The sequence below is a fragment of the Vigna unguiculata genome, chromosome 9 (assembly GCF_037176805.1).
Source record: "Vigna unguiculata cultivar grain cowpea cultivar isolate G323 ecotype 2 chromosome 9, ASM3717680v1, whole genome shotgun sequence".
Lineage (NCBI taxonomy): Eukaryota > Viridiplantae > Streptophyta > Magnoliopsida > Fabales > Fabaceae > Vigna > Vigna unguiculata.
Window position 1 is genome coordinate 35542179 of NC_140800.1, and position 72089 is coordinate 35614267.

At 32.2% G+C, this 72089-nt stretch overlaps 4 protein-coding genes, 2 long non-coding RNA genes and 2 pseudogenes across 8 annotated transcripts; 4 read left to right on the plus strand and 4 right to left on the minus strand.

Annotated features, from left to right (window-relative positions):
* Nucleotides 1-4229: 4229 nt before the first annotated feature.
* LOC114164676 (uncharacterized) lies at nucleotides 4230-4848 on the plus strand. The gene is made up of 3 exons (XR_003599581.2): nucleotides 4230-4266; nucleotides 4345-4402; nucleotides 4597-4848. It is a non-coding gene; the product is annotated as an uncharacterized LOC114164676 (long non-coding RNA).
* Nucleotides 4849-11054: 6206 nt separating this feature from the next.
* LOC146883944 (uncharacterized) lies at nucleotides 11055-12390 on the plus strand. Its single transcript, XR_014984396.1, has 3 exons — nucleotides 11055-11644; nucleotides 11720-12085; nucleotides 12162-12390. It is a non-coding gene; the product is annotated as an uncharacterized LOC146883944 (long non-coding RNA).
* A 3677-nt stretch (nucleotides 12391-16067) lies between these two features.
* On the plus strand, nucleotides 16068-18702 carry LOC146883945 (replication protein A 70 kDa DNA-binding subunit B-like). The gene is made up of 11 exons (XM_085666791.1): nucleotides 16068-16214; nucleotides 16364-16631; nucleotides 16729-16825; nucleotides 16911-17032; nucleotides 17117-17201; nucleotides 17378-17510; nucleotides 17590-17744; nucleotides 17835-17955; nucleotides 18022-18201; nucleotides 18302-18379; nucleotides 18493-18702. Exons 1-11 carry the CDS (start codon nucleotides 16068-16070, stop codon nucleotides 18700-18702), a joined length of 1596 nt encoding a protein of 531 aa, XP_085522917.1.
* Nucleotides 18703-21100: 2398 nt separating this feature from the next.
* Nucleotides 21101-27122, plus strand: LOC114163671 (uncharacterized; annotated as a pseudogene).
* Nucleotides 27123-27615: 493 nt separating this feature from the next.
* LOC114162985 (wall-associated receptor kinase 3-like) lies at nucleotides 27616-30941 on the minus strand. Of its 2 annotated transcripts, XM_085666361.1 has the most exons (4): nucleotides 29837-30941; nucleotides 29588-29761; nucleotides 28789-28927; nucleotides 27616-28716 (listed from the first exon to the last, which is right to left on the minus strand). In XM_085666361.1, the coding sequence occupies exons 1-4, from the start codon at nucleotides 30825-30827 to the stop codon at nucleotides 27723-27725; spliced, it is 2298 nt and encodes a 765-aa protein (XP_085522487.1). In that variant the 5' UTR covers nucleotides 30828-30941; the 3' UTR covers nucleotides 27616-27722. The 2 variants fall into 2 exon arrangements, with proteins under 2 accessions (XP_085522487.1, XP_027902819.1); XM_028047018.2 differs by having other exon boundaries at nucleotides 27616-28927; nucleotides 29837-30940.
* Nucleotides 30942-37885: 6944 nt separating this feature from the next.
* On the minus strand, nucleotides 37886-41713 carry LOC114162571 (wall-associated receptor kinase 2-like). The gene is made up of 3 exons (XM_028046501.2): nucleotides 40619-41713; nucleotides 40151-40324; nucleotides 37886-39203 (listed from the first exon to the last, which is right to left on the minus strand). Exons 1-3 carry the CDS (start codon nucleotides 41526-41528, stop codon nucleotides 38005-38007), a joined length of 2283 nt encoding a protein of 760 aa, XP_027902302.1. The 5' UTR covers nucleotides 41529-41713; the 3' UTR covers nucleotides 37886-38004.
* A 14720-nt stretch (nucleotides 41714-56433) lies between these two features.
* On the minus strand, nucleotides 56434-59825 carry LOC114162142 (wall-associated receptor kinase 2-like). 2 transcript variants are annotated; one of them, XM_085666938.1, is made up of 4 exons: nucleotides 58791-59825; nucleotides 58345-58518; nucleotides 57619-57757; nucleotides 56434-57546 (listed from the first exon to the last, which is right to left on the minus strand). In XM_085666938.1, the coding sequence occupies exons 1-4, from the start codon at nucleotides 59668-59670 to the stop codon at nucleotides 56550-56552; spliced, it is 2190 nt and encodes a 729-aa protein (XP_085523064.1). In that variant the 5' UTR covers nucleotides 59671-59825; the 3' UTR covers nucleotides 56434-56549. The 2 variants fall into 2 exon arrangements, with proteins under 2 accessions (XP_085523064.1, XP_027901729.1); XM_028045928.2 differs by having other exon boundaries at nucleotides 56434-57757; nucleotides 58791-59824.
* A 5647-nt stretch (nucleotides 59826-65472) lies between these two features.
* Nucleotides 65473-69384, minus strand: LOC114162144 (wall-associated receptor kinase 2-like; annotated as a pseudogene).
* Between the last annotated feature and the right edge of the window lie 2705 nt (nucleotides 69385-72089).

A 72089-nucleotide genomic window follows, 5' to 3' on the forward strand; every position in this document is an offset into this window, starting at 1 on the left:
GAATAAACTTTGGTGAACTTAAAATTCATAATATATTTTCATAGACATTAATAACATGTTAAAGGAATTAAAAAGAAAAAAAAAATACTTATTTATGAGAGCTCATGGTACAAGGAGATGGTTAAAACTTAAAGTCACTAACATATTTTGTTGTTGAGGTATATTTGAATAACCAACATGTTGAATAACTAACTTGTTCTTGTTGTATTGGTGAATATTTTTCTTGCAATAGGGACAAGTTAGAAAAGATGTGTATTAATATGGTTAAATTTCTTTTTTTTGTTGTTCTTTACTTCAAAATTATATTAGCTAGTATGGATTAAAAAACATTCAACCTCACCATATTCTCATTAATTTTTGTTATTTTTGTGCTGGCAAGACATGGTGTTCTTGCTAAAGTAATTGTAGATAAATTTTTAATGTTTTTTAGCTAAGAAATAAATGCTTTGTATCTTTTTCGTATATGCTTGCAAGACATGGTGTTCTTGCTAAAGTAATTGTAGACAAATTTTTAATGTTTTTTAGCTAAATAATAGATGCTTTGTATCTTTTTCTGAGTGTGACCGAACTTTTCTCAAGTTTGAAATTTGAAAACTCTTTCCTAATGCTTTTATCTAATTAACAATATCTAACCATTTGTTTGATTATTCTTTAATTGTTTGAGACTCTTTCATTCTTTGTGGCTCAAACCCCTTATCAAACTTAGAACTTTCATGTTTCCTTCATATTTTACTTTCAAATAATTTCAAAATTTTTGGATGATTTTAGAGTCATGATCTTGGTGAGGATCAATTGTGAAAAGAACATAACTTCTCATTTGTCTTCTTTGCTTTTTCTCCCTCTGCATTTGTGCCATGGTGGACTTCCTATAAATTTAGCCATTTAGATGAGTTTGTATTCTTACTCTCCAAGATAAATTTCACCATCAAAGAATGAAATAATGACTCGTAAGAATTTTCCTTCCATTCTAGAAGTTCCAGAAGAACAATGACTTTAATGTTACAGTTGAGATTTTCAAGGGTTATGAAAATAAATTTTAGATATATATATATATATATATATATATATATATATATATATATATATATATATGTTACATGTTTGTTGTTTTATTTTAGGTTAAATTACTCTTTTGGTCATTTTATTTGTCAAGTAATATCAGTTTGATCTTCAAGTTTTTTTTTTTTGTTTCAATTTGGTCCTCATTTTCTTAAAAAATGATTCAATTTCGTTATTGTCGTTAATTTTGACCAAACGATGTTAAAGTCAACGTCACATGTCAATTTCTAATTTTTTGTGAATATTTTTAATTTTTTATTTATTTTTACATGTGTCATTCCATAATTTTGCCACGTGTCAAAATGATACAATTTAGTCCCTATATTTGTTTTTAGTTTCAATTTAGTCCAATTAAATGAAGCTATATTGTCCCTCCTTAAATAGACACTCAATTTAGTTTTTGTATAAATCTTATGATGACATTTTTATTAAATATATGTAGAATTATTTTTAAGCAAGACTTTTTTTTAGTTTTATTATTAAACAAAGTTAAACCCAATAATTAATTTCAACAATTAACAATTTTTCATCATATATAAAGACATCAAGTGTATCATATTATACAAACTTAGTGAAAATTAAAAATCAAATAACTTGTCACACATAAGTTTTGGAACTAAATTTCAAGTTTAAAACAAAACCAACATTTAATGTTTTGTACAAAATTTAAAGTTAATTTAAAATATTTCTATAAATATTTAATAAAAACGTTAATTTTAGTAAGAATATCACCATAAGATTTATAAAAAAGTAAAGTTGAGTGTCAATTTAAGGAGGAACAACATTGTTTCATTTTTACAAAAATTATGACTAAATTGAAATTAAAAATAAATAAAGGTACCAAATTAAATTATTTTGACACGTAGTACAACTGTGAAGTGACACGTGTAAAAAATAAAAAAATTCAAAAAAAAAATTCAAAAAAATTCAAAAAAAAAACCAGAAATTGACACATGACTTTGACTTTAACATCTTCTAGTCAAACTAACGCTAAAGACTAAATTTAATCATTTTTAAGAAAATGAGGACCAAATTGAGACAAAAGAAAATTTGAGGACCAAACTGATATTACTTGACAAATAGAAGGACCAAAAGAGTAATTTAACCTTTATTTTATTGATATACTTTATATATAAAACAAAATAGGACAAATATTAAATATTTACAATATTTCAATCTTAATTTTTTAAATATAAATAATAATTAAAACTATTTTTATGTGAAGGATATTTTTAAAATTGAAAATTTCATTAAGGGTGTGTTTGTTTGAGAGGATGAATTTGAGGGAGAGTGAATGGATATATTTGAGTAGATTTGGATGAATTTGAGTGAATGAATTTTAGTTGTTTCTTTTAAGAGATTTGAAGGTAAAGAGAGTGGATTTGAAGGTGAAAAGTTTATGAAAGTTTGTGAATGATAGGATAAATAAAAATAATATTTTAATAGATTAAAATATAAAATTACTATTTTACCCTCATAGTTAAAATTAACATATTATTTTTATTTAATATTATTATTTTTACTATTATTAAATATTATTATTATTTTTTATTATTTAACATTATTATTATATTATATTATTACTATTATTTAATCACATGAGATGAATATATGTAAAGATAACCGAGAATATGGTGTGGGATAGGACATTATAATAAAATATCAATTCGTCTTTGCAAATCTCTTTATTTTGGTAAGATCCTGATCCCGCATATCATCTCTCACACTCGCTTACACATCCTTGCAAACAAACAAACTTGATCTTTGCAAATCTTCGCTCTTAAATCTGTCTGCGTACTAAATCTGCAGAAGCGAACAAAGCCTACAAATAAATTTAAATAAAAAGATATTAAGTAAATAGAAACACATCAACTCCTAAGATTATCTTAAACACTTTCTAATATCAATGAATGTTGCGTAGCTTGTGTTACTCATTTCTTGAGTAGGGTGATCATTCTCTATGATCTAAGGAGATCCCAATGTCCTCACTTCATGATCAATCTCTACACAAACCACTTGGCAACTAATCTACAAACAACAAAGTTTGCATCGCCTCTTATGCATATTTATTTTGAAAATATTAATACTATAATAGAAGCTCCATTTCATAAACTGCATTTCTGCAGTTTACATTACCACTTTTCTGATTTCATTGCTTATGTTTTTACATACAATCTTGAATTTGGATTTTCTGCTGGATTTTGTTGTGTTGTTCTTCCACTGTGCCTCCATAATTCACTGATCGCTCCTACTTAATTTGTTGTACTTTTAGTTAACCAAACTCGTTTCTCAAATGTTTTTTTTTTTTTATATCAGGTTGTGTGTGGAAATTTTGGAATTAATGGAAGTAGTTTGGTTTAATAACTTTGAATTTTACTGTTATTTAAGTTAATATTAGAATATATCTAGTGTTCTCTTTTTCTCTGCATGCCATGCCTTAATAGTGACAAACATATTTCACCTTCATTTTAGTAAATAGTAAGAATGATAGGAACTCCAAGTAAACAAAAATTGGTACTCTTTTTGTGTGATGTTAAAGAAAATTTAATTCAATTCAATAACTTCATTTTCGTAAAATGTTCATGATCTTTTTCTTTTCGTATTTGTTTCTCTGGTTTGTAAAATTGAATGTCCATACTATAGAATAAATTGTCTAATTGAACCAATGTGCCAAAATATCAGAGAAGAGTATGGATAAAACTGTAAAGATATATTCAATGTATTTTGCAGAGGCACTTCTATATTGAAACTTTGTTAATGATTATATTGTTAAAGTTAGGATGCTTGTAAGCTTGTAGAACATGTTATTATTTAGCACTGTTTTTAAGGCTGAAGCACGAAACTTTTAAGGGAAACAAAAATGTTAAACATGATTTATTTACATGCTTGACTATACATTGCATTAATATAGTACATTAAAATGTTATGCTTGCAAGTTGATGAGCTGAATATGCTCACCTTTGATGTATGGACATAATGCCATAGCTGTGAATGAATTTCAAAGTCAAGTAGATTTATGGCCAGTGGTGAGAAAGAAAAACCATCCTTGCTGGCCAAGAATGTTAAAGTGTCATTTCCAAGTGGTTCTATGGTTGCAATCTTTGATGAGTTGGAAGAAATTGCATCAAGACGTAGTCAAACTCCAACACTCCCCCACATTGGTTAGTTATTTCTCAAACATCCATCCAATGCCTTTGAGCTTTTCTTGTAAGATCTAGTTCTCTTACAATAAGCTTATAATTTTATTCTTTTGGTTTATTGACTTATAAATGATCACTATTACAGGCAAGAATTTGCAAACAACTATAAAGAAACAAAAGTTGATTTAGACAATTTTGAAAGGGTATGTAAAGTTCAATACATTGATAAAGCTTAATTATTTGAATCACTTATTATTTAACATTTCATTTAAAAAATAGATTAAGAAAAAAGCTGTTAAGGCATGGAACTCTGACAAATAAAGTAAGTCCAAGCCTTTTATTCATCCTTAAGAAATTTAATATTAATTGAGCTTCTTATTTATGATATTTGAATCAGGAATTAGAGTCTTATTTCAATGCAGCAACTAAACTCAAAAGAAAATTACATTTGAGTACATTAAAGGAAAGGTTCTTCTTCTTCTTCATAACTTTAGTGTTGTTAACATTCTTGAATATCATGCCATAAGATGTTCTTATTATCCTCTTGAACATCATGCCAAAAGTAATTGTTGCAATCCATACATAGCCACTGCCCATCATTCCTAGCTTCTGAGCAATGGAAAAATGCTCAAACCAGTTTCAGGATTAACATCCCTCCATCTGTATAAGTAGTTTTTGTTTCCATTTTTGTTGTTATATTGATTGTTTGTTAATGAACTTTATTTAAGTAGTGTTGTTCAAGGAAAAGAAATAGGAAACCTAAAATTCATTTTGACGGGACTGACTTGAAAAAATTAAAACAAGAGAAATCTCACAAGTGTAAGTTTTCTCTAAGTCTTTTAGTAAATGATAGTAATAGTTTGATTAAAAACATTTATGTATTTGTTATACCAATTTATCAATTTTAATTATCTTTATATACAGTTGCTAAATGATGCATATACAATGTTACATGCAAATGAGCTGAAGAAGTGGCTTGAATAAGGTGTGAATGTTTTATATTGGATAAAATAAATTGTCACATGATTCTGTTTTTTACAAATAGCTACTAGATCTGAAATAGGAAGAAACAAATTACAGTGTTGGATAAAAATGAACCAACTCTTCCTCGCCAACCTTGTCTTTTTGTCATTACTTTTATTATCTCATTGAAATATATTCCCCACTTTTAGTAATTAAACTAGTGGATAAATAATAATATTAATTGCAATAACTGAAATTGCTTTACTTGTTTATTTTGTGTGTGAAGCTTTCAAATTAATATGATTTTTTCTTTCATATCCATCAAAGTTCTCTGGTGCATATATAATGTGTAAACAGAAGTATATTGTTACAAGGGTGCACATTAACCCTAGTAGGCCATTAGTACTTATCACAGTTTCTGTTGAGTAGGCAGAGCAGCCAAACCTTCGAAAGAAATTAAAATGATTATACCATCCACTTGCATGAACACTTTAGAAGGAATTATCACTTGAATATCTTAAACTGTTCCACTAATTATTATTTATTAAACCAATATCACCAATTCTCTTCAAAATATGATCATATATTCGTATATATGATGATACTGTGATACCAACCATGGCTTTCATTTTGCATGCATCATGCATGAATGAGACCGTGTTCATAATAAAAGTTATTGAAAACTGATTTCAGTGCTCTCTGCAAAATTCTCTTGCTTTCAGTGCCCACTGATTTTAAGTCTTTAACAGGTTATGATAGTAGGAAGTTCAGCATCAAAAGATTCTGAATTAGGAAGATGATGAAGAATAAGACTGAAAATTAAAGCTAATTCAGTACCATATTTCCAAGAAATTCTGAACTGTCAAAATAAAAATCCATGCACTAGTAATAGAAGAAGAGAAGGACAGTTCAATTTATGTTGATGGTTATTGAGATCATATTTTAAACTTGAGATTTTCCATGTTTCAGTTGAGGTATATTCTTTGATGTATTTACTTTTATTTTTAATGCAGAACATGATAATGTTGAGAATCTTAAAACTCACAAAATTTGAACACTTCTTTCACCTGCTCTTAATTCTTGTTTATCTATTATATTGAAATATAGTAAAAGATTTTTTCCGATAGAAGATGATATTTGCCTCTTTATACACATAAGAATTAATTTAGAAAAAGGACAAATTTTAATTTTACAAATTAAAAACGTAATTAATCTTACCGATAGAAAGAGCTTGTTATAAATGTTTGAAAGATAGGTGTGACTATAAAAAGAATTGATCTGTAAAAATTAAAATCAAATTTTTTTAAGACTACAAGAGATCAATTGGTCAAAAGAAATGTTGGTGTGACTATTTATATTAGTGACATTTTTATAATATTACTTTAAAAAAAATTATCACTAAATTTTTTTAGTAACAATTTTAAAATGTCTCTTTATTTCAAAAAAGTGTTACCAATGATTTTTAGTAACATTTTTATAATGTCACTCATTTATAAAAAAATTATAACTAAAAGAATTTAGTAACATTTTTTATAATGTTACATTTTTATTAAATAAATGTTACTAAAAGTATCTAGTGACATTTTTATAAATGTCTCAATTAATATGTAAAGATATCACTAATATTTATTAGTAACATAGGGTATACGTAACATGTGGTATAATATTACTAAATTATATTTGTAACATTTTTTACAATGCAGTAACATTTTTTAAATGTTACTAAAGAATAAATATGTAGCAGTGTAATTTTACGTTTTAAAATATATTAAAAAATATTTAAAATATCAATATAGTGTATTTTTAATGCTTAACAAAAAAACAATACAAAACAAAACAATAGAAAATCTGTACTTTATGATGTTTGGGATAAAAACATAACATATGTAAATATCCAATTAAATCCTTGTTATTTGATCAAGTTGAAGTCATCTATGCCCCGCATTTATTTCCTCTGTGTATGTGATAATACATCTATTCGTGTCTGATACCAGAAAGGAAGTGGTGTATACAAATAGTGATGCTAGCGTATCTGCATATTAAAAGCACAAAGAAAAAACCGTGCTTAAAAAGGCTTAAAGCCCCCATCTAGAAAGTGGACACATAATCAAGATCATCTCCATCACGATGCTTTAAAAGTAACCAAGCACCTCATCTTTTGACAAAGTACAGAGAAAATTTGTCTAGAGAAAAATCTACTTCATGTACACTCCACCAATAACAGAGCTCCTATTTGTGTGTATAACTACTAATTGTCTAAGCACCAATTCATGTACACCCCACTATATAACAAGCCATGTGTAGTGCACCGGTGTGCTATTTTATTCTTGTGGCTCAAAAAATAGGCTAGTCCCAAGCTGAAACGTAACAAAGGTATACAAGAAAACAACAAGATCTTTTGTATCTTGGAAAACGGAAAGGTCCAAAAGCTGTTTTACCTTCACACTTTCTGCATAGTTCAGAAACATGCACTCGACAACTTGTGCATCCAGTTTTCCTTGTCTCTTTGTGAGCACAAGCGATACAACCAAAGATTATCAAGTGATGTCGTGATCAAATTCTTTTAGGATTCTTTATCAAGTGATGTCGACATCTATTTTCTAACACTTAATAGCATGCATTGCACTTTTTTTAGAGTACTCATATTGAATCTCTCTGCTATGCCATTCCATTGAGGAGTCCCTGTTACAATCCAATGCCTTGCTATGCTATTCTCTCCTAACAGAAGGTGTTGAACAATTCTGAATAAAATTTAAGATCATTATCAATTGTTACGGTTTGACAAGTGACCAAATCCCACTAATTATATATGTGATAAAAACACTCGAATTGAGTTTTATAATTTAATTTCAAGATAAAATCACCAAATAATATATTTTTAGTTTTAACTATAACATTCACATCGCATCGCTTGCAACAAATATAATATTTTATCATGAAGTCTAAACTTGAATAATAAAAATTTTATGTGCAACAATTTTAATTATCAGTTTGCATTAATGATCAATATTTTTATATTAAGAATGACTAAATATCAAGTGATTAACTACTTCAACTAGTCAAACAACAATGGAAAATATTGCAAACTCAGTCTGACTAAATGTCGATGACCTATGATGCTACAAGATTATTGGGTATTGATGTCTTAAGACAGTTTATAGTATGCATTAATTGTAATAACATAGAAATGCCAGTGAAGTGATTGTTGTTTATCCTTATAAATTGGTAGTTGTTAGGCATTGTCATGTAAAAGTGTTATAAGTATGTACTAGCATGGGTGTTGGTTGGCAAAGAAGGGAGTGATCTCTTTAAATTTGCTTGGAAATAACATTGTGGAGATTACTGTCTTTAAATATTATGTAAGAAGAATTTAAAAATTAATTTTTTGATAGTTAGAACATTGGTAATTAATGTTATTTACCAATTCAATATTTTAATCAATTTAAAACTATTTTAGTTATCAATAATTTTTAATTTATAAATTAATAGGTAAATTGATTTTATCTCCTAACTTCGTCACTAATAAGAAATTTTCCTGTGATGCATGTTAATAACACCCTTTAATTGGTAATCGATGCTACTTAACTGCACTAACTTGCAATATTAGTAAAAATTCACCACCAACAGCCGTACTAGAAACCGTATACAAAGGGAGAGAGAACTTAGATTTTCATGAACAACCCTCTAACAATCTAGAGGCAGGTAAACCATCAAACAACTCTGACAAACTCCATCTTCAAGAACATGACATAATTTCACGTTAATTGTAAAGTAAAACCAATATAACTTGAGAAACATTCATCAACTCCAACAAAATTCTAGCCAATAAATTAATTAAATATTAGTGATAACTGATAACTTTTATAGAAAAAACCTCTCATATTCCACGCTACATTTCATCCCAACCACAGTTTCCACTTAAGTAATAATTATAAAGCCAATATAACCTGAGAAACCATTCACCAACCCCCCACAGAATCCTGATGAATTAGCTAAAAAGTCTATCCATAGTACACAACATTTAAACATAAAATCTAATACTATATACAATTGGGAAAGGAAATTTTTTCAATATAATAATATATTTGATCTACTTCATGATTTAAATTTTTATCTACAAAAAGTAAAATAGCTGATGTGTCACTCTCTCGGCGTTTTCAAGTATTAAAAAAAAATTGAAAAACGTCTGAAAATCTGAAGTTTAAATTACAAGTTTTTTTTCTCTCTTCCGGAGTCTTCTCAGCTTCCTCCGTCTCAATGCTTTCTCTCTCTTGCTCATTCTCTCTGCGAACCGCCTTCTCTCTTCTCTCTCTATCTTTCTCATTCTCTCTGGCAGCGCCTTCTTTCTTCTTTCTCTCTCTTTCTCTGTCTCTGTTTCTCGGCATGGATCATGTTTTCATCTTCTTCTTTTCATCATTTGTTTTTCTCTCGCAAAAAAAAGACTATGGAGATGGTTTCTGAGCTGTGTTTTGATCATCGATTTCTGTTCATCATTATCATATTTTTTTCTTTACAAGGTTCAACTGACGCTTAAAAAGACATGCATCTGAGATTTGCCGTTGATGTATCCATTTTTGTTGTGGATGTCTATTTTTTGTTTTTTGGTCAAGCTAACTGGTATTTCTCTTTATGTTTTTTCCAAAGATCTGATGGTTTCTTTTCTTCATCTTATTTTTCAGGTATATAAATGGTTGAAATGAAGAGTACAACCCCAAACATCTTTTTTAACCAGCAAAAAACCGATTGTGGAGATGCTTTTTCTCTTTTTCTTACATTTCATCTTTTTATCTTCTTCTCTTCATCATGTTTGTTTTGTTTACAGGGTTCAACTGACGCTTAAAAAGACATGCATCTGAGATTTGCCGTTGATCTATCCATTTTTGTTGTGGATGTCTATTTTTATTTGTTTTCTCACGCTAACTGGTATTTTTCTTTATGTTTTTTCCAAAGATCTGATGGTTTCTTTTGTTCATCTTATTTTTCAGGTATATAAATGGTTGAAATGAAGAGTACAACCCTAAACATCTTTTTTAAGCAGACAAAAACCGATTCTGGAGTTGCTTTTTCTATTTTTATTACATTTCAAGCGTTCATCTTCTTCTGTTCATCATGTTTATTTTGTTTACAAGCTTCATAATAAAACTTAAAAAGTCATGAATATGAGATTTGTCGTTCATCTGTACCTTTTTGTTGTGGATCTCTTTATTTTTTTGTTTCTGAACCTAACTGGTATTTTTCTTTATGTTTTTTCCAAAGATCTGATGGTTTCTTTGCTTGATCTTATTTTTCAGGTATATAAATGGTTGAAATGAAGAGTACAACCACAAACATCTTTTTTAACCAGCAAAAAACCGATTCTGGAGATGCTTCTTCTATTCATCATCTTCCTTGAAGGGGTGTGTGTTCAACTGAAGACTACAAACACATTCATGTTATATGGACGTATGATTTTTTTGTTTTTGTCCAAACCTTTCATTTGTTTTGTTTTCTCAACCGAACTGGTATGGTTCTTTATGTTTTTTCCAAACATCTTATGGTTTCTTTTGTTCATCTTATTTTTCAGGTATATAAATGTTTGAAATGAAGAGTACAACCACAGACATCTTTTTTAACCACCAAAGAATCGATTATGGCGATTCTTGATCTATTTTTCTGAGCTTTCTGCAAATCATATTCTTCTGTTCTTCTGCTGTTCTTTTCTCGATATATTTTTTTTTGTCTTTTTGAAGCCAAGGTATGTTTCTTTCTTTTTTGTTCTCAGTTGTATTTTATTTCTGGCTTCATCTTAAGTTTGATTTTTTTTAATTCTTCAAATAAACATTAAAACACAAACATCTTTTTTAAAGCGCAAAATAACGATTCTTATGTTCATCATTTTTCTTTTGTTTAAAGGTTTGATCGCCAGACTACCAACACATGCATGTGAGTTTTGTTAATGTCGTTATTTGTTATCATTTTTAATTTTTTTCGACTACTTCTTTAAATTTTTAACAACTCTGTGTATTCTCTTCTGATTGTCACTTTCCATTTTTTCACCACATTTCTAATATTTTGAGATATTTTAATCTAGGCCAAATTTACAGTTCACTAAGCTTAAATTTTTAATCCACATTATTAATTTATTTTTTTATTTCAACCCTATTATCTTTTAAGTCGTCCTTTTTTTTCACTTTTATATTCACAATTAATTGAATCAATTATGATGCACGCTTCACCTGTACGTACAGACCCTACCAAAAGGAATGACTTATCCTTTTCTCTTTCTATATATTTGCAACAGTAATGACCTTTCGTTTTCTCTTTCTATATATTGGCGTCTACATACTGACAAATCTTATTTCTTTTGTGTGACCATTATCTTCTCTTCAAATTATTCTTCATACCCACTATTTTCTCAAACAATGGAAACTGTGCGCACACCAGAAGCCACACTTTCTGGCAAAATGCTTGGCGGTTTCGTCACTATGTTTTTGAAAGACCAGGTTTTTTTTATTCCTTCACATTCCTTTTTATTTTTGGTTTGTATTTCTTTATTCTAAACTTCCTTATCTTTGAAGGATTTTGGACACGTCGACCGACTCTTCATAATACGTAATATGAAGGACCTTGGCTCACAGTGGACCATTGTTGATTACGACAGCAATGTTCATAATGTTACGTACAACATGAATATTCACACTCCAATGATCACCCAAGGCTGGAATGATTTAATCTCTTTTTATGCACATGAGTCTGACAAATTGGTTGTCTTCAAATATTTTGGAAATTCGTCCTTCCAACTACACGTCTCTAAACGTGTTTGCGACTCAGCATTGAAAGCCAACTTCTTCAACCATCTTTCTATTCGTCGTCCTCTACATACTTCAAACTTAAAGCATTTTGAAGTTCAACTATCACCATACTACTGTCGATCCAGCCACTTGGTTAGTTTTATTTTTCTTGGATTATTTATTTACATGGATTCTTAATAAGTAAAATATTTATTCCTTTTTGTTGCAGTATTTGAAAAAAGAATTTGCCACTTATTTTAAAATCAGTGGTCTTAGATCTATTGTTCTACACGGACCACGGGGACAAGTCGAATGTAAATTGATCATAAGACGTAATTCTGTTAAGATTGGAACTGGCTGGAAAAGTTTTTGTAATCTTCATCAACTTTCTGCAGATGATCATCGTGAAGTTTTTTTTGAAGTTGAAAGACACACAACAACCAACCATATCAAAGTGTTTTATCCATTAATCTGGTTTTAAGTTATAACATTTTGTATATTATTTTTGTTAATCTTCTTATATATATATATATATATATATATATATATATATATATATATATATATATATATATATATATATATATATATATATATATATATATATATATATATATATATATATATATATATATATATATATATATATATATATATCAATATATAAGAAGATTTTAAGGTGAATTATATTTTGTATGCACTTTTAACATATATTACTCTATGTGTTTGCTTTTATACATTTTCTCTGTATGAAGTTTTTTTTTTCATGTTTACGACTTTTCTAGATTTTTATCAAATACATTAATCACTAATATATTTTTATAAAAAAAAAACTATTACATTTAATTCAATAGTTTTAACAAAATAATAATTAATGTCTTTTACAATTATAATTTTAATCATACACGTCATTAGAAGACATTAAATATTACTCATTATATATTTGCTGAGAAAACATCAAAATATGGTGATTTTTAATTAGTATTGTTAAATTTATTTAATATTACAATAAATAAGACTTTTTATTAATTTCAAATAACCCTGTCTATCAGGTTTCCCCGCATTAATTACTCCACTGCTCGAGGTAATGATGATTGAACTCCTCGATCATCTGCAACACTCATTCATTATTTGAAATCATTCAGCCGATTAAATTAATTACCATTTCTTTTTCCAAGAGACGTTTAGATATTTGAAACGTTTTTCTCATTATGTTTTTCACGTCTCACGAAAATGATGATTGCAGTGTCTTTTGCCACGTCATACTTATCTAATTCTCCAGACTCTTCCACTGTCTGGTATATTTTTGTTTCATTAATCTTTTTTGCAGGATGAAAGTAATTAACATTTCAGAGATCAACAAATATCAACTTATCTTCTCTGCTTCACCTTAACACCATTACACTGCGACAACAACCCATCCTCTTCCATTTCAAGAAGTTCTTATTCATTACAGAAAGGTATGACTGTTAAACCCTTTTATCAACTCTACTTCTCTTCATCTCCTATATCTTCTCGCCATATTTCTTTATCGCCGTATTCTATGCATGTTTTTATAAGCAGAATTTTTTATAATCGGTTTTGATCTTCATCTTCGTATCATTTTTCTAACCACACCTTTCTATAAGCAGTGTTTTTTTAAATTTTTTTTCTTCATCTTTCTCTGATTTTTTTAAGCAGTCGTTTTTATATTAGGTTTTGTTCATTATTTATATTAGGTTATGTTATTTTCATCATGTTCAACAATTTGTTTTACACTGTTAGAGTCTGTTTAATTTTTTTTTCCAAAAACAAACCTATTTTTCCAATTTTACAGATGACCACTAAGCAATGCATCCTTGGTGAACAATCCATTCTTGGCTCAAAATGGAAAGGTGGATTCTTTACTATTTTCATGGAAGACCAGGTTTTTGTGAACTTGCTTCTTATACAAAATTTACCATCATTGTTCTCCGACATCCTTTACTAATTTTTTATTTTATATTGGTTTTATTATGAAGGATTTTGCGTTCGTCAATCGTTTGTTTGTCATTCAATTAGGCAATGAACTGGGTCCATGTTGGACTATTTATGATAAAAAAGGCCATGTTCACCATGTTACCTTCAACATGAATACCTATGGTCCGCGAATTACTGATGGCTAGGTTGATATAAGAAAGTTTTATCAAGTTCAACCACCCAAACTATGTTATTTAAGGCATACCGGGAATTCTGTTTTTGAAATACACTTTTACGATCAATGTTCAGAAGCAACTGTCCATAAATTCCTAAGTCATGTTCGAACAAATGCTCCTCTCATAAGGTCCAAGTTAATTCATTTTGAGTTCCGGCTTTCTAAGTACAACTGCAAAGCAAGCTTTCTGGTGATTTTTTTATCTTCTTTTTCCATCATTGAATACAATCTGTACAGAAAAATTCATTTATTCTGTTTAACCTTGACACATACAAAATTTTTTGTTTCTGATATTATTTTTTATCTTTTTTATTTTCAGGGCTTAAATTCAGACTTACGTCAATATTTTGCCAACACTCAGTTCTCACACATTGTTCTTTACGGTCCAAAGGCACGAGTTGAATGCAAGTTGTTGATTAGACCTAGATCAGTCAAGATAGGAAGTGGATGGAAACGTTTTCGTGAAGTTCATGGACTGGAGGAAAAAGATTTAATTCTTTTTGAGGTAGACGCTCAACAAGCAAGCAATGATGTCAATGTTCTTCTTAATATAAATGATTATTATCATCCGCTATGAAGAATCTATAAACAATATTACTTAACAGATTTATAATCTGTATTTTTTGTATGAAGTTTAGTTGTTTATTATTATATTATATATATGTATACGTTTTAGAAGGTGTATTTTGAACTTCTGCTAAGTTATTTAGTCATACCTGCTCCATATCTTCTTCCAGATACGTAAATTTGTGGCATTTAATATCTGTCAGACACAAATCATATCATGTCTCTGCGTTTTATATTTTTTTTATATATCTTTAAATATATCACTTTCCAGAATATTTTTCATACACATCCCTTATAATACTTTTATAATATTTTATTTCAATGTCAATTGATATGACATATTGCACTGCTTCATTATGTTTCTTTATCTTCCAACTTCCACGAGATTTCTTCTGCTGTAAGCATCCGTCATTTCATAAAAGATTTAATTGTACTGTTTATATTTCTTTTTATTTTATTCTTTCACGTTATTAACTTAAATAATCCAACCCAGTGCCTTCTCCTCGAAGTTTCTAACAAAGTTCCTTCTCTTAGAAGATTGTTTGGCTTCTGCACCACACTTTTATTTGACTTTTTGTACAGATCCAACACAGTTTCTTCATCCAGAACACGTTTCACATCCTATCACATATTCTTACAAGCCATTAACGTTTCCAGTCACCACAGGTATGCATTTCATTTGTTTTATGTACAAATATAGTAGTCTTGCTTTACAGACGAAATGATATGACATTTGCAATTCTGAAATTTCGTCTAAGACATTATCGTTTGATATCACTTTTTTCTACATTTCCTCTTTCATGAATGCATAAGAAACCAGCATGTATATGCAGTTTTACATTGTTTCCACATTACTGTTTCAATTAATTGTTCACTGCTTAATCCATCACGCCAACAATTTTTTTATTCACGAAAAGGTAATCTGCTTCATGCTTTATTTTCATCAGAATGCTTTTCTCTGAATTTTCCTTTTCTATGAAACCTTTCAATAAATCAATATGAATACTTTATTTCTTCTGACATCAATAGCTGTTATTTGCAGGTTTCACCAATATATATTCCCATGACTTCTGTCAAAACGTTGGTACTGCGTGTTTGAAGAGTCCTTATTTGAATATATTCTACTTTTTGCTTTTTTCTACCATTTCAAAAATTGCCATATCCACGTCTTGATGTATCGTTTGACTTCTTTTACTCTCCTTTGACTAATAAAAAATAGATTATGATAAGTAAGGTATTATTTCAATCTTTTTATGGTATTTCTTTACTTTAGTTGTATGAATAACAATTTTGTCTTATTAGTTCCTTATTTATCTATGTAAGTATAAATATGTCTCCACTCTAATCCTCACTTTTTTACCTTTCATTTTTCAATATTGTTCTTGTGAGCTCAACATGTCTCTCTGTGAAGTCCCAAACCAAAGCCAGAGCATAAGCGAAGTAAGCCCCCAGAAGGAAAATTGGAATATTATCGCTAGGGTCATTCGTTCATGGTTTGTTCCTGATTTCAGTAAACAGAGGTGTCCATTTTCCATGGAGTTCGTTATTCAAGACAAATAGGTTATTATTAATCTTATTCTTCAAATTCTTCCATTACACCTACTTTCCTTTACAAATTTGTATGAATTAAATAGTCGTCTGCTAAACATATTTATACTTCAATTTATATATGTTCTTTTTATCTGTTTCAGGGTTCTAAAATACATGCTTCAATTAGACGTACTCTAATTTACAAATTTCAAAATGACATTTCTGAAGGCCATGTTTATGCTATACAAAACTTCAGTGTTGCTCCGAATTCTGGAATATACAAAACAACACACCACCCTTATAAGATTAATTTCCAGTTTGGTACAAAGTTTTCTTTGGTTAATGTTAATTTGGTTCCTGATATTAAACCACAATACACACCTTTGTCTTTATTGACAACCACTGCATTTGATACTGATTATTTGGTTGGTAAGTAAATCTTTTTAGTTCCAATACTATTAATATTTTGATTAATAAACAGTTTTTGTTATAGGATATGATTTAACATTTATGAATTGCATTTTAGATATTTTGGGATTACTGGTCGGAGTGGGGACTGAAAGAGAATTGCAAGTTGATGGAAAGACAACAAAATTAAATGTCATAGCAATAGAAGCTGATGGGTATTGTATATCTATACTATATTAAATTCCTTTTATATTTCTTTTCAAATAACTACATGACATTATATTGAACTTTAATCTTTAGGTATCGAATAGAGTGTACTTTGTTTGGTATTTATGTGGATGAACTGAATGTATTTCTTTCAAGTGGAGAAGTACAAAATGCTGCTGTAAGTATAGAATTTGCGAAAGTCAAAACTTTTCAAGGTAAATTTTTGTTATTAGTTTTACAAAGTAGTTTGTAGTTCTTATTCCATGTTACTCTCACATACACTATATTTTTAAATATAGATAAGGTTCAAGTTCAAAATTGTAAGTTCTGCACCCGTATTAAGTACAATGTTAACTTCAAGGAAGCATCTGAACTTAAATCAAGGTAATATTAAAATTGTTCTTCTGTTTATTCGAACTTTATAATCCATTTTTCTAACAATATTTTGGTTACTTTGTAATGCAAATTACAAAGATTTCGTCAACTTCATATTTCAGATATACTTACATTCAATAATAGATTTATTTTTTATGAGTATAACTATATTTTATTTTGCACAGAATGTTTGAGAACAATGAATCTCCCTCTCAAGGATTAACGCAACTTTCTCAGACTTCCAAAAATACTGTGGAAGAGGACTTTTTAACACTTACACCTAGAACCAACATTCAAGGTCTAAAAGATTGTAAAGAGGTTAGAATATATTTTTGTATTATTGTGCAATTTTTCTTATTGACAATAATCCCTTGATTAATGTTTTTTATATTGAAAGGTCACCACTTTCGTATTGTTTGGAACAATTAAGCATATCTTGGTTGACGATGACTGGTGGTATACTGCTTGTGTGTGCAACAAAGCTGTTTATCCAGATTCCAAGATGTTCTTTTGTGAGAAGTGTAACAAGCATGTTATAAAAGTCTTTCCAAGGTTAACGATTTGTTTTTTAATATTAATGTCAATTTAAAACAACATTGTCATTACAATTTTGGTTCATTAAATTTATTTATCAATTTTCAGATATAGGATTAAGGTCCGAGTTATTGACTCTTCCGATTCAACAACATTTGTCCTCTTTGATAGGGATGCAACTACCCTTTTCAAAAAAACTTGTGCTGATATGTTAGACGCTCATGATAAGGTATACTCTTCAATATATCCACTTATATATTTAATTACACAATGTTTAATTATTATTTTTTTGTAGATGAATTCTTCTGGAAATTTGCCTAAGCAGTTTGATGAGTTAGTTGATAGAAGTCTGCTTTTTAAAGTGGAAAGTAGGAACGATCAGAATTTCAAAATTGAGCAGTCTTTCAGAGTGAAGAAAATATGTGTTGATGATGATATAATTGAGAAATTCAATGATTCTTCGTTGAAATCTGTGGTAAGATGTAATTTACGATCAAATTTGTTACATTATAATCTCTTTATAATGCAGTCATCTTTTCCTTTTTTATAATCTCATTATTTCTACCTATTTGAAGGATGTTTATGCTGGGAATGGTGAGTTTAGCAGGGAAAAAATGCGTTTAGTGAATGAGTCCACCGTTAATATTTCAGAGGTATAGAAGTTATATAAATGTTTTTTAAATGAATGCTTTTTTAATTACTTTTAATAATGTTATCAATTTTGAATGTGGATTTTCTTTTAATAAATTTACTTTTAATACTGTAGGATTTATTAGTCCGATTTACCAAAGAAACAATTCAGTGTGGATCCCAATCACCTGAACTAATCCAAGATAATCCAACCAACGATGATGCTAACAGTTCACATAAGAGAGAATCTGGAAAGAAGACTGCATCTCTTGAATCCATCGAAGAAGACAGTGTTCCATTGAAGCTTTTAAAAAGAAATATTAAGAAGGAAAAATCAGTGATTTGAGATCCACCTTTAGTTATTCTATTTGAAGACAATTTATTTTATGCCTTTCATTTTGGGAATGTAATATTTCTACGCATCGTTTTGTCTTTAAATTCATCTGAACTACAACTTCTATGTTAAATTTCATCTTTAATTTCATCTGAACTGCAACTTCTATTTTCAATTTCATGATAACATTATTATGCGCTTTTGAGTTACATTATTTAGATTTAAAATTATTTCATACGCTGGTGCACAAGATATTGTTGACATTTTTCAATTTTTGTCAACAAATATGACTACCAGCTACATCAAAACTTTCTGAAATTGATTTCATTTTGTAGCATCATGTAATGAAAGTCATAAATAACATATCTTTTGTCAAAAAGAATTTTTCTTTACAATTGTGCAACTCATAAATAAGATATTTATTTTTTTTCTCATTACATTATTTATAAATGTATATTTTTCATCATATTTACTTTTCTTAAATAACATAAATATGGCAATGGAATTATCTGTTGACAGATTTTAAGTTGTGACAACAGAATTGGATGCCATATACATTTTTCATTGAATATTTTTTGGGACTTATCTTATGTTAATTACTAACTTATAATTGACATTTTTTTATACAATAAGCACGAATGAAATATTATATTTTTACGTTTAATATTATACATTACACAAGTTCATTTTTGGAAATTTGTTATTGGTTTATATTACATATATTATATGTTTATATTTGTAGCATAATAGAATAATTTAATATATCTTTAATAACGTTATATCTTTTTAATTTTTTTTTCTGTTATTATCTTCTTCCCGTTTTCCAATGCAGTAATAATTACATTACTGTTGAAGAATCTATTTGTAATTGCCCCGTCTTTTCACGTGTCATTTGTTTTCTATAAATAAATATTCATCTCCATTCTACCATGAACATTAAACGGCAAGATCAGTTCCATGATATTCTACATTCTTCCAACTTTTACAAAAACCAATGCTAATTGGAGGCTGGACTGAATTAAGGCACATATATGATCTTCACCATTTTCACACTATTTATTTTGGATATGTGGGTGATTCTTGCTTCCACATCACTATTTTTCCCAGTAAATGCAAACCTTTGTCTATTGCACGTTTTCTTAAAAGAATTGAGGCAGATCAACCCCTTTTCAATGGACCGAAGTTGCATTTCTTCATATTTATGAATCCAAATCAATGCAATGCTAGCCATCTGGTGAGATTAATTTCATATTTTTTTATAAATGGATGTTTGTATCATATTTTGATTTATGTTTCGAATTTTTTTTCAAAATTTAATCCATATACTAATTTCATTAATACTTTATGTATGTTTTAGGATTTGCCAGCTGATTTTGGCAATTATCTTCGTCAAGGAAGATTTAAATACATTTTTCTTTATGGACCGCGTAAAACAGTGAAGTGCAAACTACTGTTGAGAAATCATCCTAAGAAGTCTAGCAAAATTGGAAGTGGCTGGAAGGAATTTTGTACTGCTCATGGATTTCATCAAACTATTGACTTGGTGTTTGAAGTGGACCACATGAAAAGCAATCAGAATGTCAAAGTGCTAACATATTGTAATTTTTAATTTACAGTTAGTATAAATAGTTTTGTTTTTATTTCTGCAACTTATGTAGTTTTCAACCTAGAAGTTTTTTTATTTTCAGCAATGCATATGTATAGTTCTACCTTCTTATCAATGAAATCTCTTTGAAGCTTCTCTGAATTACTGTGAAAGATGAAAAGTCATAGATGTTATGGTATGATATTCATAAATAAAATTATTTTGTTCTATAATTCAAATGAAATATATATCATCCAATTGAAAGATATATAGTTGGACGAATAATGAAAAGTTATCAGCTCTATAATCATATGTATGGATGTATGTTGCTTTAGTATGTGCATACACTCATTGTATGTTATCATTTTGACACATAATGAGGTTAAGATTGCAGATACTTCCTATGAAAAAGTCCTCTTTGTTTTACTATATATAGTACTGCATACAAAACAAGTCTGATTGTACCTACATAAAAAGGAAATGTTTTGTTAGTTGCAAGAACAAATCAATTGTGAAATAAGTGCTATATATGTGAATGATTCTGATATATTAACACTCAGCACTGCATGCTCTTTCTATTTTTAATCTTTGTCTTCTATTTTAATGTTTGTCTTCTGAAACAACTGCTTCCTATCATAATTACATATATTTCTGTTTCCTCAATTGTGATTAGAGGTACAAGCTACACAAAAAAGTTTAACAAAGACTTTCACCAATATAGTAATAAAACAGAAAACACTTTTTCATCCATTGAGTCAACTTACCTTTATTTTTGCTTCTTACATTGTAACCTTTGAAACTATTCCATAACATTTCTCTACTGTAATGGAGCATAACGATTCTAAAGATGCAAGGCTCAGAAGGAAACTGGTGCTACAACAAAGGTTCAATACAAGAACTCATCAACATTCATGTAAGTCATTAACATCTGACTTAAACCATTTATGTTTTATAATTCTTCATCAATAAAACAGAAATGATTCCTGTCTATCTTCATTTTTTTTTATGTTGCAGATGACAAAGAAGAGAATGCAAGAAAGAGAACTAAATTTGCAAACCATTCTTCTTCTCAAAGTAATGGAATCTCAGGAATTCTTTTTATATATATATATTTGTAACTGTATGTTTTGGATTTTAACTTCACAACACAGATGCATACTCAAACATCTTTGTTGTTTTAATCACAGATAGACCAACTGTATCGCAAAGATCAGTTCACCAAAATATAGACAGGAATCCATTACAACAGTTGGATATTAGTAAGTTTTTTTGTTTCTAAGCTATATCTTTACAGAATGTTGTTAAATGAATCAATAAAGTCTTTTGGTTTATTACTTTAATAACAATGCTTCTACAATAATCCTTTTCCAGATGTTGCCAACAACAACAACAACCTTCACAATATGAATTCAATATTTCACAGACAAATTGGTCAGTTGTGAAGTTCTTCCAATATTTAATTTTAACATTGTTTATGAATAATATTAATTCCGTACCACTTTAAACTAACCTTCGTTTCAATGCAGTAACTGTCAACAAATACTCAAGTTTTTTAAGTACTTTAGTTGAACAACAAATGACTTCACAATCTGCAACTTCTATTATAACTTACCATAGTCCTTTCGGTATATTTCTACATTATTCTTAATTTCTTATTTACCTGTTTAAATGATAATTTTAGATTTTATATCAATTTTTTTGAATGACTCCAGCTTTTAACAATAACAGTCAGAGAAATTATGGACAAAATAATTACAATTGCAGTGCAGGTAAGTACATTTGGATTCATACTCACAATGAAATGCAGGTACGACAATTGTTTTCTGTTGTTTTTCATAGGTGGGAGATCAGAGGTTGTAAATGAGTCGCATTCTGTTTCTAAGAATAAAGTTGTCAAATATCCTTTTCAAGTCATACAATCACTTCAAAACAGATTCAATCTTGATGATGAAACAACAAGACAACATAATTATTCAGACACAACAAATGATGATTCAGCAACTATAAGAGATGATGGTAATTCTGATATTAAACTTATTGATGTTAATATAAATTTCTTTAAAATCATTAATTAGTTTTCATCTTACTAATATTGAAGAACATACTACAAGTACTACAACTACAAACGAATTGTATTGCAAAGGAGAGTTACAAGGTACATAATGTCCAACACAATTGTATATAACTGCAGATTAAAATATTCACATTTTCATTCTAATGTTTTGTAATGATGTTCAGAATTGATTAATATTGGAGAACCTTGCTTGGAATGCCAATACTGTAAAGCTCAACTTTGGTATGAAGAAAGAGCAGAAAAATGTAACACCTCAAAGGGAGTTGAATTCTCATTGTGTTGTCAAAAGGGAAAAGTCCAAATTCCACTATTAAAAAGACCACCTAATCTTCTTGAAGGTTTGTTAAATGGTGAAGATCAGAGAAGCAGATCATTTTTACAAAACATAAGAGTATACAATAGCATGTTTTCATTTACTTCAATTGGTGGTAAGATTGATAATTCAATGAACAATGGTTCTGCTCCACCACAATTTATTCTGAATGGACAGAACTATCACCGTATTGGCAGTTTATTGCCAGAGCATGGATCAAAGCCAAAGTTTGCACAACTGTACATATATGATACCGAAAATGAAATGACTAACAGAGTCAAGCACTTCAGGTCAGTTAATATATTAAATAATTTCATTATATGAAATATTTAAATACATGTGTTGACATGTATTCTGTTTATTATTTTTTAGTTCAAACACAAAGGAATCTGTTATAGATGAATCATTGGTTGCTGATTTGATTCAAATGATTGACAATCACAATGTTCTTGCGAAATCTTTTAGAAGAGTAAGAGATTTGTCACTGCAACATATGGAATCAGATTTCACGCTAAGATTATTTCGAGGCAGAAACAAAGACCCTAGAGTCTACAATACACCTTGAAGTGATGAAATAGCTGCACTTATAGTTGGTGATTTTGACAATATGGATGTAGGCAGAGATATAGTGGTCAAAAAATGTTCTGGTGAATTAACCAGACTGCACGAAACTCACACAGCTTTCATTCCACTGCAATATCCTCTGATGTTTCCATATGGAGAAGATGGTTATCAAGAGGATATCCCAATAAGAGAATCTCATTCAAAAACAAAATCCAGGGTAAGAGTTAGAATTTCTTTGCGAGAATTTATTGCCTTTAGAATACAACAAAGAGCTGTAGAAGCAGGAAATATTGTGAATGCATGCAGATTGTTCCAACAATTTCTGGTCGATTGTTATACAATGGTTGAAGCCCAAAGGTTGTCATTCATCAGAGCGAATCAGAAGTTAATTCGCTGTGATATTCTTAATGGATTACAAGAAGCTGTTAATAGAGGAGAGACAGATCCTTCTTTAATTGGAAGACGTATTGTCTTGCCTGCTTCTTTCACTGGTGGTACCAGATACATGTTCAACAATTGTCAAGATGCTATGGCAATTTGTAAAAAATTTGGATATCCGGATTTGTTCATTACTATAACATGTAATGTGAATTGGACTGAAATAAAAGAATTTGTCTTACAAAAAGGATTATCAGCTTCGGATAGACCTGATATTGTATGTAGAGTGTTCAAGATGAAGCTGGATGAAATGATGACAGATTTTAAGAAGAAGGACTTCTTTGGAAAAAGCACTGCAGGTATGTTTTATATGAAGAAATATACATTATATTAATTTATATCAAATTAGATTCTGAAAAGTATATTTATTTTTTATTTATATATGCAGGAATGTACACAGTAGAATTCCAAAAAAGAGGTTTACCTCATGCACATATACTTTTATGGTTGGATGGAGAAAGCAAGTTGAAGAATTCAACTGATATTGATAAAGTAATATCAGCTGAATTGCCAAATGCTGATTTGTACCCCAAATTGGAAAAAGTTGTCTCAAGTTACATGATTCATGGACCATGCGGACCTGCAAGACATAATTCACCTTGCATGAAGGAAGGAAGATGTTCTAAATTTTATCCAAAAAAATTCACATCTTCGACTTCAATTGATGAAGAAGGATATCCATGCTATAGAAGACTTGATAATGGTAGATTTGTTGAGAAGAATGGAATTAAGCTGGATAATAGAAGTGTTGTTCCTTACAATCCACCACTTCTAATGAGGTATCAAGCACACGTCAATACAGAGTATTGCAACAAAACCAATTCAATTAAATATTTGTTCAAATATGTGAACAAAGGTCCGGACAGAGCAACTCTTAAAATAAGCAACAACTCTGCACAGTCTGATAAATCAACTATTATTGATGAGATCAAAAGGTATTACGACTGTAGGTATCTATCACCATGTGAAGCTGCTTGGAGAATATTTGCTTTTGACATCCATCACAGATGGCCTCCTGTTCAGAGATTGACCTTTCATCTTCCTGGCCAACAATCAGCTTTGTTTAAAGATGATGATGATATTAATGTGGTCTTCAACAGATACGAAAATGCTAACACAATGTTTCTAGCTTGGTTTGAGGCTAACAAAGTTTATGAGGAAGGAAAACAATTGACTTATTCAGAATTTCCAAGCAAATTTGTGTGGTTTGCCAAAGAAAAAGAATGGAAACCAAGGAAGAAAGGCTACAACATTGGTAGACTTACTTATATTCCTCCTGGGTCTGGAGAACTTTATTATTTGAGGATATTACTGACCATTCAAAAGGGTTGTATTGATTATGAAAGCATTAAGACAATTGATGGAAAGTATTATGAAACATACCAAGAAGCTTGCTATGTTTTGGGATTGTTGGCTGATGACAGAGAATATATTGATGCAATCAAAGAAGCAAGTGAATTTGCTTGTGGGTATCAACTTAGAAGATTATTTGTTACTTTGTTGTCCATGAATACAATTTCTAAACCAGATATAGTTTGGAATTCTACTTGGAGTATCTTATGTGATGGAATTTTTTACCAAAAAAGGAAGGAGATGAACTTACCAGGTACTTCATATTTTTTCTTTTAATTTCCTATACATATATATTTTAATTGTATTATTTACTTATTGCAGGTATTCTCAATGTATAAACAATATTACTTTACAGATTCATAATCTGTATTTTTTGTATGAAGTTTAGTTGTTTATTATTATATTATATATATGTATATGATTATTATATATATGTATTTGCAGGTCTTCAAATTGAGACTACTGAATTACAAAAACTATGTCTGCTGGAAATAGAGGAAATGCTAATGTCAAATGGTAGAAGTTTGAAAGATTATCCTTCATTACCTCAACTTGATCTTTCAGATGTACATACATTCAGTAATAGATTTATTATTGATGAGCTGCAATATAATAAACAAGACATGGCGAAAGAACATGACAGTTTGTTTAAAGCACTGAATGATGAACAAATTCATGTATATTAGGATATCATGACAGCAGTCCTTTCAAAGAAGGGAGGATTCTTTTTCTTATATGGCTATGGTGGTACAGGTAAGACTTTTATGTGGAAGACATTGTCGGCTGGTCTAAGAAGCAAGGGCATGATTGTTTTGAACGTAGCATCAAGTGGAATTGCTTCTTTATTACTTCCTGGTGGAAAAACAACACACTCTACCTTTTGCATCCCACTGTTAATTAATGAAGAATCAACTTGCAACATAGCACAAGGTAGTCTTAGGGCAAAACTTCTTATGGCTACCAGTTTGATTATCTGGGATGAAGCACCAATGATGAATAGAATGTGCTTTGAGGCATTTGATAGAACACTAAGAGATATTATGCGAAATGTTGATGATGCCAATAAAGACAAACCATTTGGTGGCAAAGCAGTTGTGTTAGGAGGAGACTTTAGACAAATTCTACCAGTTATCAAAAAAGGATCTAGGTTTGATATCATAAAATCATCAATCAACTATTCAGAGTTATGGAATTGTTGTAAAGTGCTAAAGTTATCCAAGAACATGAGATTAAGTACTCCATCAAATACTGAAACAACCAATGATATTCAAGAGTTTGCTGATTGGATTTTGAAGATTGGAGATGCAAAAATGGATCTAAATGAGAATGGTGAGTGCATGGTTGAAATTCCAAAACAGATCCTGATTACAAACACAGATTTACCTTTATTGTCATTGGTTGAATTTGTCTATCCTCAATTTGTGGTTAACATGTTGAATCCTAATTATTTTGATGATGGAGCAATTTTGTGCCCAACAAATGATTCTGTAGAGCAAGTAAATGATTTCATGTTGTCTTTAATTGGTGGTCAAGAGGTGACTTATTTAAGTTCAGATACACCTTGCCAATCTGATGAACAAGATGAAGTGCAATCTGAATGGTTTACATCTGAATTTTTAAATGATATCAAATGTTCAGGGATACTAAATCATAAACTGAAGTTGAAAATAGGTGTTCCAATTATGCTCTTGAGAAACATTGATCAAGCAAAAGGTTTATGCAATGGCACAAGATTGCAAGTCAACCATTTAGGCAAGAATGTAATATGTGCAACTGTAATAACTGGAAAAAACATTGGTGACAACATTTTTATACCAAGAATGGATTTAGTGTCATCTGATTCAGGATTGCCTTTCAAATTTCAAAGAAGACAATTTCCGATATCTTTATGCTTTGCAATGACGATTAACAAAAGTCAAGGACAAACACTTTCTAGAGTGGGCCTTTATCTTCCACAACCTGTATTCACACATGGCCAACTATATGTTACTATTTCTAGAGTCAAAACCAAAAGAGGATTGAAAATACTTATATTGGATGAAGATGGAAAGGTAACAAACACAACTAAAAACGTTGTGTACAAAGAAATTTTTGAAACTCTTTGAAAAGAAATCAATTATAGGTATGTCATTTCGAATTTTATTTTTCATGTCAAAACTGTTATAAATATATATCAATTGATTTATGTTATTTTCTGCCATGTAGGAAAATCATGGTACTGAAAAAGTAGAGCAAAGAACACATTGTGTACAAAAGGAAATTATCTACAAAAGGAATTTATGAACTTCAATACCAAAGGATACATTCTAGGTATGTAATTTATTCTTATATTAACAAAGTAGTGTATTAGTCATATTTTTGTTGTTGGTGCTTGACGACAATATTTAATGAAATCAAATATTAATTTGACATACAACTTTAATTACATTCTAAATTGATCTATTCTATTGATACACTTCAACATGTTTTTAAAACATTACATTATCATCATATAGATTAATAAATATCCAAAAACCCATTGCTATTAACACAATTATTACATATAAAAAAAACCATGCGTTGCATGGGTAGAAGGACTAGTAATGACACATTGTGCAATGAAAAAGAGAATACAACATACAATAACATCCATTACTCTGAATATTGATTGACCTTTAGTCTTGAATAACAAAAGTCTTGTGAATTATTATAATAATATCAGCTAATCATCTTCCACTAGTTAAGGAGAAGGAAATTCGGTTTAAAATATCAGAGCCAGCAAGCATGGTTCTTCTGTTAACACCATCTACACTAAAAGAAGATGACGGTGGTGCTTTGAGAAGAGTTTCAGTCTCCTCTGATGACAAGTTGACTTTTTCCCATTGGTGCTTCTCCACAGTGTTTATTCCTTCAAGTTCCATTGCCACTTCTCTCATGGTAGGCCTCTCCTCCCCCTTCATCCTTAAACAATGGCTTGCTATGTTTGCAACAACCATTAGTTGCTCAACATTCGCCTCATCTATTATGCGGCCATCCACAATGTCAAGTAACCGACCCTCATTCATTGAAGAAAGGAAGTGAACCCCTAGGTTTCTATGAGCCTCTGCCCTATCAAAAGAGAGTGCCTTCTCTCCTGTTATTAGTTCGACTAGGACAACTCCAAAACTATAAACATCACTTTTCTCTGTTAACTGGCTTGAGTGGAAGTATTGTGGGTCAAGATACCCCAGTGTTCCCATCACCAAAGTGGTTAACTCACTTCTGTCAAGAGGAATAATCCTTGAAGCTCCAAAATCAGAAACCTTTGCAGTGAGATTGTGATCAAGTAGTATGTTTGAAGTTTTCACATCTCTATGTACGATTGGTGCATGGGTAGCAGAATGCAAGTATGCCAGGGCCCCAGAAGTTTCAACTGCTATTTGTAATCTTCTTTTCCATGTAAGTCTTAAAGATTTGGTTTGATCGTGGAGATGGTCGTAAACAGTTCCATGGGGAACGAATTCATAAACAAGTAAGGGAACCTCTGTCTCTAAACAACACCCCAAGAGTTTCACCACATTTCTATGGTTGATTTGACAAAGCAGAATCACCTCATTGATGAAATGCTCAATTTGGTTTGGGTTACTAATTCTCGACTTTTTAATTGCTACAGTTCTATTGTCAGGTAATATTCCTTTGTAAACTGTTCCCTCCCCACCTGCGCCTAAGACCATCTCTTCACTGAAATTGTTGGTGGCATCTTTTAGTTCTTCCACAGTAAAGATTTTTGTCAATTCATTTGATCCACTATACCTGCCTATCTGTTGCTGTAATAACTGGCCACCGTTTAGTTGGAAAAAATGTTCTTTAAGTCTGTTGAGTTTTCTTTTCTTTAATGTGCAGTACACGTATAAGGTTCCCCCCAGCAGTGCCAATATACTTCCACTCACACCTGAACATCGATAAGTGTAAACAATTACTTTCTCTCTGATGTTTAAACGTATGCTCAGTTGCTGATAAAACATTTAAAAAATTAAGTGTCTTATTGTTTAAATATTTCATACATGATGCATGGACAAGCTCAACTTGAAGGCATATATATAAATACAAGAATGAAATCTGACATAGTTATTACTAAAGCAATGTTTAGTTGTCGTTTACTAACTGAACTCCGCATTTGGAAGTTGTTGCGACTTGTTTTTGTAATTTAGTGCAATGGAAAGATTCAAATTGAGACAAGGTCATATATGTTTTGAAATGAAGGGAAAGAGACTATGCTTTTATTTAGTAATTTATTAGATAATTGAAAACAAAAGATCCAGAGAATTATTCGTAGCCCAGAAGAATAAAGAAAGTGGTGGTTTAACAGTTCCTGAAACAAAAGGTCATGGTGAACTTTGTGTGATATGAAATTAAATAGTGTTAATCTGTTTAGATGTCATCTAGTAAGTAACATAAAACATATGTATATAGAATGATGTAGTTTATTTGATATCGTTTTCTATACCAAAGAAATTTCTTTCAGGAATATTATATTGCTATAGTCAACCCTGTTAATGCTGTTCTGTTATGCAGAATAAAATATTTGGACAGACAAAAAGTATATACTTACTGAAAGCAATTGTGATTTTGCGGTTACTCCTTCTAACACATCCGCTTCCATTAATCTTCCCATCTCCTTCGTATCCCTTTGGACATAAACAAGTGTAGCTCCCTTCTGGACTGTTGCAGCATTTTGATCTCCCCTTTAGACAGTCGTGGGATTCCTCAGTGCATTCATCAACATCTAAAGTAAATTTTATAAAATTGTTATAAAAGACATTAAAAATGAGTAATGTTAAAAGGAGGAGAATATACAGACCTTGACAACCATGAGGTAGGTAAGGATTTCCTCGAAAACCAGAGGAGCATTTACAATGGTAACCAGGTCCCACCTTTGCATTGTGACATTCACTGTACTTTGACTTACACGCATAGCTTGAAGTATTCTTTTGAGCAGCTCGGCACGTGTTCCCCACTGCCCAATCGACAACCACAGGAAACGTTTTGGTTCTGTTAAAATTGATGAGGTCTGTCATGGAGAAATTGTAGGCTCCCTCCTTAACCAGAAATGTATAACCACATGGGTAGGACTGATATGGCTTGGTGTAGTTTTTGTTGAAGATATTTGAAGCAGAAATATAGCCGAATTCCGATAGCCTATGTTGAATTGGAGTCTCGCAACAAAAACTGCCGGAGCAGTCGTCATGTGTGTAGTTGTAAATTGGGTTTGTGGTGTTGATGGACACGCAAGAAGTGGGAGCGTATGGTGTTTTGGATGTTGAATCTTGACCAGATACAAGTCCTGCCGTGTCAGCGCCCAATACAGTTAACTTGTTTTGCTTGGATGATAGGTGAAAAGGTGTGTCGAACGTGATGATAAAAAATTGGTTGTCTGATTCACCAGTCTTGTTATTGACGCAACTTGTAGCAACCGGCAATGAAACGTTCAGTTGGCCGTCGAGTGAGATGTTCAGCACCCGCAGCTTTTCATAAGTAGCATTCAAGAAGTTAAAGGGTGATGAAAGACTTTGTTGAGTACTGTTCAAGAATGGAATGGGTGGTGAAAGGGTTTGGTTGCAAGTGATGAGAAATGAGGTGTTGAGAGAACAGTGCTCAGTGAGGCCAAAGGGAAAGGGAATGCTAACATCGCCGCACTTTGTTGGGCAGTTTGGCTTTGAAATAGGTTGGGTTTTAGCTGCTGCTGCACTCAGGAGCACCAGAAGTAGCATCTGGTTTAAATAGAAGCCCATCTGCATTAAATTGCCCCTTCCAATGATTTTGCTAAACTGCACACAATTTCTGCTACACATTAACTGTTATTATTGCCAATAAAAGAAAACAACATTAACTGTTTGGCAAATAACGAGGAAAGATTTAAAAAAGAACACCGCAGATTGAAACCTCTATACTGAATTGACAGTGTATTTATTGATAGAAGAGCAATAATACATGTGTTAAACGAATGTAAAAGTGTATTAAAATAACTTTTCTTCCTTTAAAAGAAATGGAACGTTTGGTTTAGGAAGACTTGGAGTCAATGATAAAGTTCAACACTCGCATCATATGAAACAAGTACTTTGACACAGCATCTATAGGTTACATTCATTTTACATGGGGTGAGCTGCTGCCAGAACTAATATTCTTTTAATGCTGTGTGGGTCTCACATGAAAAGTTAATCACATTTTGACTCGCATAGTCTGATTCCCAATTTGTATTCCTCATGTGATTTAATATGAAATATTAATCGATATATCATTATTTTTTCTTTTAAATAAATCAATCTTCGATACTAAGTCACGTAAAAAAAATATAAATAAAAATTAAATTCTGAAAGTCCTAAAAGTTACAGTGTTATTTTTATCTTTATGAAGGAAGTTGTATTTAGTCTTTCCCGGACTATGAATTTGACATGACGGGTCAAATATAATCTATCAACATTCAGCTAACTGGTTTATATACTCCCTCATATTTTTTTATACATCTTATTCCATGAACTTTAATATGTCATTCTTTTTACTCCCTAATATTAAGCGTTAACCGAAATCTATCAATTTCAATTTTATGTCAATTATGTGATTAAGTGTCATTAAAACAAAATGTTATTGTTTGGGTTAAGCTAAGGCTATATAAATTATCTAGTAGTATATAACTAGTAGAAATTCGTAGAAATTGATCAAAGATTTTCAAAGATTTTGAAAATAAATTTTAGAGATATACAAAATACGTTATACAAAGGAGTCAGTTGTTTTATTTTGTTGATATACTTTATACATGAAACAAAATATGAAAAAATATTAAAAATTTATAATATTTCAATCTTGATTTGTTAAATATAATTAACAAATAAAAATATTTTTATATGAAAGGTATTTTTAAAACGGAGAGTTTTATTAAAAATTAATTGAAATAAAAATATTAAGTAAATAGTTTCATCAATACAACAACCCCAAAAGTTATCTTAAACACTTTGTGTTAACTCAATTGTGGATTACGAGTCTGGGTTGAGGTGCATTCTTCCGAAGATGAGTGGGGTGTGGAGTGTCTCGCCTGGACTCCAAAATCGAGAATGAGGTTTGATAGATAGATAAATTGAAAGAGGGTTCCAAGTTTGAAGTCACAGTGTAGTTGTAAGATTGGAGAAAGTAGGTGGTTGCAAGTTTGAAGTCGTAGTGTAGTCGTCGCACCCACTACGTCGGCGAACGCTCTGGAAGGCACACAACGGTGGTTCTTGGCGTGGAGGTACTCTCGCGCGAGAGAAAGAAATCAAAAGAGAAAGGGGGTGGAGAATAAAGGAGAAGATTGGTGCAGGGAGATGGGTGAAGTGCAGACGACATGGAAAGGTAAAAACAAAATTATGAAAATTAGGGGGTGCAGGAAGAAATGCTCATTTGTTCAACAAAATAGTTATAGCCACAAGGTTTATTCAAGTTTTTTTAAGATATGGGTCATATTGCCTTTAGAAGTGGATCATCCTTCTCAATAGAGTACTTTCTTCCTGCATTTACAACTTTTCTTCCTCCACCTCCAAACTTTTTTCGAAATCCCTTAAATGACCCTTAACTTATTAACTAAGTAAAAAATAATTTCTCTTTCCTTATAATTACCCACTCATCAAAAACTTATCCCTCCCACTTTCTTCACGATTTAGGAAAGAAAACATGTTAGGAAATTTCCGAATTTCAGAATTTAGTTAAGAAAATTACCGAATTTTAAAATTCGATTAATATAATTACTGAATATATATATATATATATATATATATATATATATATATTTTAAATCCCATAACCATTTAAGTCAGATTTCAAAATCATATAATTCTTTTAACCGAAGTTAGAAATTTGATAATTTTTTTAATCTGATTTCCAAATCTTGTAATTTCCTTTATTGAATTTCAAACTCCTGTACTGGATTTCAAAATTTAATACTTTTTTAGATATGTTTTCTTCTCTAAACATGAGGAAGGTGTGAGAGAGTGAGTGTTGGTTGGTGAGTAAATATACAGAGAGAATTTTTTTTTTTACCCTAATGAACAAGTTTAGTTATTTAGGAGGTTTTGAAAAAACTTGCAGAAGAGAGAAAAATGATTTTTTTACCCTAATGAAAAAGTTGAGTTATTTAGGAGATTTTGAAAAAACTTGCAGAAGAGAGAAAAATTGAAGATGCAGGAAGAACCCCTGAATTATATGCTTCATGGTAGACATAGTTTACAAGCGGATCTCCCATACTTTAGGCAGATATGGAACTGTCCAAGTGGGCCTAAGTTGATCTTGGCTTGGAACACCTTCCTCATGTATACATAATCATTTGGATGTTTAAATTCATCTTTGTGATTTAATTACTCGTTGAATGATATCTTTAGTTTCTTCATATAAAAAGTATTTATTTAATCTCTACACAATTACTTTAATTCATTCTGATCCACGTGATTGAAAAACCTTAACCTCATTGATCATGAATGATGGGGTGGCCATATGTGTTGTGCTTTGTTCTATTCCTTTGTATTATTTTTTGTTTTATGTGATCCATGATGCATCGGGGATTGATTCGTTGTATATATCCAAGAACATGTCTTTGTTTTATGTTTTATTGTTACACCGAGCGAGGATCGTGAACATCTTTGAAGTCTTTGACGTAAGATCACAGTCACCAAACCTTTAACTCATTACAGAAGAAAACAAAACTAATAAAGGAGGATATGGTTGTTATGCTTGTGCTAATCATGCCTCATACAATAGTGCATCTGAATAATTCACAATCCTTCCACATCATTCTTTAAAAGTACCAAGTACCTTATTTGAAATCATCTATTGACAAAGCACAAAGAAAATTTGTCTTGTAAAAATCATGTAAAACAGACGAATCACGAAAGAAGAAAATAAAGAAAAAACATGTGAATGATATTATTGTAAAAAGCACTCCATCATGATGAGTAACATTCCAACTATGCAAAAGATAATAATAATTGAAAGCAGACTTGGACATTTTAAAAGAACTTCAGGATCAAGTACTGTGACTCTCAAAGCTCCCTATTTGTGTGTGTAACGATAATGTATACCATACTACTAATTTTCTAAGCACAAATTCATGTCCACCCCACCCCACTATGTAAAGACCGGTGTCCTATCTTATTCTTGTGGCTCAAGAAATAGGCTAGTCCTAAGCTGAAACAAGATGGCTTGTTATCAACAAAAACTGTTTAACAGACTGAAGCCCTTCATAGGTGTAGTTTCTTACAGCCAATTCAGCTCTGCTAAGCAAAGATACCCCATACATTATAGGAGACCAGTGACAAGTAACAATGAAATAAAAGGAAACAACTAGAGCTTTTGTATCTTGGAAAAAAAAGGAAAGGTTCGAAAGCTACTTTACCTTCACACCTTCTGGATATTTCAGAAACATGACTTGTTAGTGTCCTGTTAAAATTGGCTTGAGTGACTTGAATAGCATCCCTCATGCAATCGATTTACTTTTTGCCACTGATCCGCAGTACTAGTTAAAATCAAAATCCACTACTAACAAACAGACGTATAGAAAGGGAGACAACTTAGATTCTCATTAACAACCCTCTGACAATCTAAAGAGGTAAGTAAACTATCAAACAACTTTGACAAACCCTATCTTCAAGATCCTGACACAATTTCACGTTAAGTAAAACCAATATAAATTGAGAAGAAAACCCTCATCCACTCTTCCTACAAAATTTCTAGCCAATAATTTATTCAAATATTATAGTGATAACTTTTAGAAAAAAAATTTCATATTCCACGCTACATTTCATTCCAACCACAGTTTCTACTTGAATATTAACTTTAAAACCAATATAATTTGACAAACCATTCATCAAGTCCGCAGAGAATCCTGGATAAATTAACTAAAAAGTCTATAAATGGTACATAACATTTAATTATAAAATCTAATACTATATACAATTCTAAACTAACAAACGGCAACTTTCTCTATAAATTAATATATCTGACCCACTTCATTTCAAAATTTTCATTCTACAAAAGGAAAAATGGCTAACTGTCACTCAACCACAATTTTTAGCGTTTTAAAAAAATTTCAAAATGCAATTATTATCACCTTAAAAAAGTTTCTCTCTCTCTTTCTCTCTCTGTCTCTCTTTTCTTCTCCTCTCTTTCGCAGTCCACACTCTTCATCTTCTTCTCAACCTTCCTCTTTTCTCTGTTTTTCTCACCACATTCAACAACTCTTCATCTTCCTCGAAGTCGATTTTATTTTCAGTTATCTCAACCGAACAACTCATCCTCTTCTTATATTTTGTGATATCTAACTTTTTCATCCCTTTTTTTACAGGTTTAAACGGAGAAGTATTTTTTGTTTTCAGTTTTGTTAAGCCAACAACTCATTTTCTACTTATATTTTGTCAGATGTAACTTCTTCATCCCTTTTTTTACAGGTTTAAACGGAGAAATATTTTTTGTTTTGAGTTTTCTTAAGCCAATAACTCATTTTCTGCTTATATTTTGTCAGATCTAACTTCTTCATCACTTTTTTTACAGGTTTAAACGGAGAAATATTTTTTGTTTTGAGTTTTCTTAAGCCAACAACTCATTTTCTGCTTATATTTTGTCAGATCTAACTTCTTCATCACTTTTTTTACAGGTTTAAACGGAGAAATATATTTTGTTTTGAGTTTTCTTAAGCCAACAACTCATTTTCGGCTTATATTTTGTCAGATGTAACTTCTTCATCCCTTTTTTTACAGGTTTAAACGGAGAAATATTTTTTGTTTTGAGTTTTCTTAAGTGAACAACTCATTTTCTGCTTATATTTTGTCAGATCTAACTTCTTCATCACTTTTTTTACAGGTTTAAACGGAGAAGTATTTTTTGTTTTCAGTTTTGTTAAGCGAACAACTCATTTTTTGCTTATATTTTGTCAGATCTAACTTCTTCATCACTTTTTTTACAGGTTTAAACGGAGAATTCGATTTTATTTAGAGTTTTCTGAACCGAAACACTCATTTCTTCTTCTTTTTTATGAGATCTATCTTTTTCAATCGTTATTTTAGACTTTTAAACCCAGAAGTCGTTTTCATCTATCTTTGTGGATTACCTTCATGCGTTTCTTTGTACAGGACTAATATGGCTCACTGCGACATATGGTTTTATTACCCAGATTTCGTGGTTATTTCTACTTTTCTCCAGTGAACAACTCGTTATTCTTTTATTTTGTCATATCTAACAATTTTATTGCATCATTGTATTTTCTAGGTTTGCTACATTTCTAATATGGTTCACTGCCGCAGATTTAACATCAGGTTTGAATAAACTTTTGATCTAACTTTTTTTCTTCTGTTTATGTATATCTAACTGTTGCTTATTTGTATTTTTTCACTTTTGAGACCGTTCATCTTCTTTACTTTTCTACCTTCAAATCTCTTTTTCATTTTTTTTCGTTCATGGTTTTTTTTTTTAATAAAGCATTTAATCAACATATCTCTTTATTGTTACCAACTTACACTATATTTTGGCAAAATATAGTGTAAATGTACAAACCCTTCATCTTCTTTATTTTTCTTTCTTAAACTCTTTCATTTTTTTTTTTCGTTATTGGTTTTTTTTAATAATTCATTCTATCACCAAATCTACAAATTTTAACCCAATATTCGTTTTCATTTGCACATTTTTCAAATCACCCTTTACCGCTTCAAATATTGCTTTTATAAATCTCCAAATCAACCTGTCAATCAGTATTCAAACGCATTAAATTTCGCACTGCTCGAGATAATGATGAATAAACTGATCCATCACCTACCACACGTTATAATTATTAAAGTTTATTATATTCCAATATTAAATATACACCATCCTCAAAAAAATAAACGTTACAAAATTACATTAAAAAATTGTACTTATACTTTTACGACGTTTCATAATATTTTTTTTTTTATTTCACATATAATTTTTGAATTCGTATTTATTAACCTCTACTTTTACCACTTAAGACTCTTCAGTTTGTACGGATACTTCCAACAGCTATGACTTCTCCTATTGCTTATATATATATATTCCCTGTGTTTACCAATTCAAAGTCAGACATTTGATTTCTCTACTGTGAACCATTTTCTTCTCTTACAATTTTACTTCATCACCAACCTATTCTGCTTCAATGGAACCCATGCCCACACCACAATCCATACTTTCTTCAGACCTGGTTGGCGGATTCATTTCTATGTTTTTGAAAGACCAGGTATATTTTTTTATTCAATAACATTTATCTTTGTTATTTAAATTTATTTATTTATTTATTTATTCTTAACTTAGTAATCTTTTAAGGACTGTGGACACGTCGATCGAGTCTTCATCATACGCTATTGGAAGGACCTTGGTGCTAAATGGATCGTTGTGGATTACCAAAGTAATGTTCACCATGTTACTTACAACATGGATATTCACACTCCAATGATTACTCAAGGCTGGAACCAACTAAGATCTTTCTATGGAGATCAGTCTAACAAGTTGGTTGTGTTAAAATACGTGGGAAATTCATCTTTCGTAATCCACGTCTCTAAACATTCTGCAAACACAGGAATCAAGACCAAGTTCCTCAACAATGTTGCCATACATCGTCCTCTCTCAAAATATTTGTTATAATTTTGTTGTTCAATGCAGGATCTATTGCCTAAAGTTCAAGGCTTACAATGAACATCATGCTGATTTAAGAAGTAATCAAATTTGTGTACCAAAGGAAGTTATGAAGTTGATTAACCAAAAACAGATTATAGGTATGTAATTTGGTCTTCTTTTATTGTTATTTTTTTAAAGATATTATATTATAACCTTATAGGTTAATAAATATTAAAAAATCAATTCCTATTATCAAAAATAGCACATTTAAAAAAATCCGTGGGATAACATAACATCATACAATACATAACATCCATTACTCTGAAGATTGATTGGCATCTAGTCTTGAATGGCGACAATCTTGAGAATTATTATAATAATATCAGCTAATCATCTTCCACTAGTCAAGGACAAGGAAATTCTATTTAAGATATCAGAGCTAGAATGCATGCTTCTTCTGCTGACACCATCTACACTAAAAGAGGATGATGACAAGTTGACATTTTCAGTCTCCTCTGATGACAAGTTGACTTTTTCCCATTGGTGCTTCTCCACAATGTTTATTTCTTCAAGTCCCATTGCCACTTCTCTCATGGTGGGCCTTTCCTCTCCCTTCAACCTTAAACAATGGCTTGCAATATTGGCAACATCCATTAGTTGCTCAACATTTGCCTCATCCATTATGCGGCTATCGACAATGTCAAGTAGCCGACCCTCATTCATCGAAGAAAGGAAGTGAACCGCAAGGTTTCTATAAGCCTCTGGCCTTTCAAAACAGAGTGCCTTCTCTCCTGTTAACAGTTCGACTAGGACAACTCCAAAACTATACACATCACTTTTCTCTGTTAACTGGCTTGAGTGGAAGTATTGTGGGTCAAGATATCCCAGTGTCCCCATCACCAAAGTCGTTAACTGACTTCGATCAAGAGGAATAATCTTTGAAGCTCCGAAATCAGATACCTTTGCAGTGAGATTGTGATCAAGTAGTATGTTTGAAGTTTTCACATCTCTATGTATGATTGGTGCATGGGTAGCAGAATGCAAGTAAGCCAGGGCCCCACCAGTTTCTACTGCTATTTGTAATCTTCTTTTCCATGTAAGTCTTAAAGATTTGGTTTGATCGTGGAGATGGTCGTAAACAGTTCCATTGGGAACGAATTCATAAACAAGTAAGGGAACCTCTGTCTCTAAACAACACCCCAAGAGTTTCACCACATTTCTATGGTTGATTTGACAAAGCAGAATCACCTCATTGATGAAATGCTCAATTTGGTTTGGGTTACTGATTCTCGACTTTTTTATTGCTACAGTTCTATTATCAGGTAATATTCCTTTGTAAACTGTTCCCTCCCCACCTTCGCCTAAGACCATCTCTTCATTGAAATTGTTGGTGGCCTCTTTTAGTTCTTCCACAGTGAAGATTTTTGTCAATTCATTTGAATCACTGTGCCTGCCTATCTGTTGCTGTAATAACATGCCACCGTTTAGTTGGAAAAAATGTTCTTTAAGTTTGTTGAGTTTTCTTTTCTTTAATGTACAACACAGGTATAAGGTTCCCCCCACCAGTGCCAATATACTTCCACTCACACCTGAAAGTCGATAAGTGCAAACAATTATTTTCTCTCTAATGTTTATACGTATGCTCAGTTGCCGATAAAACATTTAATAAAAAAATTAAGTGCCATATATTGTTCAGATGACATGATGCATGGACTAACTCAACTTGAAGGCCTATACATACAAAGGACAAAGCTATTGTAAATTTAGTGCAATGGAAGGAAAGATTCAAATCGAGGAGAGGTCATATATGTTTTCAAATGAAGGGATAGAAAGCATGCTTTTATTTAGTGATTTATTAGATAATTGAAAATAACATATATAGAGAATTATTCGAAACCAGAAGAATAAAGAGTAGTGGTGGCTGAATAATTAATTCCTGAAACAAAAAGTCATGGTCGCCTTTGTGTGATATGAATACAATACTGAAATTAAATACTGATAATATATTTAGATGCCATCTTTTGATTAACATAAAACATATATAAATGGATTAAATATGTTTTATCTCTTAACTTTCAATAAAAATTAGAATTTTTGAAATTGGTCTTAATTTAGTCCTCCAACTTTAAAACTTCGAATTTAGTCTTTTTAACAAGTTTTGGTAAGTTTATTTAATTTTTCGAACATATTTTATGATAATTTTTTAGTTAAATTAAAACGAAAATATATTAAATTGTGTAAATAATTCAACTACTATCATGAAATACATTTAAAATAAATAAATTTAACAAAATTTGATTAGAATGATCAAATCTACACAGTTTTAAAATTAGATAACTAAATTTAAAAAAAAATTTGAAAAAAAGACTAGTTGAGATATAAAATGATATTTAAGCCCATCTATCCGTAGAAAGAGGTAGTTTATATATTGTACCAACGAAATTTCTTCCAGGAATATTATATTTGTAATAGTAAACCCTATTAATGTGGTTCTGTAATCGAGAATATAAGTTTTGACAGAGAAAAGTATGCTTACTGAGAGCAATTATTATTTTGCGGTTACTCCTGCTAACACATCCGCTTCCATTGATCTTCCCATCTCCTTCATATCCCTTTAGACAAGAACAACTATAGCTCCCTGCTGGACTGTTGATGCATATTGATCTCCCCTTTAAACAGTCGTGGGATTCCTCAGTGCATTCATCAACATCTAAAAGATAATTAACGACTTTTAAACAAAAAAATGTTCACAATTTTTGAATAGTTTGTCATTAATTTGTACAATAAAAATTTGTAGATTGGAACAAGAAATATGAGAGATGTTTTAACACAAAAACAAGTTTGTTATATAAATTTTATCCTCAAATAACACTTAATGTAATAGTGTTTTAATATTTTGTGAATCAAATTTTAAGTAATCAATAAAGGTGATTTTATAAAATTGATTGTTATATAAAAAGACGTTAAAAATGATAATATGTTAAAAGGAGGAGAATATAGAGACCTTGACAGCCATGTGGTAGGTAAGGATTTCCTCGAAAACCAATGGAGCATTTACAATGGTAACCAGGTCCCACGATTGCATTGTGACATTCACTGTACTTTGACTTACACGCATAGCTTGAAGCATTCTTCTGAGCATCTATGCACGTGTTCCCCACTGCCCAATCCACAACCACAGGAAACGTGTTGCTTCTGTTAAAATTGATCAGATCTGTGATTGAGAAATCGTAAGCTCCCTCCTTAACCAGAAATGCATAACCACATGGCTTGGTGTAGTTATCGTCGAAGATATTTGAAGCAGAAATATAGGCGAATTCCGATAGCCTATGTTGAATTGGAGTCTCGCAACAAAAAGTGCCGGAGCATGAGTCATCATGTGTGTTGTTGTAAATTGTGGTGTTCAAGGACACGCAAGAAGTGGGAGCGTAACGTGTTTTGGATCTTGAATCTTGATCATATACTACTCCTGCCGTGTCAGCGCCCAATACAGTTAACTTGTTTTGGTTGGATGATAGGTGAAAAGGTCTGTCGAACATGATGAAAATAACCTCGTTGTATGATTCACCAGTCTTGTTATCGACGACGCAACTTTTAGCAACTGGCAATGAAACATGCAGTTGGCCGTCGAGTGAGATGTTCAGCACCCGCACGTTTTCATAAGTAGTGTTCAAGAATGGAGTGGGTGGTGAAAGGGTTTGGTTGCAAGTGATGAGAAATGAGGTGTTGAGAGAACAGTGCTTAGTGAGGCCAAAGGGAAAGGGAATGCTAACATTGCCGCACTTTGTTGGACACTTTGGCTTTGATATAGGTTGGGTTTTAGCTGATGCTGCTACTGCTGCAGTGAGGAGCACAAGAAGTAGCCGCTGCTTCAAATACAACCCCATCTGCACCTGTTTTTCTTTCAACTTCATTTAATCATGAGCGTGCTCTTATAAGATCCTAAGATTCTGGAATAAATGATTCAGAAAGACTTGGTTTAGGGTCAATGATAAGGTTCAATTGCCCCTTCCAATGATTTTCCTAAACTGCTCGTGATTTCTTCTACACATTAACTGTTGTTGCCAACAAAAGAAAAGAACATTAACTGTTTGTCAAATAAGGAGGAAAGATTTAAAAAAGGACACGGCACATTGAAACACCTTTACTCATTTGACATTGTATTTATTAATGAAACAATAAGAATACGTGTGTTAAATGAGGGTAAAAGCATGTTAAAATATTTTTTTCTTTTAAAAGAAATGGAATCTTTGGTGTAGCGACTTTGAGTCAATGATAGAGTTCAACAGTTGCCTCATATGAGTTTTTTAAACTGCCCTTTAATTTCTGTACGTTCTTTGAATTCGAGGTTAAATAATGAGAAAATAAACTAAAAGAAAATAATAATAGAATGATTATTACAGAGAAGACTCGAGGCATTGTTCTTTCCAATTTTTTTTCCTTAACTGCACTATTCTATACATTAATCGTTATAATTAGGAGAAGAAACAAGAAAAGGTATTTTAAAAATGAAGAGCAATATAACTATATATGTTTTTGTCGGTAAGAATCCTATTCTAGAAAAAAAATATAATGACATGTTAATAATTGTAAACATTTGTGAACTAAGTCTATATCACACCGTGGAAAAAGGTATCTTCTGTGCTTCATTGATAAATACAACTTTAAGGATGGAGTTATTTACTTTTTGAAAAATTAAAAGTTTTGGGAATGTTTCAAGACATACAAGAAATCAGTGAAAAATAAGAAGAGATTTCTATATAAGTATTTAAATTTGCGTATGAACAGAGGAAGATAATTCAATTCTCTGAATTTTAAATCCTTTTTTTTTTGTGAAAAAGAGGGAATAAAGAGACAATTTATTATAACATATACACTCCACCTAACAAAATGCAAAAGTAGATAATAGAATAATGATGAATATCGTACGTATAGAACACATTTGAGTTTGGGGTTACATATCACATATGCGATGATGGGATTTCTCATGAGGTTTTTATGTACCGGTTAATGTTAGTTTTTTTTTTATTAAAGAAAAACAAATATATTAATAGGAACAACAGAGTTATTTTTATACAGATACAAAGAATAAAGATAGAAGAAAAAAGAAAAAGAAATCATCTCAGAACAATTTTAATGTTAGTTGTTAGTTTGTTAACGAGAAAATTGAACCCCTTATTTTTCCAATTTTCCCTATCAAACCAACTCATATGTCCTGAGCGTTAATGGCACTATTAAAAATTCTCGTATTACATGATAATTTTCTTGCAAATTTCTTAAAAAAATTTGCAAGAAAAATCCTTTTTCTGTTGTTTTTATTAAGAATTTTAATTATCAGGTAATTTTTTCGTGGGTAATTATTTCTTACAAAATTATAAAATTCGCAAATATTTCTTACAAAATTTGTTGCGAAAAGTTTTTATACAAAATATTTTGCAAAAAAAATGGCAGAAATTTTCTGCAAATTTTTTTTCATAACAAAATTTATAAGTATTTCCTACAAAAAAAATTCAAAACAAAATTGGCAGGAAATATGAGTTTTTTTAGAAGTGTGAGAAGTTGAACTCACACCTTCCTTTCCAATTTTATCATTAAACCAATCTTATATCTCATATATATAAGTTTATCACTACTTTTAACACAAAACCTCCAAACATTAAGTTTATGGATTCTTTTTTTTTCTTATATAGTGTGTAACTTTGTTATTTTTACGTAATGTGAAACTTAGATTTACACTTAGATTATTTTCAGTAATATATATATATATATATATATATATATATATATATATATATATATATATATATATATATAAATATATAAAAGGTAAAAGTAAGTGAACTATGATAAAATGTTTTCTTTGTATCATGGTAGGTGTGAGACTTGTGTTGTTTAGAAAAATTATGTTTATTCACCGATTAAGGTTAAGAACTTTAAAAGAATGAAAGTGGTTGATGTGTAAGAAATAAATCTAAAACTGGGAAAGCAATAAAATTTATTAATTACTATATGGTAAAGACTTCATTAGGCTATATTTCATACATCAAATCAATATGAAAAACACTAAATAATGTACTTCCAATTCCTATTCTAGCATTCACATCACATGTAATAAGCCCTAATATTTTAGTGACAAGTCTAAACTTATTAATAAAAACCCTAATGCCTTAGATATTTTCTTATTAAAAGTTTGCATTAGGCATTAAATTTGAATGTTAGGAATGATCAAAACTCTATGTCTAGATACTCAATCAATTAGTTGTTTTATTGTAGTCTAGGTTTCAACATCGTGTCCATTAACCAGTTATCCACACATATGCAATCAATCAATTCATGTAACTACGATTGAAAATACAACACAAGAGTAATGGAAAAGAAATACATTGAATAGTAGAAATCATAAAAATTGAAGATCCATTACGTCCAAACCCTGTGAATAAGGAAGTTTAGCAACTCCAATACATTCTGAACACTAGAAAAAAAGATGATGAATGCCTCAAGCCTCCAGAAAGAGTCTCCACCCTTTAGGATTGGTTCCCTATTCTCCTAAACCATAAATCCTAAACTATAAACCTCTAAAAGGGGTGTTTAATTTTTAACTCTGAAAAGCCTTCTATTTAAAGACTTTCAGAACTAGATTGAACTTGAAATTTGTATTTGAATATGTAATTGAAGTAACCAACTCTATTGATAATTGATTATGTTGATAACTTCTTGAATCTCTAAGATTTCCACTTATCTACATGATATAAATCAACTACTTATATTTTTCAATTTATTAGAAAAAACCTTAATTATCTAATAAAAGATAAAATATTTATCTTTTCTAAAATTATCAAACAAAATCTTAATTATCTTTCCTAAAATTATTTAATAAACCCTTAATTATTTAAAAGGATAATAATAAACATATCAATAAAAGATAAAAAAAAAATAAACTTACTAAAAACATGATAATGTCAATTATTAATAGTATTACATCAAATCCAAAATTATGTATATCATATACTGATCGTCAAAAACGAGTTTTGGTGCAATTGTCGTCTGATTTGCTTTCACACATATAATCTACATTACAAATAATAGTTTAATTTATTCACGCATTTTATCAAATACCAGTGTGAAAACTAGATTTTCACCGGAACATTTTATCAAACACTTTTGAGTTTTGTATTTCGATGCTATTTTAGGAAGAGTTAAGGCCTGTAACATATTCCATTCATGTTTCCTTACAGTTCTGCATATTCATTCATCAAATCACAACATCCCATCACCATTTGCATAGTGATTTAAGCCTTTCTTCTTAAAACCTGAAATGAAATTACTGCATTAGTGCAATTATGTTCCAGCGTTTTTTAGTTTCTTCTATTGATACTATAACACTATTTTAGAGTAGTGTTTACTTTCTTTTCTTTCCCCCATTCATTGTTTAATTTCTAGGATAATAATTGGATACAAGTCTAGCTACAAAATTACACAATTCCTTGGATTATAGCTTGGTTATCGTCTTATACACATGGAAAAATTGAGACTTTTGTTAGAACCATAGACGATAAAGGGCATTAACATGGTCTAATCAACAATAGATATTTCATGCTATAACACCTTCCAAGGCATATGGGTCATTCTTTCTCACATCCTTCGTGGACCCCTTAACACCTTCTGCACTCTCCTCTCACCTTTGAACTTATATCCCTTCATGTCTAGCTCACTAAGAAATATGTGGTTGTGCTTCAAGCTAGGTTTATACCTAACTTTGTCAAATACTCTATTAGTTCCATTATGTAAACAAAACTTTATGGTTCCAACTCCAATTATCTTTTAGGGACGTGTACCGAATTTTAAATTTTAAAGAAAAAAAAAAAGGAAAGGTTGCTTTACGGTCAATTGCATATTAACTTTAATTTTCTATTTAATAACCACATGTGATAATCACTAAAGGTAATGTTAACACCATTAATAATAATAGAGTTCAAAATTAAACTAACGAAATTAAAATTTTTGTATTAAAGTTGTAATTTTTTTTCTTATTATACTAAAAAAAATATATTAATATTTATTGTACAAATTAATTGTTTATCTAATATTTAATGTAAATTGTAAGTTTAGTGTCTCTTTTCCCAAAAGATGACACAAATGAATTTTTTTATAGTTTTCTTTTTTACCATTTGGTAGCATTCGTGCAATCGACCTAACATTTCTAAAATTTTAGTGTCACACGTGATCAACTTGACATTTGAATAACATTCCTTGTGTAATGTGTAACGTCCCATTTAATTATTAGACGAAATTAAAGGAAACGTCACGCGATAAAAGTATAGTAACGTAGTCCTTGAGTCCTTAACACAAACCCCTACAAAAGCCGGGCACACCACGATGCCAAAGGAAAGCTGAATGCAACTAACAAAGAGTGTAGAGTAGGAAAACATAAGACGATACAGGGGCCGTAGCCCTAGAGATAACATGAATAAAATAACTCTAGCCCAGATGACTAAGCAGCGGAATCGCCATTCCCTTGTTGATCACGAGAACCTTGCCCATCTGCTCCCATCAACCAAGTTGATGATCATCGCAAGGAAGACCAACCACATACAACACAACCATGCAACAAAATGGGTAAGCTAGAGCCAATAACATATTCATCATACAGTCAAATATATTTTCATCATCTCATATCCATATAACAACCAAACATGTTATGAATCTTCATTCAATACACTACGACTCGACTCGACTCATCCAGATACGTATAACTTGGTCGGATTCAGCGGATGCTTGCACTTGTGGTGGATACCTCTGCTCGACCCTGAGCTGCTCGATCCTGAGCTATGTGTTACAAGTGTTACGATGAATCAAATCTCTCCCACCACAAGGTTAGCCCTTAATGAGTTTCAGGCCTCCTGCTACTCCCACCACAAGAGTCAGTCCGCTCTAAGTGAGACTAACTGGCTCCTCAGAGTGTCAGGATGCAACCTTACCTTGAATCCTTACCTAGTTATACAGATGGGGCACCACCATGGACACCCACTAACAGGGGCCATGGAATTACGTCCCGACCACTGAAGCATAGCCCCGGAGGTCTCACTTAGAGACCCCAAGAAATTACACGCTGACACGGACCAACATTCATAAAACAGCAGTAGGAGAACATCAAAAATCATGGTTACAATTCCATACCCATCCACGAGATTTATTCCTCATACGCATCACATTTTGAATCCATACATCTGATCATCACCATCCCATGAGTCTAGGGTCTCATCTCATGTCAATACCATGTTCCTTTAGTTCCAAACCACTCATTTATTTCACATGTTATGTCCCCACCACACCCATCATTCATCATTTATGAATTATGTCATGCATATATAACAACCCATTAGGCATATATTCATACATCAGTACATGCATCTTATCATAGCAGTCATACCCAAATAATTCCAAGCATAAGGGAGTAAATACGCAACCAAACACCACACTGCCTCGCCCAGTCCCTCGCTCAGGCTGAAGGGTCTCGCTCAGGCGGAACCTGTTAGGAATTCAAGTGTGAGTCTAAGTCCCACATTGACCAGAAATGAGAAAGTAGAGCACTATATAAGAATAAAGACCCATAAACCCATTGCCTTAAGGTTTTGGGTTGAGAGTGGTGTCAGTGTCTTATGTGGTTAGGCTCAAATCTCATTGGTGTTGTTCTCCCCAATGAAACCCCCTCTGTAAAACCTGACAAGTGGTATCAGAGCCGATGGTTAATGCCGGCTCAGATGAGTGCAGTACCAGTAAGATCCCTGTATCGAAAGTCTTCCTGGCAAAGAGTTCCAGGTAAGCGTGTCCCGTTAAAAAGAACGGCGGTACTGAAAAGGGCAGAAAAGGAGTACTCGTGGTTGGGCAGCTTCCGCTGGAGGGGGAGTGTACCAATGTGGTTGAAGGGACTCACCCTTGAGGGGGAGATTGTTAGGAATTCAAGTGTGAGTCTAAGTCCCACATTGACCAGAAATGAGAAAGTAGAGCACTATATAAGAATAAAGACCCATAAACCCATTGCCTTAAGGTTTTGGGTTGAGAGTGGTGTCAGTGTCTTATGTGGTTAGGCTCAAATCTCATTGGTGTTGTTCTCCCCAATGAAACCCCCTCTGTAAAACCTGACAAGTTGTTGGGTATTGGGCTCCCTTCCTATGTGGAGAAAAGGCCCAAAATTTGAGAAGCCCATGTCTCACTTAAACCTAGTGGAGAGGAGGCTATAAAATAAAGAGAGAGGCAGAACAATAGAGTAAGAATACACTGAAAGCCCTAACACATAGAGGGAGAGGTAGAGGGAAAATTCTGTTCACGTTTTTCATAGAGCTGTCGCAGTAAATTCGGCGCTACGGATTCGTTCACCGTTGGATCGGGCTGAAATTTTTACAGCAGGTTCGGAACTCATTGCTCTTCATTCTGACCGGTCGGATCTTTGATACGAGGTCTGAGTTGGGAGATATTAATTTCGCACTGCAGCAGTGATTTGTAGAGGTTTTCCTCCCTTGTTCTTCTCTATTTGAAAGCTTTGTTGCTTTGTTATTTGGTTGGGTGTTGGCACTAATTTGTGCTATTGATTAAGACTCTTTTGTACTCTTGTTGATCATAGTGAAGCTATTTCTTTGGTCTGGACGACTCGTGGTTTTTACCCTTGATTTGAGGGGTTTTCCACGTTAAAAATCTTGGTGCCTTTATTTGTGCTTTTGGTGGTTTATTATTGCTGCTCTTTGATTATTGCTCCTCATAGATTCTTGCAAGTTAGGGGAAATTATATCCGCTGCATTCTCTGGTATATTGTTTGTTATTGTTTTCCCCATCAGAGTGGCATCAGAGCTCTTGGTTGGGCTATATTTACTTGCTTGAATGATGGAGGCAAATGCAAAGATGGTTGCTTTGAATGGTACAAATTATCATTTGTGGAAGGGCAAGATGAAAGATTTATTATTTGTCAAGAAATTGCATCTTCCGGTCTTTGCTACACAGAAGCCAGATTCTATGTCTGAAGAAGAATGGGACTTTGAGCACCAACAGGTATGTGGTTTTATTCGGCAATATGTTGAAGATAATGTTTATAATCATATTGCTAATGAGACACATGCCAGAGCTTTGTGGGAGAAGATTGAGTCTTTGTATGCTTCTAAGTCGGGCAATAATAAATTGTATTTGTTAAATTGCTTGATGAATTTGAGGTACAGGGAGAATTCTTCTATTTCTGATCACTTAAATGAGTTTCAAGGGCTCCTAGATCAATTGTCAGGAATGGGCATAAAGTTTGATGACGAAGTTATGGGATTATGGTTGCTTAATACTCTACCAGAGTCTTGGGAGGTATTTCGGGTTTCAATTACGAACTCTGCCTCGAATGGTGTTGTTTCTTTTCAGATGGCAAAGAGCGGTGCTCTTAATGAAGAGATGAGAAGGAAGGCACATGGTTCTTCATCTCAGTCTGAGATGCTTGTTACAGAAGCTAGGGGGAGAAGTCAGAAAAAGGAACATAAAGGTGGTAGAGAGAAGAGTAGGAGCAAGTCCAAGTCAAGATACAAGAATTTAGAGTGCCATTTTTGTCATAAAACTGGACACATTCAGAAATACTGTTTTAAGTGGAAAAAGGAGAACAAAGACAAGAAGGGCAAACAGAGAGAGAATGATCATGATGATGATGATCGTGTCACTACTGCTACAGATGGTGATCTTGTTCTTCTTCGTGACTTTGAGTCCGTTAATCTTGTATCTGATGAGAGCATGTGGATTATTGATAGTGGTGCTACACTGCATGTTACACCTAGGAAGGAGTTCTTCACATCTTACACTTCTGGTGATTTTGGAGTGTTGAAGATGGGTAATGATGGTGAGTCTAAAGTGATTGGTGTTGGTGATGTTTGCCTGCAAACCAACATGGGAGTGCAGTTGTTGCTTAAAGGAGTCAAACATGCTCCGGATGTCCGTTTTAATTTAATCTCTGTGCAGTTGCTTGATGATTGTGGTTATGACAATCACTTTGGTTCTAGTAAATGGAAGCTCACTAAAGGTAACTTGGTTATGGCCAGAGGGGAGAAACAATCTAAATTGTATTGGACTAAAGCTTTGGTTGCTAAAGACAGTGTGAATGCTATGTATATGGAGGCATCTTTGTGGCACCGGAGGCTTGGTCATATAAGTGAGAAAGGGCTTAACTGCTTAGCTAAAAAGGATGTGCTTATGGGATTGAGAAATGCAGAATTGGAGAAATGTTCTCATTGCATGGCTGGTAAACAAACCAGAGTATCTTTTAAGAAGCATCCACCCTCAAGGAAGTCAGAATTACTTGAATTGGTGCATTCTGACGTTTGTGGCCCATTAAAGGTAAAGTCATTTAGTGGTGCAGTTTACTTTGTTACTTTTATTGATGATTGTTCCAGGAAGCTATGGGTCTATGCTCTTCAGCGGAAAGGTCAAGTACTTGAAAAGTTCAAGGAATTTCATGCTATGGTTGAGAGGCAATCAGGCAAGAAGCTGAAATGCATCCGTAGTGATAATGGTGGTGAGTACCGTGGACCTTTTGATGTTTATTGCAGGCAGCATGGTATCAGACACGAGAAGACTCCTCCTAAAACTCCTCAGTTGAATGGTCTAGCGGAGAGGATGAACAGGACCTTGGTTGAAAGGGTTACATGTATGCTTTCAGAAGCAAAGTTGCCTAAGCACTTTTGGGGAGAGGCATTGCTTGCAGCTGTGCATGTTATTAATCTCAGTCCCGCAGTTGCTTTGAATACTGAGGTGCCAGACAAAATTTGGTTTGGTAAGAATATTAGCTATGATCATTTGCGTGTCTTTGGTTGCAGGGCATTTGTTCATGTTCCTAAGGATGAAAGATCCAAGTTAGATAAAAAGACAAGGCAATGTATCTTTATTGGCTATGGTGAGGATGAATTTGGCTACAGGTTTTATGATCCTGTTGAGAAGAAGCTTGTTAGAAGTCGTGATGTACAATTCATGGAAGACCAGACCATTGAAGACATTGATAAGGTGGAGAAGACCACACCCGAGAAAGATAGTAATCTCACTGATGGTAATCCGATGAGGTTGCCCGCTCACAATTTGGAGAATGTTGAAACGGAAGCTCAAGACAATGAGCAACATGGTGATGTTGATGATCAACAGTTTGGAAGTGGAGTAGAGGTTCCAATTGATGATGCTCAAGAGGAACATGATGATGATGACGATCTTGGTGATATACCTGAATCACCTCAAGTCCAACTCAGGAGGTCTAATAGACAAAAACAACCTTCTACAAGGTATTCCTGTGATGAGTACATAACCTTGACTGACGGTGGAGAACCTGAGTGTTTTGAAGAGGCTTTGGATAGTGAAGAGAAGAAACAGTGGCTGGATGCAATGCAAGATGAGATGAAATCTTTGCATGATAATCACACTTACGACTTGGTGAAATTGCCTAAGGGCAAAAGGGCATTGGAAACTAGGTGGATTTTCAGGGTGAAACAAGATTCAAATTCTACACTTCCAAGGTACAAGGCCAGATTAGTGGTGAAAGGTTTCAGACAGAAAAAGGGTGTTGATTTCAATGAGATTTTCTCACCTGTGGTGAAAATGTCATCCATCAGAACTGTGCTAAGTTTAGCTGCTACTCTTGATTTGGAGGTTGAGCAGATGGATGTGAAGACAGCTTTCCTTCATGGTAATTTGGAGGAAGAGATATACATGAAGCAACCTGATGGTTTTCTTGTTAAAGGCAAGGAAGAATATGTGTGTAGACTAAGGAAGAGTCTATACGGTTTGAAGCAGGCTTCAAGGCAGTGGTATAAGAAGTTTGAGTCTTTTATGTGTGAGCAGGGTTACATGAAGACTACTTCTGATCATTGTGTCTTTGTTAAAAGTTTTTCTAATGATGACTTTATTATCCTGTTATTATATGTTGATGACATGCTTATTGTTGGAAAAGATATTTCCAAAATTGACAGGTTAAAGAAGACACTTGGCGAGTCTTTTGCCATGAAAGACTTGGGAGCTGCTAAAAGGATTCTTGGCATACATATCTCACGTGATAGGAGAGAAAAGAAGATTTATCTATCACAAGAGCAATACATTAGGAAGGTGTTGCAGAGATTCCAGATGGAAAATGCTAAAGCTGTGAGTACTCCTCTTGCTACTCATTTTAAACTGAGTGTTAAACAGAGTCCTTCAAATGAAGTTGAGAAGACCAATATGAGTAGAGTTCCTTATGCATCTGCGGTGGGCAGTTTGATGTATGCGATGGTGTGTACAAGACCAGATATTGCACATGCTGTTGGTACAGTTAGTCGATTTTTGTCAAACCCAGGTAGAGAGCATTGGAATGCTGTGAAATGGATTTTGAGGTATCTTCATGGTACAGTTGATATGAAGCTTTGTTTTGGAGGTGATAAACCTACTTTGATGGGTTACTCAGACTCAGATTTGGCTGGGGATATTGATTCCAGAAAGTCCACTTCGGGCTATTTGATAAAGTTTGCAGGGGGAGCTGTGGCTTGGCAATCAAGACTACAAAGGTGTGTAGCGTTGTCTACTACAGAAGCAGAGTTCATTGCTATTACTGAAGCATGCAAGGAGGTGTTATGGTTGAAGAAATTCTTGCAGGAGCTTGGTTTTAGGCAAGATAACTATTCATTGTTTGTTGATAGCCAAAGTGCTATCCATCTTGGTAAGAATCCAACTTTTCATTCTAGATCCAAACATATTGATGTGAGGTATCATTGGATACGTGATGCTTTGGATGCTAAGTTGTTGGAGTTGAAAAAGGTTCATACAGATGATAATGGTGCTGATATGATGACTAAAGCATTGCCAAGAGGAAAGTTTGAAGTTTGTTGTGAGATCGCCGGTTTGGCGGTTATCTCCACATAGTTGTGAGGGGGAGATTTGTTGGGTATTGGGCTCCCTTCCTATGTGGAGAAAAGGCCCAAAATTTGAGAAGCCCATGTCTCACTTAAACCTAGTGGAGAGGAGGCTATAAAATAAAGAGAGAGGCAGAACAATAGAGTAAGAATACACTGAAAGCCCTAACACATAGAGGGAGAGGTAGAGGGAAAATTCTGTTCACGTTTTTCATAGAGCTGTCGCAGTAAATTCGGCGCTACGGATTCGTTCACCGTTGGATCGGGCTGAAATTTTTACAGCAGGTTCGGAACTCATTGCTCTTCATTCTGACCGGTCGGATCTTTGATACGAGGTCTGAGTTGGGAGATATTAATTTCGCACTGCAGCAGTGATTTGTAGAGGTTTTCCTCCCTTGTTCTTCTCTATTTGAAAGCTTTGTTGCTTTGTTATTTGGTTGGGTGTTGGCACTAATTTGTGCTATTGATTAAGACTCTTTTGTACTCTTGTTGATCATAGTGAAGCTATTTCTTTGGTCTGGACGACTCGTGGTTTTTACCCTTGATTTGAGGGGTTTTCCACGTTAAAAATCTTGGTGCCTTTATTTGTGCTTTTGGTGGTTTATTATTGCTGCTCTTTGATTATTGCTCCTCATAGATTCTTGCAAGTTAGGGGAAATTATATCCGCTGCATTCTCTGGTATATTGTTTGTTATTGTTTTCCCCATCAGAACCCCTTCGCCTAGGCGAGGGCTCGAAGGAGGAACCAGGAGCCAACGCGGGATCTCGCTTAGGCGAGTCCCTTCTCACCTGGGCGAGATGTTCGCTCGCTCAAAAACAAGGAGTGGGTCGCCTGGGCGACCACTCGCATAACAGGTCTAGGCGAGCCCCTAATTGTCTCGCCTAGGCGAGACTGGCTCGCCTGAGCGAGATCAATAGGTCTCGCCACTGTTTCACCTGTAGCAGCCATGATTTCCGACCAAACCACTCATGCAAGATACTCTCACGCATCATAACGAAGGATCAAACCGTGCAACCAACAACAAACTCATACACAGATCAAAGGATGACTCGAAACTAGAAACCCTAACTTCCCGTACCTGGAAGAGGGCTAACGGAGCTTCGACACGGGACCTCGGGGTGCACCAACTCAAGGATGGCTCGCAGAACTGGCAGGACAACGAAAAAGAACCAGGGAAACTGAGTCAATGGAGGCTTTTAACTGAAAATACGAAACAAGATAGCGAAAAGGGAATCTGTACGGCTGGGAGAGACACTTACATAGAGTAGAAGTCCCTTTAGCTTACGTGACAGTCGAACGAAACCCTAGCGGAGGGGTGACGGCTGCAGCTCAAGGCAAGGGCAAAGTTTTCAGAAAATGGTAAGGTACATTAGGTTTGGGGCAAACCTAAGGACTTTATACGTTGGGCCGACTTTAGGCCCACTTACAAGGACAACCCACTAACTTTAGGGCAGAATTAAAATAGAGCCTTACATAATGGAGGCTACTTTTTAGCACTAATCCACAGTCAAAATCCACCACCGAGATACAAATGGAGATAACTAAGATTTTTATCAACAACGCTCTAACAATCTAATAAGTATGTAAACTATCAAACAACTTTGACAAACCCTTTCATCAAGAACATGTCACAATTTCACGTTAGCTGGGAAGAAAACTTGAGAAAACATTCATCAACTTGAGAAAACATTATCTTAAACATTAATAGAATTTTCAAAAAATTAACTGAATTAAAATTTTACATTAAAATTGTAACTTATTTTCTTATTATATTAAAAATATTTATTGTACTGAACAAACTGTTTACCCAATATTTAATGTAAAATATAATCTTGTATCTCTTTTCCCAAAAGCAATCACAAATGAATTTGTATTGCTTTTGTTTTTCCACTTTGTTGTTTACATGTTATCGACATTAACATTTCTAAATATTTTAATGTCTAAAGTCGATTTGACCACTTGAATAACATCCCCTCGTGTAAAGTAAAACCAATATAACTTCAGAAAACATTTTCAACTCCCTAGAAAATTATAGCCAATAAATTTATTAAATAATAGTAAAAACTTTTACAGAAAAAAAATCTCATATTCCACGGTGCATTTCATCCCAACCACATTTGTAAATAGTTATGGGAATCAAAATAATATATTTTAAAAAGTCTCATATCTTCTAGGATAAGTTAGAGAGTGGATATTAGTGATTATATAATGAACTATAAGTTTATGATGTTCTTTGTCCTAAGTCAAAGATACCTTGAACTAATATTTTACTCTTCTTGTACTTTTGTAGTAAGGTGTACTTAAATTCTTACTCTAGACTTTTGTAGTAACTTGTAGTTAAATTCTTATTCTAGAAAGTGTGAGTGTACTTGAAGTCAAAAGATTGAAAGTGTTTTTTGTGTGTTGTAAAAATATGCACACAAGTAATTATTTTCTGGTTGTCTTAGGACATAGGTCGTGGTGAAGAAGATTATGATGTGGCGGTTCCTGGTTGAACATATTTGAAAATGAAAGAATGTGATATGTGGTAGCTCCTGGTTAGGCAGACTATGAATGCTAATATGGGTATTGGTTAGTATTGATGTAGAGTGTATAGTGTGTATGCGTGGGCATTGGTTAATATATATGTAAGGTGTGTGGTAATTATATACGGGTATTGGTTAACATTAATGCAGGGTGCATCGAAATTCTTGGGATGATTTAATACTAAGTGAAAATTCTTGGGATGATTTAATTCCAAATGGAAATTGTTGGGAAGTATGATTGCGGGTATAGGCAATGAAAATGTGTTTATTTTAATTAGAGTGAAAAATGTTGGGTCGATGAAAATAATGCGTCTTGAAAAGAGTCTCACATTGTCTAGGATAAGCTAGGGTGTGAGTGTTGATGACTATATAATGGGCTCCAAGTCCATGGGATTCCTTGCCGCAATTCAAAGACACTTTAAATTAGTGTTTGATTTTTCTTATACTTTACTCTTGTAGTAGGGTATTGTGAAGTGTAATTAAATACTTGCTATGGAGAGTGTGGGTACACTTGAGGTCAAAGGGTTGTTTTTTGTGTGCTGTAAAAATTTGAAAGTGTGGGCGTACTTGGGGTCAAAGGTAGGAGTGGCAATGTGGATTCGGTCCAGCGGACCGGCCCATAGGCCTGTCAAAAAACGCGGGGTAGGCCAGGATATTGAGCTTGCTGTTCTACAAAAGCCCAACCACAAAAGCTCTCAACCTGCTCGACCAGGCCCGCAGTCTGCAAAAAAAAAAAAAACTTACTCTTGTGTATATCGGTTATTTTTGTATGAACGTTCTAAATTCTTGTATGACTAGAAAAGAAAAGTATTATGTATTTTTAAATATGATAAAATGTGAAGAATACATCGTATATGTCAGAGTACGAATATGAATATAATGAAAAATATTGAATTATCAATTTATCATCTAACTCCCCAAAGTTTTTGCTTAATTTTGTGAACTTGTTAAAATTTCCCAATTTGTTGAATATTAAAAGCTCTATGATAAGAATTAAAAAAAAAAAAACAAGACCGGTTTTATATGGGGCGGGTTAGACTTTTTAGCCCGTGTTGAAAATATGGGACAGGCCAAATGCGGGCTGGTGGGTCAGGCTAGCCCACATTGCCACCTCTAGTCAAAGGATTAAAAGATTTTTCTGTGTGATATAAAAATTCACACATAGTAATTATTCTCTGATTGTCTTTAGACAACTGTCGTAATTATTCTCTATATTTGAAGTTTTTTATTTATATTTTTGTGTTCTTTGTATTTCTTAAGGATAAAAATGATAATGTTCTTAATGCCTTTTTTCCCGACATATATCCAATATAATACGAGAAACTATTCACCAACACTGCACACAGAATCTGGATGAATTAACTAAAGTCTATCAATGGTACAAAACATATAATCATAAAATAACGACACATTGTGGAATGAAAAAATAGAATACAACATACAATATATAACATCCATACTGATATTGATCGGCATCTAGTCTTGAATAACAATAGTCTTGTGAATTATTATAATAATATCATCTAATCATCTTCCACTAGTTAAGGACAAGGAAATTATTCGGTTTAAAGTATCAGAGCCAGAATGCATGCTTCTTCTGTTAACACCATCTACACTAAAAGAAGATGACGGTGTTGCTTTGAGAAGAGTTTCAGTCTCCTCTGATGACAAGTTTACCTTTTCCCATTGGTGCTTCTCCACAGTGTTTATTCCTTCAAGTTCCATTGCCACTTCTCTCATGGTGGGCCTTTCCTCCCCCTTCAACCTTAAACAATGCCTTGCTATATTTGCAACATCCGTTAGTTGCTCAACATTTGCCTCATCTATTATGCGGCTATCGACAATGTTTAGTAACCCACCCTCGTTCATTGAAGAATGGAAGTGAACCGCTAGATTTCTATGAGCCTCCGGCCTTTCAAAGGAGAGTGCCTTCTCTCCGGTTAGCAGTTCGACTAGGACAACTCCAAAACTATAAACATCACTTTTCTCTGTTAACTGGCTTGAGTGGAAGTATTGTGGGTCAAGATATCCCAGTGTCCCCATCACCAAAGTCGTTAACTGACTTCGATCAAGAGGAATAATCTTTGAAGCTCCAAAATCAGAAACCTTTGCAGTGAGATTGTGATCAAGTAGTATGTTTGAAGTTTTCACATCTCTGTGTACGATTGGTGCATTGGTAGCAGAATGCAAGTATGCCAGGGCCCCAGAAGTTTCAACTGCTATTTGTAATCTTCTTTTCCATGTAAGTCTTAAAGATTTGGTTTGATCGTGGAGATGGTCGTAAACAGTTCCATGGGGAACGAATTCATAAACAAGTAAGGGAACCTCTGTCTCTAAACAACACCCCAAGAGTTTCACCACATTTCTATGGTTGATTTGACAAAGCAGAATCACCTCATTGATGAAATGCTCAATTTGGTTTGGGTTACTAATTCTCGACTTTTTAATTGCTACAGTTCTATTGTCAGGTAATATTCCTTTGTAAACTGTTCCCTCCCCACCTGCGCCTAAGACCATCTCTTCACTGAAATTGTGGGTGGCATCTTTTAGTTCTTCCACAGTAAAGATTTTTGTCAATTCATTTGATCCACTATACCTGCCTATCTGTTGCTGTAATAACTGGCCACCGTTTAGTTGGAAAAAATGTTCTTTAAGTCTGTTGAGTTTTCTTTTCTTTAATGTACAGCAGACGAATAAGGTTCCCCCCAGCAGTGCCAATATACTTCCACTCACACCTGAACATCGATAAGTGCAAACAATTGTTTTCTCTATGATGTATGCTCAGTTGCTGATGAAACATTTAATAAAAAGCGCCTTATGTTCCGAGATTTCATACATGATGCATTTAAACTCAACTTGAAGGCATATACAGAAAAAGGACAAGGCTAATATTGTAATTTAATGCAAAGGAAATATTCTAATTTAGAAGAGCTGATATATGTTTTGAAATGAAGGGAAAGACATCATGCTTTTATTTAGTGATCTATTAGATAATTGAAAACAATAGATCTAGAGAATTATTCGAAGCCCGGGAGAATAAAGAGAAGTGGTGGTTGAACAGTTCCTGAAACAAAAGGTCAAGGTCCACTTTGTGTGATATGAAGAGATTGCTGAAATTAAATAGTGTTAATCTATTTAGATGTCATCTAGTATCTAGTAATTAACATTAAAAACATATGTATATAGAAAGATGTACTTTATATCAAAATCATTTTTTATACCAATGAAATTTCTTTCAGGAATATTATATTGTAATAGTAACCCCTGTTAAGCTTGTTCTGTAGTGCAGAATAGAATGTTTTGAAGACAAAAGTATACTTACTGAAAGCGATTATGATTTTGCGGTTACTCCTGATAACACATCCACTTCCATTAATTTTCCCATCTCCTTCATATCCCTTTGGACATAAACAAGTGTAGCTCCCTTCTGGATCGTTGCTGCATGTTGATCTACCCTTTAAACAGTCGTCAGATTCCTCAGTGCATTCATCAACATCTAAAAGATAATTAACGAGTATTAGAAAAAGAAATGTCAAAAGTTTGTGTATAGTTTGTCATTATTTGTACAGTTGTTGAATGGATCGCTGAGCTTTATACACTTGTTAACTGTGGTGTTCATGAATGTATTTTAAAGGAAGAACAGAGAAATAATACAGAAAAAGTCCATAGAGAATCAAAATTCATAATAAAGGTAGTTTTATAAAATTGATTGTAATATAAAAAGACGTTAATATTGAGTATATGTTAAAAGGAGGAGAATATAAAGACCTTGACAGCCATGTGGTAGGTAAGGATTTCCTTGAAAACCAGTGGAGCATTTACAATGGTAACCAGGTCCCACGATTGCATTGTGACATTCACTGTACTTTGACTTACACGCATAGCTTGAAGCATTCTTCTGAGCATCTATGCACGTGTTCCCCACTGCCCAATCCAAAACCACAGGAAACGTGTTGGTTCTGTTAAAATTGATGAGGTGTGTCATTGAGAAATTGTAGGCTCCATCCTTAACCAGAAATGTATAACCACATGGGTAGGACTGAAATGACTTGGTGAAGTTATTTATGATTATATTTGCAGAATAAATATAAAATTCCGATAGCCTTTGTTGAATTGGAGTCTCGCAACAAAAAGTGCCGGAGCATGACTCGTCATTCGTTGGTTCCTTGTCAAGGCCACTGTACACAGACACGCACGCAGTAGTAATGTATAGTCTTCCGGATCTTGAACCTTGATCATATACTACTCCCGCCGCGTCACCACCCAATACAGTTAACTTGTTTTGCTTGGATGATAGGTGAAAAGGTTTGAGCTTGAACTCGAAGAGCCAATTTTCATCCTCTGATTCACCAATCGTGTTATTGACGCAACTTGTGGCAACTGGCAATGAAACGTGAAGTTGGCCGTCGAGTGAGATGTCCAGCACCCGCACCTTTGGATCAATTTTCAAGAATGGAATTGGTTGTGAAAGGGTTTTGTTGCAAGTGATGATAAATGAGGTGTTGAGAGAACAGAGCTCAGTCAGACCAAAGGGAAATGGAATGTTAACATTGCCACACTTTGTTGGGCATTTTTGCTCTTCTGCTGCTGCTGCTGCAGCTGCAGTGAGGATTACAAGAAGTAGCCGCTGATTTAAATGGAAGCCCATCTGCCCTGTTTTTCTTTCAACTTAATTATTAATCATGAATGTGCTCTTATGATTTACCAAGTATATGGAATGAATGATCGATTCAAAAAGACTTGGGTCAATGACAAGGTTCAATTGCCCCTTCCAATGATTTTCCTAATACATTTAAGAACGTGGAATTTGATTTAGGAAGACTTTGGAGTCAATGATAAAGTTCAATAGTCCTATCATTTGAATTTTCAAAACTGCCCTCTGATTTCTGTACGTAGTTTCTTTTCGCGGTCAAATAATGGGAAAATAAATTAAAAAAAAAAATATATATAGAATAGGGAAGAGTCGGGGTATTGCTCCTTATGATTTATTTTCCTAAACTGCAATTTTCTGTACATTAATCGGTACAATTAGGGGAAGTAACAAGAGAAGATATTTTAGAAATCAAGAGTAATATAATTATACATATTTTTTCTATACTAAAATTAAATTAAGTTGAAGTGTCTCTTCTTTCTTTTATCCTCTCCACTCCGAGAAGGTTTTTACTGTTACACTAGAAAAATATAAGAACTTTTTGATATTATAATGGAAAACATAAATACCAATTAATACGGGGAAGAAAAAAAATAATGTTTGTAGTTACATGTTTTGAAGGTTATATATATATATATATATATATATATATATATATATATATATATATATATATATATATATTTTTAATAAAGTTATCAATAAGTTTTGCAAATTACATATAATTAAGTCGTAATGAGAACATAGTGTAACACAAATACGAGTGAAGCAAAATTTTATCATATATTTTCACTTTGATATAGTAGGGTTTAATATGTTTTTAATTCTTGAAATTTAATGTGAAATTAGAATTTATTTATGTCTGAAATTTTGAAATATTTTAGTCCTCAAACTTTAAAAATAAATGAATATATATTTTTTAACCTATTTATGTTAATATTTTTTTGACATGTCGAACACATTTTTTAGTTGACATTGAAACGAGAATATGTCAACAATGTCAACCGTATAAATAACTTAAATATTAACATGAAATTCATCTCAAGGGACAAATTTGAATTTTGCATCAAAATTCAAAGATTAAAAATATATTTAATCTGATGCTTTACATTATGATTATTTGGAGTGAGTTGATAAAAAATATACTATGTCAAGGGTACGTGAAAATTGGATAAAAAGTTCTTCTAAAAAGTGTTATAATTCACACAAAAATACATTATTTTTTCATTTATCTAATTCTCAATACCTCTTTTATATTTTCTGAGTAAAAGTGAGTTTGATGAGATACTAAAGTAGCAATCAATTCCAGCAAGTGCACGAGATGCTTAGTAGTATCAAACAAGTGTTGTATTCATATGGATTTGTTAAGATCATCCAATATTTGCAGCTGAATTGAATGGAACAATGTTTGTAAAAGTTGAGTTGATCATAAAACAAAATTAAATTGAAGATTTGGGGAATATAACGATAAATGGGTGTTGTGGTTGAATTTTATCTCTTCTTTTTCTATTGCAATGTTATTTATCTTTGATTCTTAGTATGTTAATTATTCAATGTCTTTATAGTACTCTAAGGTAAATCTAGGCCCACTCATGCAGCCTAAAATCTAAGAATTTCAAACTCAGTGCAATTCCTGCACTCCTGTAGAATGAATTCTTGCCTTAAGTGCATGACTCTTTTATCCAACCCACCTCTAGAATATGAAGGCCTCTAACAAGAGTGAGATGATTTGATTAGACAATAGTTTGAGACCAGTCTTCCAACTCAATCCAAACCAGTAAAATAAGATAAGTTGTCAATTTAGCCAAGCATTAAGCACAAATCAAATAAGAAAATATTTAATAAAAGACTTACATAAATATTATAAAGGTAGCAATATAGAGAATTAGAGTCATATTAAAGTTTGCTTTGCTGCTAAGTTTGCTTTAACTAGTGATTTTGTGAATTTGTAATTGTTGGATAGTTTTGAGCATTTATTCTGCATATTTCATTGTATAGAACAAGTGCATGAAATACAGTTCTCATCTTCATATGAATAACTTAACTCATTCTTAGAAGTTAGTTTGCACTCATTTAGGTACAATTAGGCATTTTCTAATTTCCTTCATATTTTAAGCATTTATTTTTTTTAAAAGTCAGGTTGCATCATATTATACATGTTCAAATGACAAAATCAACATTTCATATATAGCATATCCTTAAAACCTAAATTTTGTACATATACCACATGCTGTCAAATCCTATTTTGAATAGTTTGCTACCAATTTTGGATTAACTAGTGAAGTTACATTTCCATCATATTTGATTAGGCTTAGGCATTGTATTTGCATACTTAAGCATACAGAAAGATGATTATATCAATAACGATTACAAAATTGACAAGTGTATCAAATTGTGCAAGTAATAAAGTGGATAAGTCTAGATATGATTTCCCACATAGACTTGCGTTGTTCAGAAAAAATATGTTTATTCACTACTAATTAAGGCTAAGAACTTTAAAGAATGAAAATTGTTGATGTGTAAGAAATAAATCTAAAACTGAGAAAAAAAAATTTAGGAAATTAGTATGATAAAGACTTCACTGGAGTTAAATTTCATGCATCAAATCAATATGAAAAACACTAAACAATGTACTTCACATTCACACTCTAGCATTTACATCAGATGTAGCAAGCCCTAATGTCTTAACGACAAATATAACTTATTAATAAGAACCCTAATGTCTTAGACCTTTTCTTATTAAAAGTTCGCATTAGGCATTAAATTTGAATGTTATGAATGACCAATGATGAACTTATGTTTAAATGCTCAATCAATTAGTTCAATTGTAGTCTAGGTTCCGACATCGTGTCCATTAACTAGATACCCATAAATATGCAATCAATCAATTTATGCAGTTAAGATTGAGAATAAAACACAAGAATAATGAAAAATAAATATATTGAATGGTAGAAATCATAAAGATTGAAGATACATTGCATCAAACCCTTGTGAATAAGGGAGTTTAGTTGCTCATATACATTCTGAACAATGGAAAAAAATAATGATGAATGTCTCCGGCCTCTTGAGTCTCCACCTTTTAGGGTTGGTTCCCTATTCTCCCTAAACCCTAAACCTTAAACTCCTTAAATAAGTGTTTAATTTTTAACTTTGAAGAGCCTTCTATTTAAAGACTTTCAGAAATAGATTGGGTTTGAAATTTGTATTTGAATCTGTAATTGAAGTAACCAACTCTATTGATAATTGATTATGTTGGTAACTTCTTAAATTTCTAAAATTTTCACTTATCTATAAAATATGAATGAAATACTTATCTTTTTCAATTTATTAAAAAAAACCTTAATTAAATAGTAAAAGATAAAAAACTTATCTTTTCTAAAATTATCAAATAAAATCTTAATGATCCAGTAAAAGATAAAATACTAATCTTTTCTAAATTGATTTAACAAACCCTTAATTATTTAAAAGGATAATAATAAACATACCAATAAATGATAAAACAAATACTGCAATAGTTGTCTTATTTAATTTTACACATAATTTTGAGTATTTGGAGTTTTTAGTTCAGTTTAATCATTCATTTTGCATTATTAGACTTATATAGAAATTTTTCTAAATGATTTGCATTGCATAAATAATAGTTTAATTCATTAATGCATTTTATCAAATATTTGGTGAAAACTAAGTTTTCATTAAGGCATTTAGGACTTGTTAAGGCTTGTAACATATTCAGTTCATGTTTCCTTACAGTTCTGCATATTAATTCATCATATCACAACATCACATTGCCATTTGCATAGTGATTTAAACCTTTTCTTCTTAAAAACCTGAAATGAAAATTACTGCATTAGTGTAATTGTGTGCTAGAGTTTTTTAGTTTCTTCTATTGATACTATAACACTATTTAAGAGTAAAGTTTACATTTTTTTTTCTCTTTCCCTCATTGTTTGTTTAATTTTTAGGGTGATAATTGGATACAACTCTAGCTACAAATTATACAATTCCTTGTATTGACACTTTGGTTATCTTTCTATACACAGGGAGAAATTGAGACTTTTGTTAGAACCTTATGCGAGAAAGGGCATTAACATGACCTACTCAGCAATAGATGCCGACTCATATGCTACAACACCTTCCAAGGCATATATATGGGTCATTCTTTCTAACACCCTTCATGGACCCCTTAACACCTTCTACACTCTCCTCTCACCTTTGAACATATATCCCTTCTTTTCTAGCTCACCAAGAAATATGAGGTTGCGGTTCAAGCTAGGTATAAACCTATCTTCGTCAAATACTCTCTTAATTTCATCATGTAGACAAAATCTGATGGTTCCAACTCCGATTATTATTTAGGATGTGTAAAGATTTTTTAAATTTTAAAGAAAAAAGAAAAGGTTCCTTTAAAGTCAATTGTATATTAATTTTAATTTTCTATTTAATAACCACATGTGATAATCACTAAATATCATGTTAAATTGTGTATTGAGGTTGTAATTTTTTTTCTTATTAAACTAAAAGTAAAATATATTAATGTTTATTGTACTAAATTAATTGTTTATCCGATATTTAATATGTAAATTATAATCTTAATGTCTCTTTTCCCAAAAGATGACACAAATGAATTCTTTTATAGTTTTTTTACCACTTTGTAGCATTCGAGTAATCCCCTAACATTTCTAAATATTGTACGTTATATTTATGGATGTCAACGGAGAGCGGGTAAGATAGAGAAATAACTACCTGCTGGATAAATATCTCGTACCTATACCTATATTTGTCGGATATCCGTTATGCGGGTACCCGCATAAATTTTTAATATTCACGGGTACTCGCGGGTATTAACAAAAAAATAAAAATAAATATTTAACAACATATTTTAATCGTAAATTCAAATAAAATACAATACATAACATTCATAAATTTTAAACAAAGTCCAAATAACTCATTTCAATAGTGTTGAAAGACAATTTACAAAAAAATGATTTTTTAAAAAACTAATTGGTAAAAAAACAACTCATTCAAAATCAATATGTTAATATTTTAATTATGATTTTTTTTTAATTTAAATTAGAATATAGCAGATATGGTATCCACGGGATACAGATATTATGATACTTGTACCCGTCCCGTTAACGTGCGCGTATTAAAAATATTCGTACCCATTACTTAACGGATATCCATTTACAATATTTATTTCTTACCCGAATTTTATCCACACATACAAAATCCCCAATCGTACTAGATGAACTTTACCAATTTGAATAACATCCCTCGTGTATTCGATGCTACTTTTTGGTAATCCGCAATATTAGTCGAAATCCATCACTCACGTACAAATGAAGATAACTAAGATTTTCATCAACAACCCCCTAACAATCTATAATGAATGTAAACTATCAAATACCTTTGACAAACCCTTTCATCACAAAATTTAACGTTAGCTGTGAAGTAAACTTGAGAAAACATTCATCAACTCCAAAAAAATTCTAGCAAATAAATTAATTAAATATTAGTGATAACTTTTACAGAAAAAGCATATCATATTCCACACTATATTTCATCCCAACAGATTTGAATATTAATTGAAAAACCAATATAACCTGAGAAACCATTCACCAAATCCGCACAGAACCCTGGATGAATTAACTAAAAAGTCTATCAATAGTACACAACATTTAATCATAAAAATAATGACACATTGTGCAACTTAGAAAGAGAATACACGTACAATATATCACATCCATTACTCTGAATGTTGATTTCCCTCTAGTCTTGAATAATAACAGTCTTGGGAAATCATCTTCCACTAGTTAAGGAAAAAGAAATTCGGTTTAAAATATCAGAGCCAGAATGCATGCTTCCTCTGTTAACACCATCTACCCTAAAAGAAGATGATGGTGTTGCTTTGAGAAGAGTTTCAGTCTCCTCTGATGACAAGTTGATTGTTTCCCATTGGTGCTTCTCCACAATGTTGATTTCTTCAAGTTCCATGGCCACTTCTCTCATGGTGGGTCTTTCCTCCCCCTTCAACCTTAAACAATGCCTTGCAATATTTGCAACACCCATTAGTTGCTCAACATTTGCCTCATCTATTATGCGGCAATCGACAATGCTAAGTAACCGACCCTCATTCATTGAAGAAAGGAAGTGAATCGCTAGGTTTCTATGGGCCTCTGGCCTTTCAAAAGAGAGTGCCTTCTCTCCTGTTAGCAGTTCGACTAGGACAACTCCAAAACTATACACATCACTCTGTTAACTGGCTTGAGTGGAAGTATTGTGGGTCAAGATATCCCAGTGTCCCCATCACCAAAGTCGTTAACTGTGTTCGATCAAGAGGAATAATCTTTGAAGCTCCAAAATCAGAAACCTTTGCAGTCAGATTGTGATCAAGTAGTATGTTTGAAGTTTTCACATCTCTATGTACGATTGGTGCATGGGTAGCAGAATGCAAGTAAGCCAGGGCCCCACCAGTTTCAACTGCTATTTGTAATCTTCTTTTCCATGTAAGTCTTAAAGATTTTGTTTGATCGTGGAGATGTTCGTAAACAGTTCCATTGGGAACGAATTCATAAACAAGTAAGGGAACCTCTGTCTCTAAACAACATCCCAAGAGTTTCACCACATTTCTATGGTTAATTTGACAAAGCAGAATCACCTCATTGATGAAATGCTCAATTTGGTTTGGGTTACTAATTCTCGACTTTTTAATTGCTACAGTTCTATTATCAGGTAATATTCCTTTGCAAACTGTTCCCTCCCCACCTGCGCCTAAGACCATCTCTTCACTGAAATTGTTGGTGGCCTCTTTTAGTTCTTCCACAGTAAAGACTTTCGTCAATTCATTTGATCCACAAAACCTGCTTATCTGTTGCTGTAACAATAGGCCACCGTTTAGTTGAAAAAAGTGTTCTTTAAGTTTGTTGAGTTTTCTTTTCTTTAATGTACAACACAGATATAAGGTTCCCCCAGCAGTGCCAATATACTTCCACTCACACCTGAACGTCGATAAGTGCAAACAATTATTTTCTCTATGATGTATGCTCAGTTGCTGATGTAACATTTAATAAAAAGCGCCTTATTGTTCAGATATTTCATACATGATGCATGGACCAACTCAACTTGAAGTATACAGACAAAGGACAAAACTATTGTAATTTAGTGCAATAGAAAGATTCAAATTGAGAAGAGGTCATATATGTTTCTAAATGAAGGGAAAGAGAGTATATTTTTTAGTGATTTATTAGATAATTGAAAACAACAGATCTAGAGAATTATTCGAAACCCGGAAGACTAAAGAGAAGAGGTGATTGAACAGTTCTTGAAACAAAAATTCCTGGTCCACTATGTGAGGTGAATAGACCACTGAAGTTAAATACCATTAATCTATTTAGACGTCATATAGGAATTAATATTAAAAAGATATATAGATAGAATTGGATTTTTTTTTTTGGTTTATATATAGAATAAGAATTTCAATTTATTTATGTGGATATACATGGAAAAAATAATATACCATATGATGGAAATATAAATCTTTGAATGAATTTTAATATTAAAAAATTCTTTAGAATATTAATGTCAAAAGAGTTATTCTTTATTGCTTATTTTCTTTAAATTTAGTTTAAATTTTAAAAATATTTATTGAGAGTGAAGTAAATAATTTAGAATTATTTTTAAAGTAACTTTGATCTCTACTATTCTATTCTATGTATATATGTAAAAGAAATTTTACCTAAATCAGCTTAAAAATAGGAATTTAAACTAACAAAAGAAATATGTACTTATGTTAGGATTAGAGCTGTCAAAACATCTAAATTAGTCTGATCCAGTTTGATTCACCACGGGTTGATAATTTAGTGAACCAATTTAACCCAGCTCACTTTCTAACGAGCCAACAAAATTCGAACCCGGCCCGGTCCACTACGAGTTGACGGGTTAAACGGGTTGGCTCAGGGGTTCACTTAATTAAAAAAAAATTATTTTTTTATTTTTTTTCAGTCAAAACTAAATTGTAATTCTAATTAAAATCTAAATAAACTTTAATACAATTCAAATACAAACCAAAACAAAAGAAAATACAAATTATTTATGTGTTGGATAAAAAAATAACCTAACATGACCCAAATGTAAAGCCCAACTTAATAAAAATAAATAAAAACACTTGTGTGACCCTTTTATGTGCGGGTTGGTGAGCCAACCCAGCTCACAACGGGTTCAACCCGGATGATCCGGGTTCTAAATGAGCCGGGTCAAAAAATCAACGTATTGAGAATTGTAAGAAAATTTTAACCCAACCTGACCCAAACCCGTGGTGAGCCGGGTTGACTAGCAGGTTCCAACCCATTTGACAGTTCTAGTTAAGATAATAATATTTTGACTACTACATTTTGACAACTTTGTCTTATGATATTGTTATTTATGCCATATTTCTTTCAACAATATTATATTGTAATAGTAGGACTTGTTAATCTTATGTAATGTTTTAACATAAAATAGTATACTTACCGAAAGAAATTATGAATTTGCGGTTACTGCTGATCACACATCCGCTTCCACTAATTTTTCCGTCTCCTTCATATCCCTTTGGACAAGAACAACTGTAGCTCCCTATTGTGTTGCTGCATATTGATCTACCCTTTAAACAGTCGTGAGATGCCTCAGTGCATTCATCAACATCTAAAATGTGCACAATCTGGTCATTAACTTTTAAACTTGATATCAATTTTCAAGTAACTAAAAAAAGCAATTTTATAAAATTGATTCTTAAATAAAAACACACTGAATATGATTTATTTTTAAAGGAGGAATACCTTGACAACCATGAGGTAGGTAAGGGTTTCCCCGAAAACCAGTGGAGCATTGACAGTGGTAACCAGATCCCACCTCTGCATTGCGACATTCACTGTACTTTGCCTTGCACGCATAACTTGAAGCATTATTCTGAGCATCTAGGCACGTGTTCCCCACTGTCCAATCCATAACCACAGGAAACGTGTTGTTGCTGCTGTAAAAATTGACGAGGTCTGCCATGGAGAAATTGTAGGCTCCCTCTTTAACCAGAAATGCATAACCACATGGGTAGGACTGAAATGGCTGGGTGAAGTTACTGTTGAAGATATTTGCAGAACAATAATAGATGAATTCCGATAGCCTTTGTTGAATTGGAGTCTGGCAACAAAAATTGCCGGAGCATGAGTCGTCATTGGTTGGTTCCTTCTCAAGGCCACTGTACACAGACACACACGCAGTAGTAACGTATAGTTTTCTGGATGTTGAATCTACTTCAGATACTACTCCTGCCGTGTCAGAGCCCAATACAGTTAACTTGTTTTGCTTGGATGATATGTGAAAAGGTGTGAGGTTGAACTTGAAGATCCAATTTTCGTTGTCTGATTCACCAGTCTTGTTATCGACGCAACGTGTGGCAGCTGGGAATGAAACGTGCAGGTTGCCGTCGAGTGAGATGTTCAGCACCCGCACCTTTTGATCAGTAGTATTCAAGAATGGAATTGGTGGTGAAAGAGTTTGGTTGCAAGTGATGAGAAATGAGGTGTTGAGAGAACATGCCTCTGTGAGGCCAAAGGGAAAGGGAATGGTAACGTTGCCACACTTTGATGGACAGTTTGGCTTTGACACAGGTTCAGTTTTAGCTGATGCTGCTGCACTCAGGAGCACTACAAGTAGCATCTGCTTTAAATGGACAACCATCTCCACCTGCTTTTCTTTCAACTTAATTAAGTGTTATGAAATGAGAAAGCACTACAGAGTTGTAAAACCAGGAAAAAACAAACAAAGAGTATTTTTGTGAAGTTGCACACTGGAAGAAAGAAAAAATAATCATCTTCAACTGTTGAGTGCAATAAGTTATCTGTTATGAAATGATTATCTGTATTTTATATGAGAAGAGACTGGTAAATCTATAAAATAAATATCACAACTCCTTTTCATTAAGTCAACTTTCACATAAAATAAGGTTATATCATTAAGTTTAACCTAAGTACATAAAAACGAACAAGAATTAAAATTTTAAAGTATTTACAAAAAGTCTTAATTTCTCGCATTTCTCTTTTTGAGATTTTTTTTTAGATATTTCAAGCTTTGATCTTAAGAATTTAAATTTGAACTTGAAACGTTTGGTCATTTATGTATGCAATATGGTTTTTTGAATCACAATCTATCATATACTAATTTCCTTTGATTTCAAAACCTCTTTAGTGGTATAATATTTCATCTTAATGTACTCTGTTCTACCACACTCTCAATAAGATTCTTTGCTATAGTAATGATGGATTTATTATTCATTTAGATTCATTACGCAGTTGTCCCATATCATACAAAACTTTTATAAGTTAGCTACTGCAGTTAATTTATACTCAACTTTAGATGTGGTTTAAGTCATCCCATTTTGTTTCTTTGAATTATAAGAGAAAACATCACTATCAAACAAAGATTTTAAAATTTTGATCTATCTGAAAAAGATTTGGCAAATTATGTTTATATTTTCTAATATAATTAAAATATATATATATATATATATATATATATATTTTTGCAGCTAAAAAATTGTTTTTAACACCTTTTTATATCTCAAATTAAATTAGAAAATTTAAAATAAATCCTAATTAAAATAATATTTTAAAGTACAAAACTCAAATAAAAATAAGTTTAGAAGTTAAAGAAGGAAACAAATTTGCACTCACATTCTTACGCTTATTCTCTTGCATTACTGAACAAAACTAAGTAATTTCAAAATTTATTCTGGGTCAATTTATTTTATATTAACATATACCAAGGGAAAGAATCATCAATAGGAACTGTACAATCTCCTAAAAAAAATGAAACAGTCACGAATCATGTCAAATGAAAAATTCTATTTTAAACATATAGGTTAATCTTCCGAATTTACAATCAAATCAAGTATGAAAAAATTACTCAAGACAAATGGTATATTTTCTTTAAGTTTTAGGTTTGTGTTTTCACTAAGAATACTCATAAAAGTAAACATTACTCTAAGTTAGAAAATTTTTATATCTCCCACTTACGAAAAACATCCATTCAAATGGTTGTAACGAGAACAAGACAAATATAAAAAAATTTACCTTGTGTTTGGATGGATCATTTCAATAATGTTCAGACATTGAAATGCTTTGTATTTAAATTGTTTGCAATTAAATCTCCTTCATTTTCTAAATAACTTGTTTTGATTACAAGTTATTTAGACAAAACACTTTTATAGATTTCTTTAATGTTCTTGCGTTACATTTATGCCTTTACATTCTTGCATGTTTAAGATTTAGTGCTTTTACAAATGTTTTCTTCCTTCTACATTAAAACTCCAATTTTCAATTGAAAACTTGGTTCTCACTTTTGCACTTTAACTAGACTCAGTTATGGATTCATGCTGAACTCTGGTGAGTACAAAGTGACTTCCAATACATTAAGAGTCAAAAATATCCTTGGCTAGCAAGAGCGAAACCAAGTAATTCAACATTGAAATTCTGGTGTAGATAGATTTTACACTTTATACGATATTGCCTTCATGATGCTTTCTTTAATTTCTAGTTTCAATTTTGATTTACAATTCAACACTTTGTTTCTAGTCTGATTTTACTTTCAACAATTCATTCTAATTATTTAAAAGTTGTTCAAAGCGTTTAATTCCAATTCTTTCTCAGATTTCCAGATTTTGCACTTGGGTAGTTAATTCTCATTAGTTTTATTGCCACCAGCTTTTGTTTGGTTTGAATAGTGAATTTTGATTCCCGATGCTTAATTCAAGTTTTGATTACTGTTTCATATTTTAGATTCATGCCTTTGAACTCAATTACAATTTTAGTTCTTAGTTTTCAGTTCTTACAATTGAGTTAAGTTTTCTAGTTAGGTGATTTTCTCAATTTTAGGAAGTTTGGTCTGCACTTGTTGTTTTTATTAATTCTTGGTTTAATTTTCAATTAGTAATGTTTTACACTTGTTTGCATATTTAATCATGTTTCTACTCATTGCATTGCACCTAAAAAAATTTGTATAACAAAGCAAAATTCTGCACTGTCACGTTGATACACCCTGGCTTTACTGCCAAATCTGGTTTAAAGGATGATTTTGTGCATTTTAGTAGTTTAAAAGTTGTGCAATCATATCATACATTATTTTAGGTGTATAAACTTGTTCCAAGCAGTTCCACTACATCAATCACATTTTTAGTTCACTTAGTCATTTTGTTAAACACCTTGTGCATTTTCAGTTCTCTCTTTGGCATTTAATCAAATAGTTTTCATTTTAGGATCTTTGCATTGTTTTTAGGGAGTTTTAATTTTTATAACATGTTTCTTTGCATATTGTCTTGCATTCTAAGTGTTTAAATACCATTTCCATGCTTTAGAATTAGTTTTCACATATCATAGCATCTTGTTCAC

Bases quoted from the DNA above. Each gene is read 5' to 3' on its own strand.
- LOC146883945 (XM_085666791.1), top strand. From the start codon at position 16,068: ATGTCTCTCTGTGAAGTCCCAAACCAAAGCCAGAGCATAAGCGAAGTA. The intron at 17,033-17,116 runs GTAAATTTTTGT...TTTTAAATATAG, and splicing joins GAAAGTCAAAACTTTTCAAG to ATAAGGTTCAAGTTCAAAAT. The intron at 17,202-17,377 runs GTAATATTAAAA...TATTTTGCACAG, and splicing joins GCATCTGAACTTAAATCAAG to AATGTTTGAGAACAATGAAT.
- LOC114162985 (XM_028047018.2), bottom strand. From the start codon at position 30,827: ATGTGTAGCAGAAATTGTGTGCAGTTTAGCAAAATCATTGGAAGGGGC. The intron at 29,762-29,836 runs GTCTGTATATTC...AATTTACTTTAG, and splicing joins CCTACCTCATGGTTGTCAAG to ATGTTGATGAATGCACTGAG. The intron at 28,928-29,587 runs GTAAGTATATAC...ATCGATGTTCAG, and splicing joins CAAAATCACAATTGCTTTCA to GTGTGAGTGGAAGTATATTG.
- LOC114162571 (XM_028046501.2), bottom strand. From the start codon at position 41,528: ATGAAGTTGAAAGAAAAACAGGTGCAGATGGGGTTGTATTTGAAGCAG. The intron at 40,325-40,618 runs GTCTCTATATTC...ATTATCTTTTAG, and splicing joins CCTACCACATGGCTGTCAAG to ATGTTGATGAATGCACTGAG. The intron at 39,204-40,150 runs GTAAGCATACTT...ATCGACTTTCAG, and splicing joins CAAAATAATAATTGCTCTCA to GTGTGAGTGGAAGTATATTG.
- LOC114162142 (XM_028045928.2), bottom strand. From the start codon at position 59,670: ATGGGCTTCCATTTAAATCAGCGGCTACTTCTTGTAATCCTCACTGCA. The intron at 58,519-58,790 runs GTCTTTATATTC...ATTATCTTTTAG, and splicing joins CCTACCACATGGCTGTCAAG to ATGTTGATGAATGCACTGAG. The intron at 57,758-58,344 runs GTAAGTATACTT...ATCGATGTTCAG, and splicing joins CAAAATCATAATCGCTTTCA to GTGTGAGTGGAAGTATATTG.